This window comes from Spermophilus citellus (assembly GCF_964194105.1).
Source record: "Spermophilus citellus genome assembly, chromosome: 9".
NCBI classification, from domain to species: domain Eukaryota; kingdom Metazoa; phylum Chordata; class Mammalia; order Rodentia; family Sciuridae; genus Spermophilus; species Spermophilus citellus.
Window position 1 is genome coordinate 67,606,626 of NC_138191.1, and position 72,089 is coordinate 67,678,714.

Genomic DNA, 72,089 nt, shown 5'->3' on the forward strand with positions numbered 1-72,089 from the left:
ACCACCACACCTGAGGTATTCCCACCCACCTGTCACTCTTTGTCACACTCCTTATCTTATTTTCTCCTTAGGATTATCATCCACATCTGAAGACTGATTTGTTTTCTTTTTGTCTCACCCAACAGTAAACATAAGCTCTATGAGAAATGGATTCTATCTGTCCTTTTTTTTTTTTTTTGCTATATCGCGGATTTCTACACTGTCAACACAGGGTTCCTTTATTTCTACACAGGAAGGCAGTAAGCAATTTCAGAGGAAGGTATGATTTGAAGGAGCAAGACATGTATAAAAACTCAACTCTAAACATTTGGATGGACCTATTGCCAAGCCTCCCTCCCTCTTCTGGAACCTTATCAAATCTGGAAATGAGGGAGACGTGCAGTACATTCAGAGAACTAAATCTACTTTGCCTTTCTCCTCATGTCCCGTCAGTCACCACAGAAGACTTCCAGGAGCAGAACAAAATTTATTAATTTTTAAAGGTCAGGACTGGGGATGTGGCTCAAGCGGTAGCGCGCTCGCCTGGCATGCGTGCAGCCTGGATTCGATCCTCAGCACCACATACCAACAAAAGATGTTGTGTCCGCCGAGAACTAAAAAATAAATATTAAAAAAATTCTCTCTCTCTCTCTTTAAAAAAACAAAACAAAATTTTCAAAGGTCTTTGTTGACTACAACTTACAACCAATAGGACTCTTTTACTTTATGTACAGTAAATTCCGTATTTATAGCATATTTTTGTAATGGAAAAATTTAAATGTCCATTTAGCTCCTTTTCAAGGACTTGATTAAAAAAAATAAGAAGAAAATTCAAGTGATTCCTCACAAATGGGTAGGTCTTTCCTCCCTTTTGTGTGCATATTAGCAGGAATATTAATGACACACATTTACTCAGGGTAACATGGTTCTCCTGGAATGATCTTCCGGGGTCTGTCTGAAAAGCATGAAAGTCAGGCTGTGTAGACTTTAGTGAATCATCCTAGAGTATTTAAAAAGCTGGAAAAGGTAAATGGGAAGTAACGTTAGTTGGCTCTGGGGGCCTAGGTGGGAGCCTACAAAGGCATTCCTGCGCCTGGCATGACAGTGGCTGGTGTGAGCAAAGGGGCAGAAGAAAGGGAAGTGGCCGTGCAAACCAGGCTTATATCGCTGTCACTCCAGCTTTCCAGGCGAAGGAGGGCTACACCTTCATCATTCAAAATCTCACCATTAGATCTTTTTGGGTTGTGTCTATCTATTTACCAATTGCTGAGGCTAGGGGCATGCAGTATTCTGATTGGCCAAGACTGGATCTCATTCCCATTCCCAGACTGAGAGTCAGATCAACTGTACTGAAGAGTTTCAAGGAGAGTTGGGGAAAGATGCTTTCTTAAGGAAAATCAAGATGCTGCCACCGGTAGAATGAATAGGTGCTAGGCAGACAAGAGCAACATATGTCGTCTCTCTCCCATAATTACTTCAGGTGGAGTTTCAGACATCAAGACTTTCAACTAAGGGAGATATATTTTTGAAAATTTTTCACTTTTTCTCTTTTTGGATCCTTAGATAATACCATGTATTACCACCAGCCTACTGCATTCACACTGAAGAGCCATTTAGTCTGGGTTTGACTATTCTATCCATGTTGCTTACAGTTCTGTTTTAAGTCCCTTCACTTATCAAGTCAGGTAGCAGCATGTAAATATGTAGAATTCTGAAAATATTCAGATTATAAATAGTTCATTGGGCTTTAGAAATTAAACAACAGAAAATGAAGACCTCCAATGGAGTTTGTGGAGTTTCCTGTTTTTCTTTATTTCGTTGCTTGCTTGTTGTTTCTTATATAGTTGAAAAAGGAGACATTTATTATCAACAATAGTATACCAAATAAATGATATAGCAAATTTTGTATACAGATAAAAAGCTTCAAACACTTATTCTTGGTTCTCAAGGCCATGTTTGAATGTGTTTGTGTGTTTGATTCCCTATACCAGGTTTGCATAAAAGCACAGAGGTGGATTTAAAGCTTTACTTCTTAAGAAAATGATAAATGAAAGGCATCATTAATCATATTGTTCTGATTGGACTTGTGTCTCATGTGATGGAAATTTGGAACAATAGACTTTTTAATTTGTTCTTGAATTTTCGTTTACTGGGCCCTTGCTTAGTAGTATGAACTTTACAGCTGTTTGGATAAAACATTTAAATTCATTTTACCAATCCCACTTGGAGTATGGAACAAATTGTAATCTAAATGTACTACAGTCATGTCTTCTAGGATTTATTGGCTGCCCACATTTCCAGGTTCCTGTTCCACTTTAGAACCTTTGGTAGGTATTCCTGTCGCTTTCGTTGATCCTGCATCCCTTTTTCTTTTTTCATGGCAGCAGTCCCTCAACTGCCTTCCTTTACTCCATGTAGCTCTGCTGGGATGACCAATCATGGTAACCCTGCCTCTGGCAGAGGATTTTAGTAAGGGTTCCAAGTTAAGCTATCTGTTGACCATATTCCTTAGGATACAGTGATTTGTTCAAGAAAGGGCATATAACCCATCTGGAGATAATCAGAGTGTCTCCCTGAAATTTTCTGGAATAGATATCATTCTAATGGCTCTTTGGTGACAAGCAAATAAAAGTAACTCAATTGCTATATTCATATGTAACCTGTGCCCGTGTTTTTTTGTGTTTTCTACCTCCTGGTGAAATCATATCTTAGTATGACAGAATGAGGCCAAGTATACCAAAAGAGACAGAGGTGAGAAATGGGAAGAGAGTACCGGCAAATAATGTTTGCAGGCCTGTTGATATAATATAAACAATTTGATTCAGGAATATATCACAGAATTCTTAGGTCCAGGTAAGGTCTAGTAATTTATTGCTGAGGATTTAGAATAGTGGGTGGAGAAAAGACACTTTTGTATTTGCTTATTGTCCACAGGCTTGCTCCCCTTTGTGGTACTAGTGGGAGGTGATGGATCCTTTAAGAGCCTAGTGGGAGGTCTTTAGGTCATTGGCAGCATGCCCTTGAAGCAGGTAGCGGGATCTCAGCCCCTTCCTCTTTCTCTTTCACTTTGTAGCCCTAATGAAACGTCTTTGCAGTATCTACACACCGTCTCTTCTGTTCAGGTCTAAGAATCAGCTCTTTATCTTCCTTAGTGTCAAATGTACTATTTTTCACTAATAGGGTATCTTCCACGATGAGAAAAATGCAACTAGACTCTTATTACACACACTGCCATGGCTCTTTAGAACCTCGTCTGTAAGCAGGGGCGTCATGGTGCACGCCTATAATCCCAGTGGCTCATGAGGCTGAGGCAGGAGGATCACAAGTTCAAAGCCAGCTTCAGCAACTTAGTGGACTTTAGGCAGCTTAGTAAGAACCTGTTCCAAAATAAAAAGGATAAAAAATGGGCTGGGGATGTGGTTCAGTGGTTAAGTACCCCTGGATTAAATCCCTGGTACCAAAACAAAACAAAACAAAAAAACCCTTTTGTATCAAGAGAATTTATATTAAGTTCCATACTACCACTTGGCCCTGTGGCTTTTGTGTCTGTGGGAAAGTAGCACATCATCTCAAGAGCAAGTGGTGCTCACCTTAGAGCTACAAAGTGAAAGAGAAAGAGGAAGGGGCTGAGATCCTGCTACCTGCTTCAAGGGCATGCTGCCAAGGACCTAAAGACCTCCCACTAGGCTCTTAAAGGATCCATCACCTCCCACTAGTACCACAGAGAGGAGCTGGCTGCACTGTTACTCATGAAGCTATATCATCCCTGGTGGCAGTTACGGACTCTCTTGGAGGAGGTTACTGTGTGTGACGAAGACCACAAAAGCAAGTCATGTCCAGAGTGTGAATTTTTTGAGCTGAGTGTGTGTGTGTGTGTGTGTGTGTGGGGGGGGGGGTGATCTAAAACTGTAGAAGATGCTTGAAACTAAGATAATTGAGGGGATGCAGTAATTGTAAATGGTAAGGTCTAAGGACAACCACAGAGGACAGTGGCTGAAGTAGAATGGTAGAAGACCAGATCACTAGGAATAAAGAGATTGAGGAATAGGGAGCCCATAGGATTGCATGGACTATTTCTGTAGGTATGAAAATTACTGGGAATAATGACAAGAGAATAGAGGAGAGAAAGACAGTACACCTGTCTTTTAAAAGTGTTAAAATTTTCAACAATGTGTGGAAGTGACCAGGAGCAAAAGGCAAGACCACAGCAAGGAGGTCTGGAGGGAAGTTGCTATAGTTTGGATCTTAGGGGGTTCCCCAAACGTCCAAGATTAAGGCTTGCTCCCCTCTGTGGTACTATTGAGAGGTTATGGTTCCTTTAAGAGCCTAGTAGGAGGTCTTTACGTCATTGGCAGCATGTCCTTGAAGCAGGTATTTCAATCATGGCCTGAAATCTTTAAAACTATGAGCCAAAGTAAGCCTTTTATCTTTATGAGTTGATTATCTCAGGTATTTGTTATAGTAACAGAAAACTCACTAACAGATACAGTCTGATGCCATGAGCTTCAAAATAACTGATGGAGGAAAGCAAGGAAGAAACAAAAGTTTGAAAGTAATAAGGAGGAGCAAGAAGGACGCTCCATCACCTGCTGGCCCAGTGGAAAGTGATACACTAGAGAAAATTGGCCACCACTCATGAGGACTTCAGAGAACTCAGGGCCTCAGCAGAAAGTCAGGTTTCCCCTCCAGCTAAGAAAGAATTTTCACAACAGTGTAGTTAGAGGGGATTTTTCTGATGACAGAGGGAGATAAGGAGGTGAGTGGTGAAATTTGACCTGGGAAGCTTGAGCTCATCGAAATAAATACTTCTGACATGGTAACCTGGTGGCCACTTAAAAGGAAGGAATAATTGATTTTGATTATTCTTGGAACTTGAGTCAGGCAATTCTTAGATAAAGAGAAAGCACGAAGTAAATTCATTAGAATTCGGTTGATTTAATAATGCTGTCTGTCCATCCTTCTTCCTGAAGAACTCAAGTCAGTGCCACCTGCAATTCACATTCTATCTTGATTAAGGTCTTCATTAGCTCTTCCCTGGATTATTACAGTTACCTCCTAAGTAGTCTCTCTCACTGGTCTCACTTCTTTCCAATCCATCCTCCATATTTCTGCCAGTGTGTTCTTTGTAAATCATTTAATCAAATTTCTCCTTTATTCTAAATCCACTTGATGCTCTTCCCAATGGTTCAAGGTATGATTTAATGTGTATCATGAGGGGAATGGTTAACAATAATGCATCATATTCAGGATTTTTACTAAATGAGTAGATTGTAGCTGCTTTTGCTACAGAGAAAAAAAAATGAGTGAGTGTGTGAGATGATGGATATCTTCATTGTTTCCCTACACTGGTCATTTTAGAATAAACATAACCATATATTTATGATCTTAGGACATCATGTTGTTTACCTTAAATATATACAATTACAATTTGTTTTCAAAAAAACACTCTTTTATAGTGACTAAGCTAGTCAGGCAAACAGGCAAGGAGGAAAAAAAAAGTAAATTTGCACAAGTTAAGCCACAATATTAGGGAAAACTGGGACTCAAATTATAAGGGGAAATCTCTTTGCAAATTCTCAAATGATAGTTTTTCCTACTTACGTGAAAAGGAAGCAGCTCTCAGCTTAGTGAACTGACTTAAAAATGACTAAGACAACCTGTAGACAAAGGTGGGTAAAGATAAATTTGAGTCTCATTTGTGAGGCCCACTTGGCCCCCTGAAAATAAGTTGAGAAACCTAGTATTCCTCCCACGGTTTTATGTTGCCACCTATAATTTGTCATCACGAGTTTGCAAAGGGTATAATTTCCAGCATATTGCAAAAGCAATTAGCTCACTCTAAATTTATTCAAAAGAATCTAAATCCCGCAATGATTTATTACTCAACACTTTTCACTTAAAATGTACATGAATCAGCTTTTCTTCAATAGAAGATTGCATTGTTTCCTTTTCTTCTTCAACTCATATTTTCACTTATCCCCCACAGGGTGTTCTCATTCATATTGAATATTTTCATACTTAAAAGAGTTTTATTGATCATTATATCATTCTTCATCCAGATATTATAACTACATATTTATGTAATTTTACTTACCCGTGACTCTAATATTCTAGATGTTAAAATGTCTCCAGATAGTTATTGCTATTATAATTGCTAGTACAAAATTATATTGATGTGTGCACAGACAGTAGTTGATTAAATAGTAGCTATATTACAATTTAATACATAATTTTAAACATAAAAATACAATTTTATTGCTGAGGTGGCACATACTTGCAATCCCAGTGACTTGGGAAGCAGAAGCTGGAGAATCTCAAATTCAACACCATCTTCAGCAACTTAGTGAGACCCTGTTTCAAAATAAAAAATTTGGAAAAGGGCAGGGATGTATCTTAGTAGTAAATTGCTCCTGAATTCAATCCCCAGTACCAAAATATAAGTAGATAGATAGATAGATAGATAGATAGATAGATAGATAGATAGAATTTTATTGAAAGTATATCCATCAATTACATGGAAGAGGCTTTTTCTTACCAGAAGATGGATATTATTTACAGCTAGAAGAAGACAGAGTTCTGCCCCAATTCTATTCATGTGCTTGATGATGCTGCTTTCGTAAATATAAATCCTGACGTACTATGTTCATAGAAATGAATAGATGCGGATACGGAATCTATTTAGCAGCATTACTCAACTCCTGGGACTCCTTTCAGTTACATGACACATCATGCAATGATCTATGACTTCAGTGATTTTTACTGCTCTGGTGACAATTTTGTTTTGGGTCATCACAGTCATTTCCTTTCTCAACACCACCCCGGCTTCTAATTTTCTGCTCCTGTGACAATGCACCTTGGTGAAATGTGGATCTGTGAGGAGAATAACTTTCTGTCAAGTGGGGAAATGGCAATTGTGAAAAGGGGTGAGAAAGAGACCTTGGCCATGCTTTCAGGCAGCTCGGTTTTAGGAAGATTTTCATTTTTAGAAAAATATTTATTTTTTGGTTATAAGTGGACACATATCTTTACTTTACTTTATGTGGTGCTGAGGATCTAACCCAGTGCCTCACACATGCCAGGTGAGCTCTTTACCTCTGAGCCACAACCCCAGCCCTGAAGATTTTTATTTATTAATTAGCAATCTTTTGAAGTAAAATGACTGGACAGCACAGAGATTAAGGCATTCTAAACAGATTGGTGATGACAGGGTGTTTAAGAGAAGACTCTGAACTCCAGTTCTGCGATTGACTAACTGGGAAAATTATTTAACCTCTCCCTGTTTAATTCCTCATCAGGAAATAAAGGCAATCACAATATCTACTTCACAGAGTTATTTTAAGGATTAAATGAGTTAATATGCACTTAGAACAATGCTTATAGTAATGGCTCAATAAATTAGTAACATCATACTATAGAAAATATTATAGATGACATAAAAATCAAAACCATAGACCCCAAATAAGTTAAAGTAATGAATCTTGGTGAAGTTTCTCTTACCTAACCTACTGGTTTAATTGGTAAACTAAACACAAAATGTGAATTTCCACACAAGCACATGGCAGTCACTGTTCTTGTCCAGAGTTTTTACTTTTGAGCATTGTGCTGCATGCATTGCCTTCTGGAAAGCAAGTGAAACAAAAATACATCTGAAGTGGGAAATGTGAGTCGTATGCTGCTTCTTCCTATACCAAAAGTATTTGTGTTTAGCAAAATTCATAATGTGCTTATTTCCAGAGGGGCCAAAAGGGGTTCATGTTCTCTTTCTTCACCTTTTATAGCCTCAGAAATTTCCATGCTTTCCATTTAGGATACTTCCTCCCACCCCCACACACTTATTACTAAATATATCCTCCAACTTTTAGCTTAGAGGTGCAGGGGTTTTGCCTTGCTACTGTAACTGGGGCTTCAGGCAGATTATGTTCAAGAGTTTTATCTTTGTTAAATGAAAGTTAGAGGGGTTTTCATGGTATTATTTTATTTCTCCAGTATTTTTAATTGTCCTCACCCCTACCCATCATTTTAAATTTGGATTTTGTGTTTGATAGCATACAAAAGTTGAAAAACACAACAATGAGCTTGAAAAGCTTCATCTGAATAATGTCGACTTCAGGAACAGCTGCTAAGATAAAATAACGCCAAGAGAGCCCAGCAACGAAAATGCAATTGCTTTTCTTTTTAAAGGGACAGGCAAACTCATATATGGTATTAAGTCTAAAGCTGTATTACTGTATTTTAATTGCTATCAGAGTTTTACAGACTTGAATATGTATGAGGGTGTTTTATTCAGTATGAAGCAGATACTACTTCATTATACTTCAGTTTGATCACTGATTTGTTGACATCACTGATAGAGGTTCACAAAAAAAAATCCATCAGGGGACAAGCCTCTGGATTTCTTCTTTACTGAGAAGGTAGAAAAAGAAATTTTGCAAAGTAAAACATAAGTGATAAAATCAAGTGGAGATTTATAAGTTAAGATAAAATTGAATAGTCAATTGCAGAATAAAAAGATACAAACTGGTTGGCTGATTGCAACATCTTAGCCTTCTATAGTGTGATTCATACTACAGAAAACTCTTCACCTCACAAAAATCTTGGTTTTAAATGATGATAGATAAGGAAATCTATCATATTAAATTAGGACTCTTTTAGAATAGACAAATGATAAAAAGACTAGTCTATCATACAGAAAGATTTATCATAGGTTTATTTTTTAAAGAGAGAGAGAATTTTAATATTTATTTTTTAGTTTTCAGCAGACACAACATCTTTGTTTGTATGTGGTGCTGAGGATTGAACCCAGGCCGCACTCGCTTAAGCCACATCCCCAACCCATACCATAGTTTTCGTTTAAACATCTAACTTCACTAACTGTCACATTGAGAATATGGTTTGATTTATAAAGATATTATTTACATATTATTTTTCCTCGAAAATACCTACTACATAAAACAAATACTAGCAATAAAACTTAGTCCTGTGAACTGAAATTTTCAGAACAGCGATAATTTAATGAAAAGATGTACAATAAGCTTAAACTTTTCTGACCTAATTAAAATATTAAGGAAAGAAAGTATGATTCAGAAAGACATTTATACTTTAGGTACATATTTCTAATATAAAACATAACAGTTAATTATGTTTGAATCTTAAATGTCCCCCCAAGTCTCATATGTTGAAAGCTCAGTCCAAAGATGATGATGCTATTGGAAAGTAGTAGAGTCCTTAAGAAGTGGAGTTGTGGTGGAAGAAGCTGGATCATTATAGCATGCTCTTGAAGGGGAAATTGAGACCGAGATTCCTCCCTCCTTCTCTCTTTCTCTGCCTCTTTCCTGTCCATCATGAAGTGAGCAGCTTTGCTCTATCACACACTCCCAACCATACCATTCTGCCTTACCACAGGCCCCCAAACAACAGAACCAACAACCATGGACTGAAACCTCTGAAACAGGAGCCAAAATAAATCTTTCCTTCCTTTAAATTGATTGTCAAGTACTTTGTCATAGTGATGGAAAACTTACTAACATCTCATATTTTTCCTGCTTCTTAATTATTCCATTCAATTTGTGCTTTACAAATAAGTCCTATATTGCATTTCTCATTGACTTTTTTTTTTCTCTTTTGACTGTTCCCACTTGTAACATTTGATATTCATATCAATAAAATGAAATATTACCAACTCAGGTCACTTCATGAGAGTTTTTTTCAGTGAACTATCAGATAAGGTGCTTTTGGCTAGGAGTAACACCAACCCAATAGTGGCTTAGAATACAAAGCATTTGTTGTTTATTAAACAAAATGGCCAGAGGAAAGTGTTTGTAGGTTGGGTTTGGAGCTTTTTGATACTAACATGAACCTAGTTGCCTGAGCCAAGGTTTCAGCCCAGGCATTCTTACTCAAATGCCTTATGGAATGCTGGAATGCTCTTCTTCTTCTTCTTTTTTTTTAATTTTTTTTTTTTTTTTTTGGAGGAGGGTACTGGGATTGAACTCAAGAGCACTTGATCACTGAGCCATATCTCAAACTCTATTTTTATTTTATTGAGAAACAGACAGGGTCTCATGAGTTGCTGAGCATTGTGCCATTGCTGAGGCTGGCTTTGAACTTGCAATCCTCTGCCTCAGCCTGACTCAGCCTCAGCTGGGATTTCAGGTGTGTGCCACTGTGTCAGGCTTCTACTTCTTACAATACTCACACTGTCATTATTTTGTCTTCTTTGGAGATTCTTTAGTTGCTGTTGTAGACAAAGACCTTTTCTTATCTTACATTTTCTAGTGCTTGGCATGTCATAATTATTAAATAAATATTCATTAAATCATCAAGATCCATTTTAAGGAAAAGGGAGAAGAGGGCAATATGAAATAAAAGGATGCTTAGGTGCAGAATTAAGTCAGTTTGAATTTTCAAGTTAATGCTGGATCTTTGCACTCTGTGATTTTAAAACAGATTTCAGTATAACTGGAAAACATTTTGCATTATTTATAGTCCCTCACTTCCTTGGAAGGTCCTTTGTTGGCTGAGCAAAGCTCTGAGTTTAAAATTGTAAAGTTTAAGAGTACAATGAACTAAATTGCTCTGTATGAGAAATGTATAGAGGCCACTGGAATTGGCATGGCTAGTTTTGTGTGCATGGCTGTGTGTGACTTTGAGTTTGCATATCTGTGTGTAAGTGTGTGCGTGTGCTAGAATGGAAGGGGGAACTGGGCAAAAACAAGACTGGAGAAGAAACCTGAGAGTATGCACATTACATGATGACTTTTTAAAAAGTGATAGTTATAGGCTGTGTGATAAAACCCCACAAGATTTCAGTTAAACTATAAAAGTCACAGTGGTACATTACTGTAGTCCCAGATACTAGAGAAGTGATGTAGGAGGATCACTTGAGGCCAGGCATTCAAGGCCAGCCTGGGCAACACAGGATAACCCTGTCTCAAAACAAGCAAACTGAGTCATATTATGCTAGGCATTAGATACTAAAGATGAGACTCTGTGAACAACTTGAGTTTACCTGGTTGAAGTGTTGTATCATGATTTAGAATAGTCGTCCTGAATGTTTATGATGATGACTATCGTGCACATATGTTTGCATGCATGTACATATTTTGCATGTGTGCACACTGCATTTACTAAAGGTAGTAAGCTTCTCTCTTAGAAATACCACTTGAGATCTACTCTAGTTGATACTTGATCACCTTTCTATGATAGTACCGTATTAACTGATTGAGTGATTTATGTATAATCAAGTTTTTCGTAGCACATTTTAAAATTAATAAATGAATCTTTGGACAAATGAAAAGTTGGGAACCAAGTTATTAGTGCTTGATAAAATTCTGCAGGTGTTCTTCCCCTAAATGAATCCTTTTGAAAGAAATCATATGGTAAAACACTCACTCAGCAGACCACACAAAATCTAAAACACTAAGAACATACAGAAGTGTGGAACACCAATTGTTAGTCTGCTAACATGGTTGAGTGTGACACAGTGGTGCAGAGTCGTGAAGAAAAAAGGACAGTTTGCTTTTCTGGGGTTTTCACCTGGATGGAAGTAAAAAGAACTATAAACAGCAGTGGTCTGTTTTTGTTGCAAACTCAGCTGGCACTTTGTAGGCAGCACACACTGTCATTTTAACTGCTACTGATGTTGGCCCAAATCCAAAGGAATTGGCTTGAAATAAATCATTTTGGGAAAAACAGCATGATGTAGAAATTTTCTTAGTAGAGCAACCAAACCCTATTAAGTTTAAGGCCATGTTTTACAAGTCAGAAAACAGAGCTGGTGGTCTGGTCTGGAGGTGAGTGGGCTCTGGTGGGGGAGGGATCTAGTTGGCTTCTTAAACTCATGGAACTATTGCTTGTTTTGCAGAATGAAGACTGTCCCAAGGTGTTGCTCCAGTTTTTCCTCCATCACAGAGTACTTCCTGATCATTCTAAAGCCCATGGATAAGACTCTGAAGTCTCTTGGCCCCTGAGTTCTGTTCCATAATGTTTTACAGTGAATTATAACAGTTTTAAATTGATTGTGCAAGTAAGAAAAGCCTACAGATTCAAAAGTGCCTAGCTCAGAATCCAGAAAAACTTAGTTTATCCTCCCCGTTATCCCTGAAAATGTAATCCTGGCCAGAACACAAAAGTAATGAAAGCAGGACCATTAAGCAGAAGTGATTCAGCTCATATTCTCATCTGTTACAGAACACAGGCTCTAATAAGAAATGTACTTTGATAGATCCAGAAACTATTGCTGCTATTGAAATAACCCAGATGGTATGCATTACAGCAGAAAGCCTTTATGAGTTGGCCCATTATTATCCAGATCTGAATATGCATGCTAAAGGCTGTGCATCTAGAACGCTTGCTGGGTTATTTGAAATAGTTGTTTCTAAGGAAGACATATGAATAGAATACGGAGGGGGTCAGAAGCTATTTATTTCAGCAGAATTAAAATATTTTAAAATCACAATAATGCACTCTTTGTAGGCATGAGTATCTGGGGATACAGAAGACAGTTCCTGCCTTCACTTATGTTTTAGTGCTAGGAGCCAGAACACAAGCCAAGAAACACATAAGACTGAGCTTGAGGAGGTTGCTTTATATAGAGAGGCAGGATCTCAATGATGAGAACAATCAGAGTCTTGAACCTTTGTGGGAAGAGCCTTCCAGGAAGACTACTACAGGTTGGATTTGAAATATCTTCCTCAATGCCCATGTGTTAAAGACTTGGTCCCCAGCCCACAACACTATAGGGAGGTGATACAACTTTTAGGAGGTGAGACCTAAAGGAAGGACATAGTCACTGGGAACACTCTTTGTTTCCCAGCTGCCATGAAGTGAGCAGATTTGCTCCACCATGTGCTCCCTGCAGTGGTGCCCTGTCATGCCATAGGCCCCAAAGCAACAGGCCAACCAATCATGGATGTAAAGTCTGAAACTGGGAGCCAAAATAAACCTTTCCTCCTTTTAAGTTGATTTATTTCAGTATTGTGTCACAGACAAAGAGTGAATGGAAAGTGCAAAAGGCCAGGGGAGTTAAAGGGGGAGTTAAATCTTCCCCTTTAACTTTACAGCTTTAATATTTCTGTGAATGAGTTTTCAGGAATCAGATCATTCTGGGTAGGATTGAATTAAAAAGTTCAATTTCTTACTGGATACAATTGATAGGCCAATAAAGTTTTTAAATTCAGGATGAAAAGGAACTGATTTCTATTTTTGAAAGATGACTCTGATGTAGTGGTGGCAAAAATGGAAGTCTGTCCACAGACTTCATTCACACATAAACACAAACATAGAAATGTATATATTGCCAGGCATGGTGGTGCACACCTATAATCCCAGCAGCTCAGGAGGCTGAGGCAGGAGGATCATGAGTTCAAAGTCAGCTTCAGCAACTTTGTGAGCCCCTAAGAAACTCAGCAAGACTCTGTTTCTAATAAAATACAAAAATGGGCTGGGGATGTGGCTCTGTGGTTAAATGCCCCTGGGTTCAATTTCTGATATTAAAAAAAGTATATAGTTGTTTTTAAAAAGGCAAAAAGTGATGGCATATAGCACTTATTCTACAACTGGTTGCTGGTTGTTTTTTTTTTTTTTTCGAATTCCTCTATGAAATTATGTTCAGGGTTAGTTTACAGTCTCCCAATCAAATACATCTTGTTTTTTCCTACTCATCTTTACACAGTATCTTAATAGGAAAAACACCAACTTAGCATTTTAACATTTGGCCCCAGAATATAGTCATTGGATTTGGCTCTGAATGACTTTTGGATTGTCCTGAAAATGACTTATTTTCAAAGAAAAAATTATTTTCAACAAATGGATTGCCTACAGACGTGATACTTTTTGAGTAGCATCAGTGGAATACATATGCAGTTTACTAAGATGCTTACTTTGAAATGTTAAAAAACAATCATTTTAGTCACCAAATAATTATTCACAAATCACTAAGTACCAGTACCTGTTTCAGGCACTGGGGATATATTAATGAACACAACAGACACGATCTCTTCCTACTGAGCTTACATTCTAGTGGAGGGAGACAGGCCAAACGAGCAATCAAAATAAGGAAACTATAAATTATTGTTAAAGATTATATAAGAGCAAAGTGAGAGAGATTTGGAGAGGTGGAAGAGGGTCCTCATTTTCAATAATGTCAGGTTGGGCTTCACAAAGATGGTGACAGTTAAGCAGACCTCAAAGAGGAAATACACAGATGCTCAGGGAAAGACCATTCAAATAGAGAGAATAGCCAATGCAAGGGAATGTGGCTGGCAAGGTTGAGGGAAAATGTGGTGGCTACTAGTTATTGAGTAATTAGTTGATAGAACTGAAGGACATAAAGTCAGAAAGTAAGGAGATAGACAGCAGATTATAAGCAACTTGTAACTATGGTAAGAATTTTGGCTTAACCACAGAGTGAGGAGAGCCAAAGCATCTTACTGTGTTTTCAAAGGATTTCTCTGACTATTGTGATGTAAATAAACTAGAGGAGCAAGAGTGAAAGTTTTCATGTGTTTTGGACAATAGTAACATTTCCTAGACATATCTCCTTAATTTTATTAAAGAGGAGAAAGGAGCCAAATCAAAGATTTTTCAAAAAGATTTCGGATCCTATCTTTGCTCTTTATCATTCCTTATCATAGCAAATTTCTTTCTATCAACCCCAATTTCTTCCAGATTTTGGCTCAGAGTATCCCTAGACTACTTTCAGGTACAATATTAATTATTTTGTCCTGTGTAGAAGTCAGGATCTTCTTAGTGGAAAGTAACTGAATACCTGACCCAAAAAGGCTTAAGCAACAGGCCATTACTATTTCACATGATGAGCAGTAGGGACAAATGCAAAGCCAGGGAAGATTAATTTAGTACTCAGTGAAATCTGGGCTCTGGTACCTTTTCTGTATTTTTCCTGCTTTTCTCTCATGGTTACAAGATGTGCCACTGTGACTCTCTAAACATATCTTGCTCACTGGAGGGTGGTGAAGACAAGAAGTAAGGAAAAGATTTCTTTTTATGGGACTGAAGAATAAAACCCTTCCCCTGAAGCTCCCACCCCTCATTTCTCATTATGTACTGACCAGTATTAAGTCACGTTCTTAGCCCCTCAATCAGTCCTTGACAAAGAATCAGTGGTTCTGATCAGTGGTTCTGAAAGTATGATCTGTGGAATCCTGGGGAGATCTTTTCAGAGAGTTATATTTTAATATAATAATAAGATTTTTTTTTTGCTGTTTTCATTCTCTTATGGGTGCACAATGGAGTTTTGCAGACCTTCCTAGAAATAGTGCAATCATTGATTGCAGAAGCAAGTATGAAGATCTGAATGCCTTCTTATATTAAGACAGAAGTTAAACATATATGAAAAATTTTAAATACTATTTCTTTTATTAATTTTTTGAAAATTGGTTTATTATTCATTACAATGTGCTATATATATGTTGACTTTAATTTTTATCCTTATTTTTTAAAAATAATAATTTTAAATTCTCAGTTTGAGTCTTTAGTATGATAAATATTGACAGATAGAACCCGCATAAAGAAAAGCATTTTATGCATGGAAAGAAGTCCAGAGACCAAAAGATTGAAAACCTCTGGTTTACTCAGATAGGCCTGATTGATTCATCCCTGGGCTGCTAAGGGGAAGGTCAAACTTTTCAAAGCTCACCTTGGCCTAACCTCAAAACTTCTTCAAATATTACCATCAATGGTAAGGTCACAACAGGGTCTGCCAGACCTTGTTTATTGAACTGATTCATCTTCTAGTCAGGAGGTGAGCTCTTCTTTTTTTGACTGGGAGGTGGTGAAATGGTCAAAATGAAGCCCTAAGGGCTGTTTGAAAAACAACTGTCATATATTAAGTGGCTCCTTGAGATGGAAGAAGAGTGGTATTTTGAGAAGTGGACATTTGAAATTTCAAAACCTCTGTTGGAGCAGAGGGAGTTAGGGAACAAGTTATTAATATTTTGAGTCAGGGAATAAGTTATTAATATTTTGCAGTAATCAGTTTCTCTCTAGCCCCAGTTCTGCGCTAAAAGCGACCCTACAAAGATGGGCCCTACCTAGGCCCAAGGCACAAAGGAGAATTTCCTTGGGCTCTTGAGGTCCTCGTCACCTTGGTCCATTCATTTTCTCACCTTGATCCTTCATCCAGACTGGCGATAATGTGTGTGTTAAGTTGTTTTTTAGTGTTAGTATTTCTTATTCTTTCATCCCTATTTTGGTTTCGAAGTGCCCTCAGGAGCCTCCTCAAAACCCTCAAACCTATTTTTCTCCTCTTGAGTAAATTCTCTTGGCTACACATATACACACAAGTGCAGGTTTGTGTTTACAACCCAACTCACATGCCTGAGATTTCTGCATCTTTTTTCTTTTCTTGGCCGGGAGAATTTTTTATTGTGAAGGGACTGGGGAGGAGCTGACATGACCCTGGCCACGTGCAGCATACATTTCCTTTGCACACATTTTGCCGAGTGGTTGTGAGCCATTTTTGGATAAACTTCTACTACACTAGTGCCATTTCTTAAGATCTTCCTTTTTTTTTTTTTTCCTGCTTTTTTCTCCCCAAGTCCGCTTCTTTGCCCTAATTTTACTTGTACCTTTCTACCGGTTGGTTGTTTGCATCCACGATTCCAGAGGCTTGAACCTCCCTTCCCTGGGGCCTGACCTAATTCTGGACGCCGACTCGGTTGTTTGGTTTATTCTTCCACTTTAGTAAACGCACGTGGCTCTTCCAGGAGCTTCACTTTTCTCCTGGAATGGGACTGGGACTCAGTGGGGGCTAAGAAAACGTGCCCTAAACCAGCCAGGACCTCGGCCCCGACAGAGCCCCGGGTCCGAGCGCAACGGGCGCGAGGAGGGGGCGGGGAGCTGGGCCAGCCGGGTGAATCGCAGGGCGTAACAGGTGGCACGGTCACAGCTGCACCAGCAGAGCGCTGGGGCTCCAGGGATAAGGTTTTCTTTTTCTCTGGGTTTTTTTGGAGGTGAGGAGGAGGCTCGGTGGCACCCACCCGACCAATGCAGGCCGCGGTTGTTCATCGCCTAGCAACTAGCGGAGCCAATGGGCGGCGGCCAAGCCTGCGGCGCCGGCGTGCGGGGGCGGGGTGGGAACTTCGCGAACCTGCCGGGGGCTGGGAGGCGGCTGCAAGGGGCGGAGCGCAGCTCGGTCTGGGGCGGGGAAGGCGGGAGCCCGCGGCGGAGGAGGGGCGGTCGGCGCGAGGCGCTGCGTCCCGCCGCGCCTGTGCGGGCCCGCGGGGCTGCGGGAGCCGCTCTTGGACACCGCGAGCGGTGACTCCCCGCCGCTCCCGGGGGCTGTGACGGTGAGCAGCTCGCCCCTCGGCGGGATTGTGACATGCCCGGCCCGACAGGGGGCGCTGGGGCTGGCGGGGCTGGGAGCAGGCGGGTCGGGGTGGGGGCGGGCTTGGAGGTGTGCACTGGCACCTTGCTCGGCGCCCAGCTTCTCGGCCAGAAGCTCGGCGGCAGTTGGGGCCGTTGGAGGGTGCTGGCGAGTGTTGGTTCTCGCCGCGTCTGGAGCAGGAGGTAGGTGCCAGCTCCGGGATCATTCCTGCTGGCGGTTGAGCATTGCGCCCACGAGAGGGCTCCGGCCGGGTCGCCCCAAACCCTCTCCAGGATGGAACTAGGGTGGCGCCTGGCTGGGGATGACGAGCGACGCGGAGACGTGGGGGAGGAGGGGTTGGCCAATTTGGGGCTGCAGTGGCTTCTTAGAGGCGGTGGGGCTTGCGGGCTTCAGCGATTTGTCGGTACCAGCCGCAAGAGGCAGTCGTTAAAATGAGTTTTGTGTGTAATGATATACTTAGCTGGTAATGAAGGTACAAGCTATCTTCATGAGTTTATAGGGTAGAACAGAGAAATACCATTCTTATTAATAATGGAAAACAGCCTAGAGTTATGCCTTTTGATGGTGGGCCAATATTTTATGTAGTACGAGCAGATTTACCAAATCATGTTGTAATCATTCTTTCAGTAGCATTAAACACTTAATAAGCTGCTACTTGCCAGACCTGAGGATAGAAAGATGAGTAGTAGAGAAAAAAGGGGGGAAATGCTGATGTAGAAGGCATTAGAAAATTTCAGCTGAGCCTTGATTAAAGGGAACTTCACCAAGCAGCTGGTGCATTTTGTAGCAGTATATGGTTGAAGAATTACAGGTGGTTTGGTTAGCCCTAGGTGGGTTGTGTTTGTGATAAAGTTCAAGAATGGTGCCATGAACTTTGACCGGTAGGCAATATAAAAGGTTTTGTTTATGGGAATTATATTTACTTTTTACTTTAGAAGAGTCCATCCACCACAGTCAATAATTTGAATGACCCAAAGTGTTCTTAACTTTGACAATCCAAATAATATTGGAAGTTAACTTTACATAGCAGTTAGACTTAAAAAATTTTTTATTAAAGGATCAGATACTTTCGAAAAGCAGGAATAATTAATCATACAACAAACTGTTGCTGAAAGCTCAGTTCTTGTCCCTGATGCCAATCCAATAGTGATTTTCTCAAAACACAGTTTTGAGAAAAAAGAAAAAGAAGGTTTATTGCTTTGCTAGCAAAGGAGAAACATAGGGGACTCCTGTCCCAGAGGCTGTGATTCTGCCCATCAGCAGAAACCAGGGGCTTTTAAAGAGGTGATTTAAAGGTTGCATTCCATGTGTTCTCTGTTGGAAGTTGTAATTCACTTGTTACTTTGGGAGATCGCCATCCCCAAAGTTTGTGCTACTTGTTCCTATGGTAGATGTATACAGGGACAGATTACTCTTGTTTAGGCTCTAGGCTCAGAAAGAAAGATAATCCTGTTTTCCCTGAGATTAGGGAGGGGAGAGATTAGGGAGGAACAGGGAGAGAGGAAGAGAAAGAAACATGTCCATTTTAAAAATAAATTGCAGTGGCAGAGCAGCAAGGGTTATATTCAAAGCATAAAATGGACCACTGGTAAAAAACTTCTTTTGAGTATCTTCTACTGTTAAGACTTGGGGATTAGGGTTCAAACATAAATAAGATACAGCTCCATTAGGAGAAATTACAAAATCAGAATGCATAAAAACCTCACGTTCTAGCAGTACAGGAGCCTGAGATGAGAAGAGAGATAAATTGTCTTTTAGGTTAGCAACAACAACAACAACAAGTTCATAACAGAAATTAAACTGTAACCAGTTGTAAACAATCAGAATAGTCCTAACTAAAATTCTACAGTTTTTAACTTGCTTCATGTTTCCTTCCCTTTCTCATATTGAATCAAATGTTTGGTTGCCTACCAAACTACTAGCTATGTAACCCAGTTCCTTAGCTGTCTTATTTTTGAAGGATGGTAATACAGCTACCTACTTCATAGGGTTGTGATGATTTGATAAATATCCTGACCATGCCTGGAAAAATAAGTTATATTCATTGAATGTATAGTATTTCTATTTGATATAAAAGTGCTATAATTTGAATGTGAACTGATTCAAGGATTGGGTGATGACTTGATGACTCCTTAATCTGCTCAAAAGGCTCTTGGTCTCCAAGCCCTAGAGTTTATCCCCCATTTGAACATACGGTGAGGGCATTTCTAAACTCAGTAAGTTCTGCACTGCAATCATTATTATCCATATACCCAAATGCAGTTTTAGTAATCTTACTCCTATGTTCTCTCTACTTAAATGACAGTATTTTCTGTTCAGTACCAAAGGTAGGCTTTTACATGAGAAAATAAATGTCTTCCCTTTGTATACTAGGCATGTTGTCAGTCTGACTTCTATAGTTTGTATCTTCAACTCTCCTCATTGTCACTGGTTAAGTCAGCCAGTCAGCCCATCACCATTAACTTTCCCATTTACTATATTTTTATATTATTTATAAAAGAAGTGTTTGCTTTATGTAAAAAAAAGGGGGGGATAAAAAGCAAAGTTGTTGTTTTGTTTGGAACCAGCCATTGAACTCAGGGGCACTGAGCCACATCCCCAGCCCTATTTTGTATTTTATTTAGAGACAGGGTCTCAATGATTGCTTAGCGCCTTGCTTTTGCCTTTTGCTGAGGCTGGATTTGAACTCACAATTCTCTTGCCTCAGCCTCTGGAGCTGCTGGGATATAGGCATGCACCATCATGCCCTGCAAAAGCGAAGTTTTAGACAACTTACTTGTGTAGTTCCTGGCATATGTGATCGCTAAAAAATGTTTTTGTACCAGGGATACTAAAAATGGTGCTAATTTTGGAAACATTGTTTGGAGGAGATTGGCAGAATATTGTTCTAAAGGACTTGTATGACTAAATAAGATTTTAAAATATCTAGTTTAGAGAGTGGCCAATAGATACTTATAATCCATCACTGATAAGGTTTTTGTCTGTAGTTTATCAGTCTTGTTAATTATTTGCAATTTGGTTGGAAAGATAGCAACTTCAACATTCTTTCTGCTCTGTATTCATAGATTTAGAATATACGTAGGACCTACAATATAAAAATAAGACAGCATCTTAGAAAATCATCAGTAAGCATAACCCATACAAAGAAGATGATGATGTCTGCTGATTTGGAACTCAACTTAAGTGATGGAAGAGAAGTTTTATTAGTTAGATCTACACTGTAAGAGTCACTGCATGGTGTTCTGGAAACACAAAGTGAAGGGGGATGGTAATTCTAGAAAAGCCTGGCAATTTGGGCTCTGTAGTCACTAGATTTAAAAAAAAATTTTTTTAATAGCTACATTTAATATTCTTTCCTACTTTTAGATAGTTCACATTCTGGTTGTTCATTTGGAATCATTTCTGTCTGATTGAAATCTAGCATCAGGGTGATATGCTAGAAAAGAGTACCTGTATCCAGAAATAGCAGCTGGTGTAGTGTACATACTCTCCTGTCCTGCAGTAGATATAGTAGTGTGTCATGGTTAAATGTGCTGGGCTACCAGGGTTGGAATCTTAACTTTATTGTGTTCTAGCTGTGTAACCTTGGACAAGAAAACTCCCTGGGCTTCAGTTTCCTCATCTGTAATGGAGGACAGTATCTATTTGGATTGAATAAGTAAATCCATGTAAAATGCCTAAAATTGTTCCAAGTAAATGGTATATGCTTAATAAATTTTATTATATTATTAAAATTAGTTGAAATCTCTATTAAACATTGAGTTATGAAGATAATATGTACATGTTCTATTATAAAAATGTGGAGAAAAATTTGTAATATAAATGGCTATTCTCAATTTCATATTAGATCCCATGACAAATGTAAATATCATAGTAGAACAGACAATTCTTTAAAGATCATCTAGTTTAACCTCCTAATTTTACAGATGTGGAAACTGAAACAAAGAAATTATGGTCAGTTCAAGTTTGCTTCTTAAGTGATGGAAATGTTTCTGAGAACCACAGGCCCTGACATTGGGTCTGTTGCTCTTTCAGTATTCTGTGCAGCTTTCCTGAAGTGAGGTTGCCCTGAACTAAATTGAACTAACGGTTTAGTTGAAGAAACAGGACGAAAACAGATGAATACATTACCAGTGGAAAGTCAGTGAATAACAAAATATCAGATGTTGTACATAGATTCTTAAGTGCCATATATGATTTAATGAACCTTTCCATTGAAGCAGAAATGCATCTTAGTTGCTTGATTCATGGACAGTTAATAGAGTAAAAACATTCCTTTTTGAAGAAAGTTGTAATGGTTATAAATAAAAGTCAGTCTCCCTCCTCCTTTCCCCCTACCAAGATGGATTATTAATTGAACTAGGGCAGAGTCCCACCTTTGCTAGGTCTGCTTGTACTCTGACTTTATTCTTCCTAACAGTTGGGGAAAGTTTGGCTTCTGTGTTTTGGATCTCTGTGTTCCTGTTGGGCTATGTTCCTAAAGACATTCCCATAGACATGTTTTGATAGCCAGACATCCATGTAGTAATGTAGGGGTTGAAATTAAGCTGAGTGCTTTCACACACAGGATCTCGTTTTTAACTCTGCTTGAACCCCTGCTTCTAAAAATTGCACAAAATTATACATGTCTCCTAACACATTCAAGCTGCATAAAAGTGTATAAAGTAAAGGTCTTGGTCTTCCACCCCTCCTTGAAGCTAGGAACATCATCTGATCCCCAAGAGTGATATTTGTAACAATTGGTAACTTTTTTGGACTTTTCTCTTAAATGTATAGGTAGTTTGATTTTTCAGAAGTGGTGATCATACTGTTCCCATTAATCTTCTGTGCATGCAGATCTACTCTGTTCTTTAATTATCCCAGAGTTGGGCTGCTTCTGACTATTCCATATATTTTGGATTTTAGCTGTTTCTCTGATGCCTATAGTCTTAACTTTTTGTCATTACAATAATGATACAGTCTACAACATCCTTGTCAGTTAGCTTGCTTACTTGTTTGAATGTGGTAATAAATGTCAAGAAATATAATTGCTTATATTTTTGTAGATCTCTGGTAAAGTTGTTTTCCCCTATATTATCAATTATCTCCATAACTCTCAGACATTTGTATAATTTCTGATCAGTTTTTGCCCAAAGAACTGCTTACTTTTGTGTGTTTAGATCATCTGAAAATACATTTTTGTTACTTATGCCTTTCTAACATTAGGTTTGGAGGTTGAGAGAGGTGCAGTTCATCCCCATTGCCTTTGCCTAACATCACCGTAATTGCCCTTACTATTGTCACCATATTTTTTTCTCATTATATGAAAACACATTCACTTATAGAAAATTTGGAAAGAACCAAAAAAAGTAAAAATTACCCATATTTTTTTTTTTTGTGTGTGTGTGTGTGTGTGTGTGTGTGTGTGTGTGAATGTACGTAGAGAATAGAATGAAAGTGTTAACTGAAAAGCCTAGTCCTTGTTCCTGATGACAATCCAATAGCAAGGACACAGTTTTGAGAAAAAGGAAAAATAAGTTTTATTGCTTTGCTAGCAAAGAAGAAACACTGGGGATTCCTGTCCCATAGGCTGTGTGACTCTGCCCATCAGCAGGAACAGGCTGCTTCTAAAGAGGTGACTCTAAGGCTACACTCCCAGTGTTCTCTGTTGGGAGTTGTAATTCACTTATTAATTTGGGTGATAGTCATTCCTGAGGTCCTCTGGTGCCTTTGGCTTCATTTCTGTGGTGGGTGTGTGCTCAAGGACAGATAACTCTGCCTTAGATGGGGAAGAAAGATAATCCTGTTTCCCCTGAGATTAGGGAGAAGGAGAGATTAGGGAGGAGGAGGGAGAGTGGAAGAGAAGAAAAGTCCTATTTCTTAAACGGAAAAGTACCGCCCTGTTTCTCCCCTTTTTACTCCTAGGTTGGTCTTTCCATTTTGTTTTTCTGTTCACATGCAAACTTATAAATTTATGGAGCAGATTTCTAAAATATATATTTTATGTATAATTTTAGATTTTTTAAAAGACCAAATAAAATCAAGTTAGGTATTGTTCTGCAACCTTTTTTAAGTTACCAAACATAGTTTGGAAACCTTTCCAAGTTAGTGAAATAGCTAATAATAACTAACATTTATTGAGCACTTACCATGTACCCAAGAACTTTTTTTTTAAGTCCTTTAGATGTATAAGCTTATTTTTAAAAGTTATTAAATAAAATTATTAACTAAATTTACTGTTTGACCACAATAATAATCCTTTGAGGTAAAGACTGTTTTTATTCCCCTTTTGCAGATGAGAAAAATGAGGCCCAGAGGAGATTTCTGTTCAGGATCACTTAGTTTGTAAGTGGTGGAGCTATGGTTTAAAACCAGGTGGTCTGACTTTGCATCCTGTGCTTTTAACCATACTGTTTCTCATACTGCAGCAATAAACCGTTGAAGGGTATGGTATGTAAGGAGTTTATAAAGTACAGCATGTAGCTCCTTGTTCCTTAATCTAAGGTAGCTTTGTTATGGCAGGTGTTGGCTAGGAGCTTGGCTGTGATTGTATCCCTTAGCCCAAAGGGATACACATGAAATGTTTTACCATAATTTGTGCTTTGCACTATTTTATGCAATCTCTTTGCCCAATTGGAAGATCCAGTAAGAGGTCCTGTCTTTTAAGGGGCAGCGTTAGGACCAAAGCTTCTCCCCCACCACACACCAGGACCAGGACCCTTAAGAGAATGTGTCTGCACTCTAGGGTGGGGTTGGAATCCTGATTTTTCTCCTCCTTAGCTCTATGACTTTGGGCAAACTGCCTAACCTCTCTGCTTCAATCTTATCTGTGAAAGGGAAACAATATACTACAAGGTTGTTGTGAGGACTGACTTCATAATACATATAAACAGTGCCTGGCACATGTGTATATTAAATTAGTAGACTGTACTTAGTTTTCCACCAGTTATCATGTTAAACACTCACAACAACCTTAAGAAATAGGTATTATCACTCCTATTCTACAGGTGAGGAAACCAGCCTGGAGAGATGGTCTTGCAATAAGTGACCTAAATCAGGATGTGACTCCAGTCTGTTGATCCAGGCCTGTGAGGGAGCCATGCATTGTTTGCCCTGTGTTTTCCAACTGTGAAGCCACCTAATAGCTACAAACTCATCAAGAAGGCAAATTATTAGGATAATAGCAATTTTTGAATTTTGGTTGTTTTGGTATGTATTAAAATTTTATTTAAGATTAATTCATTTTTGGAAAATATCCATAAAATTATACCACACAGATGAAATAATTTATAGATTTTGAATTTGTAGATTTTCTAAGAAATTGAATTAAATGTGTTTCTATACCAATATACATACTTCAGTAGTTTTGTTTAAGTTAGCAGAAGTATTAGCAATAGAATTGAAAGTTATAGTCCCTTTTGGAACAAAATTATAGTAGGAGGTGGTATTATTTTAAATAATCATATTTCATTTTGATAGTTATAATAACATTTAAAATATGCGGATAACTAAATTCTCAAGTTTTATGACTGAACTTGTAAGATAGGACTAATGTTTAAAGATTTATTTTTAACAATTTTATTTTCTTAACCCAACAGTTTGAGAACTATAACTTCGTAATATTTTAGCAAACAACAACAACAACAACAAAAACCTTTAGCTGTTTGTAAAAAATCCTGTGCAATATTTAGAAGCCCAGGTGGTCTAATGTTATTATGTATAACAGAAAGCTATTATTTCCTGACACTTGATTGCATTTGGTTTTAGAATTATGATTAGGTGGGCATTGTACCTTCTCAAGTTTGAATTGCAAGAGAGCTTGAAAAGAACACTTAAAATAGTGTAACCTGTAAAGGGAATCTTGTAATCAAGATACTGTGTTGGGGGTTGGGGAGGCTGGGGTTGTGGCTCAGTGGGAGAGTGCTCGCCTAGCACAGGTGAGGCACTGGTTTCGATCCTCAGCACCATAGAAAAATAAAGGCATTGAGTCCAACTACAACTAAAAAAAAGAGAAAAAGATGCTGTGTTTCAGCTGAACTCTGAAATTTGGAGGATAATAAGGATAGGAGAAATGGAATCAAGATTAATGCCTCTATTTTTTTTTTCTCAAAGGACTGACTCATCTTTTGCATCTTTTCCATTGCTGTTTTTTCTTTATCTTGTTTGCTTTCCAGAATGAACGGATTTATGATGAGTTATTCTCTTGAGTATTCACTGACTATTCTGTTAAGCTTAGTGGGAGGGAATGCAGAAATATAAGTGTATGGTACTTTGTTTTATCTTTCACAGATAGCTCCTATCTAGTAAATATATGGAGGGTATAGCATAAAGTTTTGTGGGCTGGAGTAGTTGGAGAAGACTGTGCAGGGTTTGGTGGTGGTTGAGCTATGTTGTGAAAAAGCATTAGTTTGGGGGTATGTGAAAGAAAACATAGCTATAGGCACAGAATTTGAAGTGAGTGTCAAATGTGAGACTCAGTTCATTGTAGAGATTTATTGAGCACCTGCTATATATGGGGAATGTGGCTACAGAGATTGAGTACATTCCCTACCCTCTAGAAGTTCATAAAATAGTGGGGGAGGCATTTAACTGTAATGTGGGATGATTAATTGCATAGTGGATGATATTGTTTTAAACCTGATCATTTGCATTTGTAATGTATAATACGATTTTTAGTTGTTTCAGTAGGAGACATGTAATTATGGAGTAAGTTTTAGAAGGGACTTAGAGACATACATATGTACATTTTTTCATATTCTTTGTTTATTTTTGTATAACAGTGCCGCAGTCTTGGCTGGGCACAGAATCACGAGCCACCACACAGCTTTGTAGATTCAAACAGCAATTCTTTATTCCCGAACTCACACCGGCCTCCACACACGCTCTGGGGCAATCCCAGTTCTTCTGCCACCCAATTCACCTACTCCACGAGGCTTTCTTCCCAAAATGCTCTCTGAATCTCACGAGAACTCAAAAGGAGCTCAGGCAGCAGGAACGCCCTAATTCCAGCAGCAATAACCCTCAACATCAAACTTCCCTAAAATCCAAGGTCTTAAACTGGGAACGCCCTTAACCCAAGGAGCGGGATACTTCCTCAAACTGCAGGACACACCCTAATCCTGGATCCTCCCTGGTCGTTGAGCAGGGTCACCTTTCTCAAACACACATGCAAGGTCAACAGCGAATTTAACATGGGGTACGCTGGCAAGGAAATTTCGATGCGTCATTCCTACTTCGTAATGGCCCTCAGCATCTCCCCCCTTCTGATTAATTAAACAACAAGCAATGTGGCTTAAGGACCGTGCCTGGTAGGTTGTCCAGTTCAACATATGGTTCTTACCCGTCATGGGAAAACTGACCTTTAGGCGTCAGCCTCCTGTCTTAGGTTGAATCCACTGCAATCAGATCAACCCGTCACTGACTACCGGTCCAGCATTCAGCCATGCTTGTGGATAGGCCTATGCACCAGTGGGGGGGTGAGGTTCTTGCCTCACCTCTGTTGGCCCCCAAATTTAGCCTTGGTGCCAGTGGGGGGGTGAGGTTCTTAGCCTCACCTCTGTTGGCCCCCAAATTTTAGACCATCACTAGTAGAAGGGAGGAAGATACAGAAATGCCACGACACCAAGGCAATTGACGGCTCTTTTGGAAAAATTGCATCACTGGTGACACCATCAGCAAAGATATGTCAGCAGTACCATAATTTGCTGCATCAGACGATATTTCACAATGCATGCAACTGATATATAGTCCAGGCAAGTTCTGCAGGCAGTTCAAACCAGAGGAGTATATCAATATGTCCATTTCCTCCCAAAGTAAATCGAGTCCTTGATTGAGCATAACTTGTTGAGTTATATTCATTGATGCATCAGTTTATACAGTTTACTGTGATAGCTATCATAGAAGCTGTAGTTTGGTTTTATCTTAGTCTTCACCGGCACTGGGATGGAGATGGGAATTCTGGCAATGACGCTAAAGAGACATTATCCTGAACAGAATTATTAAATATAATGAAAAGGAAAGGTGAAAGTAAACAAACAGATCTGTTAACCTCCTTAAAAAACAATCCTTAACAGCTGTTTACCTAATTTAAATTAGTAAACAAACAGATCTGTTAACCACCTTTAAAGACAATCATTAACAGCTGTTTACCTAATTTAAATTAAACCATTTAAATCACGTGAATAAAAAAAAATTCGGATCCATTTTTTCATGAGCGCTCCTCATAAATGAAATATGGACATATACACATACAGACATACAACACAAAACAGAAATGTGCACACAACATACAACACATAAGACAATAGTGAATAAAGGCCTTGTAGCTATACCTAGGTGAAATCTCCATTGCAATGTTTAAGAACTCCACAGTCAAAAAATAAAACTGATCAGAAAAACATTAACCTAGGTTTGTATGAGCTCAAAAAATAAAATAGAACTTTACGATGTGGGAAAAATGCAATAATAAAATAGATATTGAAAAAAGCACTGTGGTTAATCACTGTCGCAGATGTAAGAATAGCCAAGCTGGAACTCTGGATATCAACTGTTATGGATTTGAGTCAAATCATTTTCTTTTTCTGTAGAAATTGCTTTAGTTAATCTCTCTGGAATCCAAATCGGCTGCTGTTCTCCCTGTGGAAACACACAAAGGGAACCCCGATTCCAGACAATAACTGGGTCGGGACCTTTCCATTGTCCTGTTAGAATATCTTTCCAAAGTACCTTAGGCTTATGTACATTTTTCGGATACATATGTCTTTCCGCAGCACTAAGTCCTGATGAATCCAAATTTAAAAAGTTTAGAGTAAAAAGGGTTATTTTAAGTTTATCTTTGGGGGATATATACCCCTTTCCAATTCCCTCTTTTTGCTTTAATAGGTATGTTTTAATAGTTTGATGAGCTCTTTCAACTATGCCTTGTCCCTGTGGATTGTATGGGATTCCTGTTATATGAGTAATACCAAATGATGAGCAAAATTGTTTAAAAGAGGCAGATGTATAACCAGGACCGTTATCAGTTTTTAACTGTTTAGGAACACCCACAGTGGCAAAATTTTGTAAGCAATGAGCTATAACATCTTTAGTTTTTTCTCCGGCATGAAGGGAGCCCATCAAAAATCCAGAAGAAGTATCAACTGTAACATGTAAATATTTTAATTTTCCAAATTCTGGCAAGTGTGTGACGTCCATCTGCCAAATATGGTTAGGTATCAGTCCTCTAGGATTGACTCCAAGATTAACTTGTGGTAAAAAGGTCACACAATTTTGACATTGTCTTATTATATGCCTGGCTTGTTCCTTAGTTATTTTAAAACGCTTTTGTAAAGTATTAGCATTAACATGAAATCTTTTATGAAAATTTGTAGCTTCTTCTAATGTAGAGAAAATATGTACGTCATGTGTAGTTTTATCTGCTAAATCATTGCCCAAACTAAGGGCTCCAGGCAATCCTGTATGTGCCCTAATATGTCCTATAAAGAATGGATCTTTTCTGTCCCATATTAGACTTTGTATAGTGGAAAACAAAGAAAAAACAGTAGAGGAAGGGGAAATCCTACCAGCATCTTCAAGGGAATTAATAGCATTAACTATATATTGACTATCAGAAAATAAATTAAATACAGAATCTTTGAACATCACAAAAGCTTGTAAAACTGCATTAAGCTCTACCTTTTGAGCTGATTGTTTGGGTACTAAAAATGTAAATGTTTGATCAGGGGTAACTACAGCTGCTGTACCATTATTAGACCCATCAGTGAATATATTTGGAGCATTCATTATAGGTGTTTTCCTTGTCATTTTAGGAAAAACTACAGGATGCTTAGACCAAAAAGACAACAAAGGATTCGATGGCAAATGATTATCAAATGAAACATTAGATTTACACATGATTATTGCCCAAGTATTTATCTCATTAGCTAACTCATCAATTTGATCCATAGTATATGGAGTAATAATTTTATTGGGAGAAATTCCAAACACTCCCTTTGCTGCTCTTATTCCTTTGAGTATTAATTGTCCTACAGCCTCAGGATACCTAGTAAGAATAGTGTTAGGAGAATAAGATAAATGTATCCACAATAATGGACCTTCTTGCCAAAATACTCCTGTAGGAATATTTTTTGTTGGTAGTACAATAAATAATAAAGGCAAACTTATATCAATTCTATCTAGATGCATATTTTCCATATATGTTTCAATAATTTTTAATGCCTTTCTAGCTTTAGGAGTTAACATTCAGGGTGAATTTAGATCTGATGGACCTTTTAGAATATCAAATAAAGGTCCCAACTCTCCTGTTGGTATGCCTAGATAAGGCCTTATCCAATTTATGTCTCCCAATAACTTTTGAAAATCATTGAGTGATTTGAGTTGATCTACTCGTATTTGAATTTTCGGTGGACGGACCATGGTTGAGGATAATAGAACTCCTAAATAATTAATTGGAAAATTTAATTGTACTTTATCTATTCCTATCTCTAGATTATAATTTTTTAATAAGTTCGTAAGTGTGGCATAACATTCCAGCAATATGTTTTTATCTTTATGTGCTAATAATACATCATCCATATAGTGAAATATTTTTAGTTCAGGATTTTGATTTCTAAGTGGCTGGATTGCTTTATTTACATAGATTTGACACATAGTTGGACTGTTAGCCATACCTTGAGGGAGTACTTTCCACTCATATCTCTCATCAGGACCTTCATGATTTAATGCAGGGATAGTAAATGCAAAACGTGGACTATCCTCAGGATGAATTGGAATCGAAAAAAAAACAATCTTTAATATCTATGGCTAAAACATGCCACGTTTTTGGTAAAGCAGACAATTGAGGAATCCCTGATTGAGCAGGTCCCATAATAACCATCTCATTATTAATGGCTCTTAAATCTTGCAATAATCTCCATTTACCCGATTTCTTTTTGATGACAAAAATGGGAGTATTATGGGGAGATACGGAAGGTTGTAAATGTCCTTCCGCTAATTGTTGTTTGACCAGATCATGGGCTACTTGTATCTTTTCTTTAGTCAAGGGCCACTGAGGAACCCACACTGGTCTTTCTGATTTCCAAATAATTTTGATTGTCTCAGTGGCCCTTTCTGAAAATCCGACCCATGTCTGTCTGTTCCTTGATCTAATTGAATTGGTGCTGCTAAACCTTGTTCTTGTTTTCCTAATCTTTTTTCTTTCTTAACACCTTGTCTAGCCCTAGTAGTGGGCGCATTAGAATTGATGTTATTTGTTAACATCAAACCTAGTTGATCCAGGACATCCCGTCCCCATAGATTAATAGGAAGGTGATCCAAAACATATGGCTGTATAGTTCCTTCACATCCTTCAGGATCCTTCCAATCTAATACCATAGAACTTCTATGGGGATTAGTCGCCACTCCTAGGCCTCGAAGCGTTTGAGTGGCTTGTTGTAATGGCCAATGTCTTGGCCATTCTCGACGAGATATGATGCTAAGGTCAGCACCTGTGTCCAGCAGCCCATTAAACTCGTGACCTTGAATATTTAGTTTTAGCATTGGGCGAGAATCTAAATTTAAAGACAACATAGCCCAATCTACACCTGTGGAGCCTAATCCCTTAGAACCTCTTTCTACATTATGACTAGAGAACTTATTATGTAGGCTGGGTATTATTAACAATTGTGCTATTCTATCTCCAGGTGAAATTACTGATACACCTCCTGGAGAACTAGCTATAATTTTTATTTCACCTACATAATCGGGATCAATTACCCCAGGACTTATCATAAGTCCTTTTAATGTAGATGAACTACGTCCCAATAATAAGCCTACTGTTCCTTGGGGAAGAGGTCCTTTTACTCCTGTAGGAATGATTTGAACTCCCATCTCTGGAGTTAATACTGCTCTGGCAGAGGCGCAGATGTCCAACCCTGTGCTCCCTCGGGTTTGTCTGATGAGGGATTTAATGGACAATGTGTCCTGGGCACCACCCTGATGGTGTTGCTGGGTTCCTCCACTGCCCCGTATATTTGTGGTTTTGGGCCCCGGAGCATTGGGCCCCTCACTCCGTTTTTTGGCAATGAAGCCTGATGCCTTTCTCCACGATATCGTGGGTAAATACCTGATCCTTGTCCGTTTTTTGATAACGGAGTACCTTCTATGGTGGTTTGAGAACGGCATTCATTAGCCCAATGTCTCCCTCTACGGCATCGTGGGCAAATACCCGGTATTTTATTCCTTTGATTTCTAGTTTTGTTAAAACCTCCTCTTATAGGGCAACTCCTTTTAAAATGTCCTGTTTGTTCGCAATTATAGCATGTTTCTGGCCTGGCATCTAAAGCCTGTTGTGCTGCAGCTGCCAAGACTTGCCCTTGTTCATTAATATCTCTACATAGTTTAATATATGTATTTAAGTCTTCATGTCTCCATGGTCTAATAACCTCTCTGCAGCAACGATTCGCTTGGTCATAAGCAAGTTGTTTTATTAATGGCATTGCTTGATCTGTATCCCCAAAAATTTTGGCGGCTGTTTGAATAAGCCTATCTACAAAGTCAGCGTAAGGTTCATTAGGTCTCTGTATTACCTTAGATAGCTGACCTTGTGAATCTCCATGTCCTTGTAAAGTCTTCCATGCCCTAACTGCGTCTGCAGCAATTTGTGCATATATAGCAGGATCATATTCAATTTGTTGCCGTTGACCCTCATAAGGTCCTTTTCCTAAAAGCATATCTAGATTTCTTTGAGGGTAACCGGCTGCTGCATTTCGCCTAGCTGTCTCCGTGCAAAATTCCTCATTGGCAACTTTCCATAACAAATATTGTCCTCCATTTAGCACAGATTTACACATGTTAGCCCAATCTGCTGGCATCATGTCCAAGTTAGTAATGGATTCGACCATGCTTACCGTGAAGGGAGCTTGGGGACCGTAGGTTGTTACAGCCTCCTTTAACTGCTTCACTGTTTTAAAATCTAAAGCACGGTGAATTCGCTGCCCTCCTACCTGTTCAAGTACAGGGCATGCTAATCTTTGAGGTCCTGTCTCAGGATCCCACTTATCAACTACGGGGTTTGAGGGCCACTCAGCTGTTTCCATCGGTGGGGCTGTTGGTTGAATTATGCCCTCTGGTAATAAAACGGAGTTAGTAACAGCCTCTTGTTGTGGCCTTTTTCCTAATAACCCCTTTTCCTTTAAATTTTCTTCCTGTCTCTGACTAGCTCGAGAGACCTTCTCTTTTGCTTGATCTAAAATGTCTTTCTCCATGGTCTGAGTCTCTAACAATTTACTTAACACCTTTTCGGTTTCTTTTTTACTAATTTCTAATCTTCTATAAAGATAACGCAACCCAATAAGATAACACAAAACAAAACCGCAACTGAATGAAACAAAAACTGAATAAAAATTCGCTGTATCGGGGGCTGGGGATGTGGCTCAAGCGGTAGCGCGCTCGTCTGGCATGCGTGCGGCCCGGGTTCGATCCTCAGCACCACATACAAAACAAAGATGTTGTGTCCGCCAAATACTAAAAAATAAATATTAAAATTCTCTCTCTCTCTCTCCGTCTCTCTCACTGTCTCTCACTCTCTCTTTAAAAAAAAAAAAATTCGCTGTATCAATTTTCTCTTTCTCTGGGCTGACAAACTTCAAACCTTGAGCCATCCATTTTTCCCAGTTTGCCTGAGAAATTTCTAGGGACAGGCAGCTTGAAACAAAAACGAAATAAATCAAAACAAGAACACATTGTTTTTTAAAATAGTCACCCATTCTCTCGCCTTCCCTCAGGGGCGAGGAATTTCACTTACCTCCAAGTTTCAGACGCTCCGCGTAGGGGCCACCAAATGCCGCAGTCTTGGCTGGGCACAGAATCACGAGCCACCACAGCTTTGTAGATTCAAACAGCAATTCTTTATTCCCGAACTCACACCGGCCTCCACACACGCTCTGGGGCAATCCCAGTTCTGCTGCCACACAATTCACCTCCTCCACGAGGCTTTTCTTCCCAAAATGCTCTCTGAGTCTCACGAGAGCTCAATGGGAGCTCAGGCAGCAGGAACGCCCTAATCCCGGCAGCAATAATCTTCAACCTCCAACTTCCCTAAAACCCTTGTCTTAAACCGGGAACGCCCTAAACCTAAGGACCGGGATACTTCCTCAAACCTGATCAGCTCTAAACCCGGATCCACCTTGGTCTTTGAGCAAGGTCACCTTACATGCAATGTCAACAGCGAAATCATTAACATGGGGTACGCTAGCAAGGAAATTTTGATGCGTCATTTCTACTTGGTAATGGCCCTCAACATAACAGATTACTCTAAAATTTAGCAACTTAACAAGCATTTACTATTTCATAATTTCTGTGAGTCAGGAATCTGGGCACAGCTTAGCCGGGTGCCTGTGGCTCAGAATCTCTCACTAGGTTTCCATCAAGTTGTTGGCCAGACTATAGGCAGCTCAATGTTTGAAGTAAGATCCACTTCCAAACTTATTCATGACTTAGCAGGCCTCAGGTCCTGTTGGCCACATACATAAGTTCCTTGTCACATTGGCTTCTAAATAGGGCTACTCATAACACAATAACAATAACGTGCTTGCCTCAGGAAGAGGGATTTGAGAAACAGTAAGTAAACAAACAAACAAACAAAACAAAAGCCACACCCTTTCTATAATCCAATTTTCAAAGTGAAATCCCATCACTTTTGTTGTATTTCTGTTAGAACCTATTCACTAAATGCAGCCCATACTCAAGAAGCAGGAATAACGGGTCTGCGTGAGAGGCTGCCTACCCCAAAGTTCTACAGGGTTTTGATGTGTATTAAGAACCCGAGTCTTAACATGAACTAGGTAAGGAACTTTTCTGATGGAAAAAAAAAAAAAACATGTAATTCTCAGGAACCAAATGTTTTTGTTAGGTCTGTAAGATTAGTTTCAGTGTTGCATTAATGTTTAGGATAGGGTAGGAAAGGGTTTATAAATGAGAAAGAAGCTGATTGTGGCAAAGCAGGGATGAATTTTAAATTTTATAAAAAATGGAATAGTTTAAAGTGGATTACAAGATCTGAATTTATTTTTTCTTTCTTTCTTTTTTTTTTTTTTTTGGTACCAGGGATTGAACCCAGAGGTACTTTACCACTGAGCCACATCTCCAGCCCTTTTTATTTTTTATTTTCTGACAGGGTCTGGATAAATTGCTTAAGACCTCACTAATTTGCTGAGGCTGGTTTTGAGCTTGCATACCTCCTACCTCAGCCCTCCGAGCTGCTGGAATTACCGGCTTGTTCCACCATGCCCTGCAAAGTGATCTTTTAAAGAAACTCTGGAGATTTTTTATTTCATTCTATTTTTGGTTGCTATAGGTAAATTTACATTTACAATGTTGAAAGGTTAAATAATGATAGAATGAAAGGAGCACAGGATTTTGAAAACTTAGTTTTGTGTCCTGCATTCACAGCCAATTATAAGCGTGACCTTGGGCAGTCCTGGTGGTGTGTGTGAGGATTCTTTAACATGAAGATGACGGATATGTGAACTTTAGTAAAATCTTCATTTTCTTTCAGAAAAGGTACAATAATAAGTTCAGATGTTTCACTGCTTCCCATTTCTCTGTTCAGATTCTAATCTAGAAAAAGCTACTAGATTATTGTTAAACTCTGCATAATCCTTTTTTTTTCAGAAAAGACAGACTACTCTTGCTTGTTTTTTATCTATAGTATGTGGCATTGGTACTTTAGAACCCACAGCAGGGAAGACATGATATAGCCCTATTGCTTCAAAAGTGGCAAGTTAACCTTTTTACCAAAATTATTGCCATTTTATTCTAGAAAGATTTTTTCATCATTAAGTCTATTGATTGGAATTTGTGTTTAGAAGTACTTCAAATAAGAAAGGTTATTAGATGGATATATAATTTCTATCTGTAGTGAACAAAACTGTCTCTGGTGTTAGAACAGGAGAAAAATAATTCTTATTTTTAAAATTACTTTATAGGGTTTTTCTTGTTTTAGTGTATTTCAAAATTGTTCCTAAAAATTATAGATGAATGATGGTTTTTAAAAGGTATTTAAATTTTTTATTCTTCAAGTTTTACTCATGATAGGTGGGTCTCACCCATCTTGAAATCTGATCAGCTGCCCCAACCAATGGTACATATATAGAAAATTTTAGGTTCCAAATTATTTGAACCAAAACATGATTTACTGTTAACTTTTTTCTTCTAATAAATCTGTAGTATCAAAGCTAGTATAAAAGGTTTGTTCTTATTTAATTCATCATAATTAATCATGTACACTCTATAATGATTTGCTCTGAATTGGTCAGTGTATAGTATGAACTTGTATTCCAGTGCCAGGTTTGTATTGGAGTCCTTGAGTGCTCTTGAAACTTGTGGCAGGGCTTGTTTGGTTTTAGTTTTATGCAAAGTAGTTTTAGTTTTCTGTTTTTTCTTTTAAAACTAACTTTGACTTATTTTAACATCTTCATAAAAATATTTGCAACTACCAACAATGAAATTTTAGCTATGATTGAACTAGAATACTATACCTTGCTTGAATTATCCTCTTTGGTTTTCAGGTATATATTGATTAGGAGTCCTAAGTTTCCTTTATTGAAAAAAATGGTTGAATAAAATTTTTTTTTAATTGAAAGTCTCATAGTATATACTTTGATACATCATGGAACAGAAGTGTTTTCATGGAAACTTAGATAGTGTGAGATCATATACTGAAATTCTATACTGTTAGAAAGTTCTTTATTTCATAGGACTTAAAAATGGAGTCTTGGTTTTCATCATAAACATTTAACAGGACCTGGATATTTTGCAGGATTTTGTTTTAGTTGACAGGGAACAATTCACGTTCTAAACCTGTAGACAGTGAAGAGGTAAATTCACAGTGAAAGAATAGCTGGTTTAAGTTACAATGTTGAAGAATGGATCTGTAGTAGACATATTTGTGTTTAGTATTTGAGTATGAGGAGAAAAGACAGGGCACTATTATATTTTATTTACGAATATTCACACAATATCTTCACACATGCATACATTCACAAAACAACAAAAAGATCTTTAAAAGATACCTATTTGTTTTCTTCTTGTTCCTCTGCCCATATCTGTTGATTACAAAGAATTAGCCCACTACTAATATATCCATGAAGATATGTTTTTCAATCTTCTAAGGATCTGTGGTCAGTTTTTATTAAAAGCAAATGTGCATTTTGTTACAGATTTTAGAATCCTTTCATTTACACTATACAGCCCTGTGTCTAAATGATGATGATAACTAATATTTATTTTGTGTGTTCCATATACCAAACAGTGTACCAATTTCATACATTATCTCATTTAATCCTCATGGGAAATTTGAAATAAGTGCCATTATTTTGTTAGTTTACCAGTGGGGAAACTATGGCTCAGAGAGGTTATTTACCTAAAGCAGAGCTACATAAGAACAAATGGGTTCATAGCCCTTTGCAGTCTTATTTTACTTATAGCTGCTATCTCTGAAAACCAGAAATAAAATAAATGTTTTTCTTACTTGGTGCAGACTCAAATTTTATTCTGTTATTGAAGGCACTCATTTAAGGATAGTGGGATGTACAGAATTGATCAGGGTACCCTTTCTTACCAAAGCACATGAGTAGCATACTGGCAAAAGATCAGTGCCAGACTGGATAAGCTTCCACGTGTATGTATGAATGTGTGACATGACATGTAAAATAACACGTAACATCCTCTGCATTAAAATATATTGGATGCTTCTCCATAACTTGGAAATAATCCTTTTTTTATTGGTTGTTCAAAACATTACAAAGCTCTTGACATATCATATTTCATACATTTGATTCAACTGGGTTATGAACTCCCATTTTTACCCCGTATACAGATTGCAGAATCACATCGGTTACACATCCACGTTTTCACATATTGCCATACTAGTGACTGTAAATAATCCTTGATTCCTCATTTGCCCACATTTCAATCCATCCGCAAGTCCTAAAGGTATTTTCTTCATTAGGGCTGGGGATATAGCTTAGTTTAGAGTGCTTGCCTTGCATGCACAAGGCACTGGGTTCAATCCCCAGCCCCCCCCCCACACACACACACAGGACATTTCTAATTCATCTGTTTGAACTTCCACTGTTGGAAGCACTGGGGTGTATCACTGGTCATTACACCTGGGCTGTGGCAGTGCCTCCTTATTGATTTCAACCTTTACTGTTGCCTACCTGTGGTCTACTCAACAGCAGTTGATGAAATTTCTTAAAACATTAAGGAGATCATGTTACTTTCCTGCCTACAACTGTTTACCTATGTTTTATTGCAATTCAGAGAACTTTGACCCACTAATTTTCTAGCCTTGCTTACTGTGCTTCAAACACTGGATTTCTTTGTATTTCATACCTATCAAGTTCATTTCCATCTCAGGTCTTTGTACCTGCTGTTTTTCTACCTATCTGCTTTTGGTCATTGATATTATTTAGGTCTCAGTTCACAGGGCACTATTGCAATAAAACTGTTTACCTATGTTTTATTGCAATTCAGAGAACTTTGACCCAGTACTTTTCTAGCCTTGCTTACTGTGCTTCAAACACTGGATTTCTTTGTATTTCATACTTATCAAGTTTGTTTCCATCTCAGTTCTTTGTTCCTGCTGTTTTTCTACCTGTCTGCTTTGGTCTCAGTTCACATGTCACTATCTCAGTGTAGCCTTCCTTACTAACCCAGATACTCCCCATCCCCAAACTCTCATATTATCTCATTATCATGTTTTACTTTGTTTTTAGTTCTTGCCACTGTTAGTTTATTGCTTGTTTCTTTAGTGTCTTTTTCCCCCTTACACCAGAATGTGGACTTCTTAAGAGCAAAGCCTCCCTTGTGCCTAAAAAAAATATGTCTGATACATAATAGGAGCTCAATAAATGTTTGTTGGAGGAACGAAAAGTTTCATATAACTTTTTTTGGGGGGGAGGCACTGGAGATTGAACTCGGGGGCACTCGATCACTGAGCCACACCCCCAGCCCTGTTTGTATATTATTTAGAGACATGACTCATGAGTTACTTTGCACCTTGCTTTTTGCTGAGGCTGGCTTTGAACTTGCAGTAGCCTTCCACACTGCTGGGATTCAGGCCTGTGCCACTGTGCCCAACTCATCTTAACTTAACATCACATAATTATTTTCCATAGCCTGAAGTATTGAGGATACTGGTTATAAACTGTTAATCCTCAGTCCAGATCTGGCCTGAGGACACATTTTATTTGGCTTGTTACACATGGCCATTGTTATTTGAGTTTCAATTTACAGTCAGGGCCATAGATCTTAAGTGTACAACTTGATGAAATGTACTTATATGTGATTAATTCTCAGACCAAGACACAGAGCATTTTTGGTACCCAGAAGTTTCTCATATACCCTTCTACCCACTCCCCCACTTCTGACAATATAACCTGCATAGAGCTAAGAACTTTTAATTAGCTTCTACCATAAAAATTCACATAAAAATAAAGAATTCCATAAAAATTCACATAAAAATTCAGAATTCCAACATCTCTAAAAACTCAAAGTTCTATCAACATAGAACCTGCTTTCTCTTTTGACAAGTTACTTTAGTGGAGAAGCAGCTGTCCAAAGTGTTGGCACATGTTCTTCAGCTTGCCTGCAGACTCCACCCCTCCTCCTTCTGTCCCTGACCTTGAAATCAATTGCCAGTTGCCATTTATAATTTTACTTGAATTGTTTTTCTTGTGATGGAGAAATATCTTTTCCATTATCTCTAAAGAAGAGGAAACATGAATGGTAGATGGAAAAGGTTGCATGTCTTATTTAGTTTACTTTTTTAGTTCATTTGTATTCTGGCCTTTAGATATTTGTTAGCGACCCTAGTTCTATATAGTTCTGTTTCAAGGCTATTCAGTGTTCTGTGTATAAATGTCTCATTTATCTAGTCCTCTATTGTGGAACATAATTGTTTCTTTTACCTATTGTAATGAACAACCTGTATATGAATCTTTGTATACATTACCTTATTAAAATAAAATTTTAGAAGTGGACTTTCTAGATGAAGACATTTTTTACTTTTAATTTTGATACATAATTGCCAGATTGCTTGATAGTAGTTTAAATTGATGTTATTTGAATAGCATCAAGCCCTACATCTATGCCAACACTGGCAATTAAAATTTGAAAGAAAAGTTTGGGAAAACAAAATGGGGAATGTTGGCCAAGAAGCTTTTCATCTTTTTGTCTACGTAAATAAGAGTTATGCTTTGTTTTAAAGGATATTTTTGTTTAAAAATGTTACTTAGTTAAATGCCTTATCTTAGATTTATATTATGAGTCATATCAGGTACCATGTAGCTTATATATGAAGTAACGCAAATACCCCCATGAGAACTAGAGAACCTTTAGCCTTGATCCTTATATATTTGTACATATATGTAACATCTTTTTATATAATTTTTAAACTCTACTAATGTTCTGTATTCACATGGGTGGGAATAAATGTTGCAAATCCTTCTGGTTTTTGAAGCACATGCAACTAATTGTTACATAATGGTTTTATATTGGTTTTCATATTTTAAATTAGAGGCCATTATTCTGTCATTTGCTTCTTAAGGAGATGCCTACTTAGAAGAGTGACAGCAGCTGGTCTACATGTTTCAGTGCTAAACTGGTTCCTCAGGTATCCTGGCTCTGGAAATTGCTATGGGAGATTGGATGACTATTACAGATCCAGGTCTGTCTGCAGGTAACTGAATCTAAAGTAAAGGGAAACCAAAGCAGTTTAACTGAATCTAAAATAACTAGCAATCAAAGCAATAATTGTCAAGGTGAATGTTTTCAACAAAAATATTAAAAAGTTACGAAAATATTGAAAATGTGACTAGAGAGAGAGATAAATAATTACAAGTGTCCAATTTTCATTTCAATAAAGTTATCAGAGAGAGCTAAGAAGGTGCTGTAATCAGTGGGTTCAGTGCTTTAGATAGCTTACTGGATCCATAGTATTTTTGAGTAAAATTTTTATGCATTTGAAATATATTTAGTGGCTACTTCAGTGTTTCCCAGGTTTGTTCCTTTGTCATGTAAGCATTGAGTGAAATAGACAAGTGTGTTTTGTCTATAATTTTTTATAAGTCTAAAGTAGTAGAAGTTAAGGTGTATTGTCACTTAACATGTCTACTAAGAATACTACTTTAATTTTATGTTTTTTGGGAAAAAAAAACATAGGTATCAGATAAAAATGGCTTCATCCCAATTTAAAAATTCTTAAATATGTGTGTATGTGTAAAGTTTAAAATCTTTGGTAAGTTAGTTTTACAAACATTTTTTTAAATTAGTTATGCAAATGCTATTTATTGATTCTTTTCAGAAAGTAAAAATATCTCTCAATATACCTCAGAAACAAAGATGTCTCCATCAAGTCTATATTCACAGCAAGTGCTATGTTCTTCAATACCTTTATCAAAAAATGTGCACAGCTTTTTCAGTGCCTTCTGCACAGAAGAGAATATTGAACAAAGTATTTCATATCTTGATCAGGTAACATGTTTTCATAAATAGCATAAATCATTATACAGTAGAACATACACAGAAGGTTATAAAAACATTTGTCGAGCACAAGTACATTGTTATCAGTGGCCAGAGACTTAGATTAGATTTACTGAGAACCTTGGTAATGATCTAGTCTCATATAAGGTTAGCTATTGTATTTGGAGCAGTTTGGCCTCACCATCATCCCAGGCTTCTCCATTGAATTTAACCTCATTTTATTGGTGCAGAAAACTAAGTACCTTACTCCAGGTCACAGGGGTTATAGAGCAGAGTCTAGGGGAAAACAACAACAACAACAAAAAAAAAACAGTTCTTTTAATTTTTTTGTTCTTTGGGAAATTTACTAGTTTCTTAATGAACTCAGTATAGTTCTCTGACTTAGAAAATATTTCTGTTTCTTTTTAGAAAATATTTTGTTTATTTTGCTCTCTGGTAGTCAACTTTTAAAAAATTAAATTTTTAATTGGCAAGTAAAAATTGTATATATTTCTTATATACAACACAATGTTTTAACATATGTGTACATTGTAGAGTGGCTCAGATGAGCTAATTAACATGCTTCATACTTTTTGTGGTAAGAACATTTAAAATCTACTCAGCATTTTCAAGAATACAATACATTGTTATTAATGATAGTCAACATGTTGTACAGTAGATTTCTTGAACTTATGCTTTATATCTAACTGAAATTTTGTGTCTTTTTGACCAATATCTCCCTAAGGATAACCAACTTTTAAAAAAACATTTTTCTCCTACCAGGAATTGACCACTTTTGGTTTTCCTTCATTATATGAAGAATCCAAAAGTAAAGACACAAAAAGAGAATTAAATATAGTTGCTGTTTTGAATTGTATGAATGAGCTACTTGTACTTCAGCGGAAGAACCTTCTAGCTCAGGAAAATGTGGAAACAAAGAATCTGAAACTGGGAAGTGATATGGACCATCTGCAGAACTGCTATGCAAAACTTAAGGTAGAAAACGTATATCATTATGTATTTTAGTGTCATTATTATATAACTAATTATTATAAATGTCCATTGACTATCAAATGTTAAGGTTGTTTTTAAAAGCTTTAGTTTTTTTTGAAACTTTGAGCTTAATTTGCACAAATCAGTTATACTGCTTCCTATTATCTATATTGAAGGCATTGATTTTATGACTACTCTAATGACTTATTAATCTTTAGAAAGTTAACTTAGAAAATGTTTATATTCTGAGGAAAAGGATTACACCACCCCATGTAATCTTCCTTAACAAAGTAGATGTTTAATTTAAAATTCTTTGTAAGAGCTTTATTAGTTCATTCTAAGAAAAATATTCTTTTTTTTTTTTTTTAAGAGAGAGTGAGGGGGGAGAGAGAGAGAGAGAGAGAGAGAGAGAGAGAGAATTTTTAATATTTATTTTTTAGTTCTCGGCGGACACAACATCTTTGTTTGTATGTGGTGCTGAGGATCGAACCCGGGCCGCACGCATGCCAGGCGAGCGCGCTACCGCTTGAGCCACATCCCCAGCCCTAAGAAAAATATTCTTGATGTGTTTATGTCAAACATTCTAAAGCTCAATAATGAAAATAGACCAGATAATATCTAAGAGTCCTGGGGCTTAGAAAAAGATCATATAGAAAGATGCTTTATTAAATTTTTCTCCGAGAAAATGAAATTATTTTCACAAGACCATTGGCCTGCTGCCTTAAAATGTTAGAACATTTGTTACTGGTTCCTGGTTTGCTTTAACATTCATTTATGTTTTCCTTCCCCCCGCCCTCTGGTTCCAGGAATTGAACCCCCAGGCTGCTTATCACTGAGCTACATCCCAGTAGCTTATACTGCTCCCTCCAGTGCCCCACACTTTTTAAAAACTTGTTTTGAATTTTTTATTCTGAGACAGGGTCTTGCTAAGTTGCTTAGGGCCTTGTTAACTTGCTGAGGCTTGCTCTGAACTTGTGATCCTCCTGCCTCACCCTCTCAAGCTACTGGGATTATGGGCATGTACCACCATACCTGGCTTATATTTAAAAATATTGGCAGAGAGGAATAAGGTGTTCAAAATATGGTGAGGGCTTATGTTTGTTGTTGAGGATATAATGTACTGGTATCCAAGTCTAATTTTTTCCTAAATATACTATTGTATATTGGATTTCTTTGTTCTTGGAAAAGACATTCCAGGAAGAGCATGTAACTTGCATGAAAAGCATGGTAGCTTGAGAGTGCATTTCACTTTCAAGTAACCACAAAGCCCTGCAGGGGCTGGAGTGTGTAAATATGGATGAAGAATGGTGAGAGGTGAGGCTTTTAACCCCGGGTTCCAAATGGTTTGAAAGTCATGGTTCAGAAACTGGGAGGCGCTGAAGAGTTGTAAACAGAGGGAAGACATCGTGTAACTGTCATTCTAGTGGAAAGGTGGAGAAATGATTGGGAGAGTGCACATTTGTATTCAGGATGGAGGTATATGGGGCTCAGAAAACTTCATGATGGGGGTGCCTGTTAGCATGTCTTTGCAGAGGTTTTGGACTTGAACTAAAGTAACGCCAGGGATGGTATTCCCACCCTTCTTTTGGCTTAGCTGTAGCTCACTTGTCTCTTTCTCAAAGCCAAAAATTTATTCTCAAAGGAGAGGTGATGATGATATTATAGATGAGGATATCTTCCAAAGTGTTCAGCAGAAGTATTAAAAACAGGCAGATGTTTATTTGAACTTGACACCTTGTTTATTAAAAACAAGGTGTCAAGTGCCTGAAATCCCAGCAACTCAGGAAGCTGAGGCAGGAGGATCACAAGTTCAAAGCCAGCCCTAGTAATTTAGCAAGGCCCCGAGCAACAACTTAATGAGACCCTGTCTCAAAATAAAAAATAAAAACGGCTGGATGTGGCTCAGTGATTAAGTACCCCTGGGTTCAATCACTGGTACCAAAAAGTAAAAAATAAAAAGTATTAGAAATAAAAAGTCTGAAGAAATTTTAAATGGGTTCAGTGGCATCATCATGGAATAAGTGAAAAGCCTTTCAAGGGAACCATTTTGAAGCTCCTTTTGTATATACACACAAAATTTGGAACTTAAATGAAATAGAATTTGATATGTAAATTTAGATAAATGCTGCATAGTAATTGCTCTAAATAAACATTTTGTGTGCCACTACAATTTAGCTTACAAAACTAGTCTGTATAACTTTTTGTTATTGACTTAAGAATTCAATTGTTTTGAATTTATATAATTTTGGTCAAAATGGCATACAAATATTTTAGGAACAACTGGAAACCTCCAGGAGGGAAATGATTGGGCTTCAGGAGAGAGACAGACAATTGCAATGCAAAAACAGGAATTTGCATCAGCTCCTGAAAAATGAAAAAGATGAGGTAAGTTATCAAGTTATTGCATATGATGTTTTATTTTTTTATTTTTTGTAATTTGAGGGAAACCATAAGAGCCATGTAACTTTTAAAAAACCTATTATGTCAAATTGCTGTGGTGGACCTTTGTGTATAAAATCATATTTAACTAAGAGGTTTGGAACCCTCCCTTCTACACACTCTGCCTTCCACTCCTAGGGGATCGATTTGGCTTAGGTTCATAGCAGATAACAACAGTGTCCTCTACCATCCTTCCTGCACACAGATTCACTCACTTTTTCACAGGCACAAGGTGCTTTAAATGCAGGATTTTTGTGCTCTGCTATATCTGCACTTGATATCTGACTTGCCCCTTTTTGTACTATCTGAAATATTGATGTTATTGGTCCAGTTAAGCAATTACTTGGCTCAGTGGGCACAGGAGCAATTCTCGTTAAAAATCTTATTTCTGAGGTGAAAGATATAATAATTCTAATTTTTGCTTTAGGTTTACTTGGTAGAATTCTAATTTCTAATCCAGTGGGTTCTTGGAATTATGACATCTTCTGACAAATTTCTAATTTCTTCAGTGGTTAGTTGGACTTAATTAATGGATTTGTTTTGTAATGTATCTATACTTGGTACCTGTACTATTATGTTTTTATTGCTCTGTTTTTATTGTTTATTTTATTATTTATTTTTATTCCATGTAATAGCTATAAAAATACACTTTCAGTGTTTTATGAAAGACTCTTAAGGGAGTGTAAGTCTTTAAAACCCTTTGATTTGGATAATTTTATCATACTTCATTTTTAGTAGTCTATTTAATATTTAGTAGTATATTTAATAAACTTTTGTCAGAAAAGTTTGACCAGATCTGTTGATTTAAATGGTTTGAAAACAGTTCATCTTTGGTAAGGAATAAGTTAATCATATTATTCTCTAGCAAGGATTGAGAATGTCTTTGTAGAATAAAGCACTTATGTCAAGTACTGCCTGAGAAGCTTTGGTAGATACCTATTTTGACACATAATAGATGATCAGCAAATGTTGATCAGAGAGAAGTGGGCCTAGTTACCTGCTACATGTCCACTAGCTAATGTACCTCATGATCACTTGGTGTACTTGGCCTATCCGGGCCTAATGTATGAAGTAAAGTGATTGCAAGTCAATAGGAGAAGGAGGTCACTTTTTAAGATGACTATCTGGGTCCTACTTGTTTCAGACAAAGCCCTTAATATTTTAATACTTCCATAGATTTTCTGGTTTCTAAGTTACTAAGAATATTTGTATAGTAAAAAGTTGTAGAAGATAATTTAGAAAGTTAATATTCTGAAAATTTTAAAATTAAGAAATATAAACTTCGTGACTCATTTAAGTGATTTGTAATCATTAAAAAGAAGGGAGAATCATCTCAATTTAAGTACTATGGGAAGATGACTGCTAATACTTTTCTCTTTTGAATTTGTGAATTTTAACTGGATTTATCATTTCTCATTTGATGGAAATGCTTTTTTCAGGTACAAAAATTACAAAATATCATTGCAAGCCGAGCTACTCAGTATAATCATGATATGAAGAGAAAAGAACGTGAATATAATAAGCTAAAGGAACGTCTGCATCAACTTGTTATGAACAAGAAGGATAAAAAAATAAGTAAGCAGCTGGCTAAGATCTGGCCAAGGGAATTAAAATTATAAAAGGATTGAGGACAACAGCTCAAGATGTGTTATTTTCATGCTTTATACAGTAGATTTTAGATTGATTTTAGTTTTAGTATGTCTGTATAAACTGGAAATTTAGAGAACTGGTTAGTGGAAAAAAGTCATTTTGGTTTGATTTATTAATTGTATATATCTGTTTAACATAACAGGTGTAGTATTGGGCCATAGAGAGAAACTGAGCCCAAAGATACTCTTAATTTTTCCATAGCAAAGAACTGAAAATATTAAGAACCAGGGTGTATTTCTGAATGTCAAAAGAATGATTTTAGAGTTCAGAAAATTGTTCATCAGACCAAATCAGTTATATCAGTTTGAATTCCTTTAAGTTTGGTTCTATGTTTTGAAGTGATTAGTCATAAAGAAGTACTGTAAAAGTTAGTGTCTAAGGTCTCCTTTTTAAAAGTATTCTTCTGAAAACTACAACTATTCATGCAAAAGTATATGCCTAATTGCAAGTAAATAGTATAGATAAAAAATCAATCTATATATACACGAAAGTAGGCTGTACAATACAATTTTACTGGCTTATCAAAGATTTAATTTTGGAAAACAGGCCCTTATATTTAGGGGTCTAGTTGTTTTCAGTTTCAAACCCAGTTGGAAATGACGTAATGTTCATAGTGATTTTATTAACTATAAAATTGCAGTAATTTATTCTCATCTTATTTCATTCTTATAGCAAATGTGTCCTCCATCTAGGGCAGAAGAGGTGTTGCTATTGTCAGGATTCTAGACTTCTTTGAAGATGACAGTGATGATGATAATGATGACGATAATTGGGCATGACAAACTTTTTCTATAGAAATCCAAATAATAAATATTTTTTGGCTTCGTTAGGGTCTACAGGTGTTTTTTGTGCCTACTACTCCTCTGCCATTGTAAAGAAAAAGTATCCATAGAAGACATAAACAAATGGATGTGGCTGTGTTTCAGGGAAGCTTTATTTATAAAATTAGGTGGCTGACCTTCAGGCCATAGTTTGCCAACTGTTGATAATGAAATTAGTAATGAAAAAATCAGAACTATTAAATGCTTAACTGTGTGCTAGACTCTATGTTCAGCTCTACCTTTAGCATTATTTCTTATGATCTTAAAAACTCTTTGGTAAATAATTTCATTATTCCTATTGTGTCAGTGAAGAAAGAGGCTTAGTAGTTAAGATCTCAGTGCTCACCAGCAGAGGAACTAAAAATTTGAAATTAGGCTGTTGAGCCCAAATCTGAACCCATATATCAAGTTGACTCATATCCCTAGTGTGTATAGGATGCATTAAAGTTTTGAATAACATATGATAATAATTGGTTTTGTTTTGTGTGTTCATGTTTGTAGCCATGGACGTTTTAAATTATGTGGGGAGAGCTGATGGAAAAAGAGGCTCCTGGAGGACTGGTAAAACAGAAGCCAGGTAAAGGCCAGTTTAAATTGATAGACTTACACTTTGTTTTCTCCAATGCATTTTCATAACAATGTTTTCTTTCTCAGGAATGAAGATGAAATGTACAAAATTCTCTTGAATGATTATGAATATCGTCAGAAACAAATCCTAATGGAAAATGCTGAACTTAAGAAGGTTCTTCAGCAAATGAAAAAGGAAATGATTTCTCTTCTTTCTCCCCAAAAGAAGAAACCTAGAGAAAGAGCAGATGATAGTACAGGAACTGTAAGTGGCCTTTTTCTCTCTAATATGCTCTTTAGATTGCAAAGTAGGTGTTTTAGTCAGTTTTTTCACTGCTATGACTAAAGATCTGACCAGAACAATGTTAGGGAAGAAATTTGAGGGCTCCCGGTTTCAGAGTTCTTAGTCCATAGAAGGCCACCTCCATTCCTCATGGCTCAAGATAAAGCAGAACATAATGGTGGTAGAGAGTGGCAGAGGGAAGCAGCTCACATGGTTATCGGAAGCAGAGAGTGTCTCCACTTGCCAGATACAAAAATATAACCCATAGTCACACCCCAATTCCCACCTCCTCTGGCCATACCCTACCACTTCAGTTACCACTCAGTTAATCCCTGAGATTAATTCACTGATTGGGTTAAAACTGTGACAACCTAATCATTTCTCTGAACCTTCTTGCATTGTCTCACACGTGAGCTTTTGGGGGATACCTCACATCCAAACCATAACAGTAGGGCAGTTCAAACATTGGGTAGGTATGCTTAGTGAATACACTATTGGTAATTTGAACAGGATAGTCACTGCTGTGCTACCTCCAGTCACTGTGACAACCAGTGTCCCTGCATGTTTCTAGACATGCCCTGGGAAATAGTGGAGATAATCTTTTGGTGACTTAGTCCACGCTGAGCACTATGATATGTACTATATATGTGAGAGTATTAATATTAAGCTTTGATTATTTAGGTACTATAATTATCCCCATTTTAGAGGTGAAGAAACTGAGCCACAGTAGTAGCCCAGTATAATACATGACAAAACTAGGATTTGAATCAAAGTCTATTTCTAGAGCTCGTGCTGTAACTGTTGTGCAAATATCTTCTTTTTTTAATATTTATTTTTTAGTTATAGGTGGTCATAGTATCTTTATTTTATATTTATGTGGTGCTGAGGATGGACCCAGTGCCTCACGCATGCTAGGCGAGTGCTCTACCTCTGAGCCACAGCCACAGCCCCCCAAATATCTTTTCAACTATTTCTAAGTGTCATGTGATGTACTTTTGTTAACTTTGGGAACCAAGTAATCATTTCATCTACGTATTTATTGCTTGTTCATTATGTTGTAGTTTCTGGAAAGAAAAAGCAAAAAGATACTGACTCTTCCCCTCAAGAAGCTCTTTTTGGTGGGGCTGGGATTGTGGCTCAGCAGTAGAGCGCTCGTCTAGCATGTGCAAGGGCCTGGGTTTGATCCTCAGCACCACATAAAAATAAAATACAGATATTGTGTCCAACTATAACTAAAAAATAAATAAATAAATATATATTTTTTAAAAAGCTCTTTTTGGGAGAGACATGTGGAGAAGTGGTCGTTGTACATGTTAAGTAATCTGATAGTAATCTTAATTCACATTAGTGATTAAAATCTAAAAATAACACTGTTGATGAGAAATGCTAATTTCTTAGCAAGTCACCAGAACTTGTATTTTAAACCCATATTTGAGACTTATTTATTTGGGGGTTTAACAAATAAGTCTAATAAGCTCATCCTGCCTCCTATTTTTCTTTAAAATTTGTTTTTAAATGTTACTTGAATGCATAGTCCCCCAACCCCATTTATCCATAGGAATACATTCCAAGACCCCCAGTGAATGCCTGAAACCACAGATCATACTGAACCCTGTATATCCTGTTTTCCTATTAAACTTTCTCATGTTTTTTCCTATACATATACTATATCAGTCAGTTTTTCATCACTGTGATCTGAATCCCCAACAAGAACAACTTAAGAGGAGGGAGAATTTATTTTGGCTCACAGTACCACAGGCTTAGTCAATGATCAGCTGAGTTCATTGCTTTGGGCCCACGATGAGGCAGCACATCATGACATAAGGACATGATAGACACAAGCTGCTTCATTCATGGAAGCCAGGAAGCTGAGAGAGAAAGAAAGGAGGAAGGGACTGTGGGAAAGATGCATCCTTTCAGGGAATGTACCCAGTGACCCACCTCCTCCAGCTATGTCCCACTGGCCTACAGTTACCACCCAGATAGTCCATTGAAACTAGGAAGGTTACAGCTCTGCTAATCTAATCATTTTACTTATGAATATTCCTGCATAACACAGGAGCTTTTGGGGGACACCTCATATCCAAACCATAACATATACCTCTGAGAAGGTTTAATTTATAAATTAGGCACAATAAGAGATTAATAATTAGTAGCTAATAATAAAGTAGTTAATATTTTGTCTTTATAAAAGTTATATGTGATTTCTCCCTTCCCCTGAAAATACCTTACTGCTCCAAATGTATTTTAGGATCTTAGTTGACTAAGATAACTGAACACAACTGAAACTGAGAATACAAACTGTATTCTTTTATACGCTCAGTTTTTGACCCATCCTTGACCTCTTAGCCCAGTGCTATTGTATCTGCTGTGGGAACAGTCTAATCAGCTGTTAACCTTTTCTCACAAAGCCTTCATTTCTAGTCAGTTGTTAACTTTCACAGATACCTCTTCAGACTTAGCATAGTTTCCATTACTTAGTCTTTCTCAGTTTTTGACCCATCCTTTAATAATCTTTCATTATCACCTTTATTCAGAAAAAGTGGGTAATAAATCAAGGAGATCTTTCTTTTCTCAGATGCCTTTCCTCCCATGAGTTAGCCAGTGTGTAATTCTTCATAATTCCAATGTATTAAGTTTGGGGAAATACCTGTTAAGTATATTTGCTGTTTTTAGAAGATCCATTTTTCTAGCTTCCTTTAATCTTAAAATTTAAGTAATCAACCATTCCCTTCTTTAAAGGAAAGATTTTGGAGCATTTTAGCAAGAGGTAACCTTAGAATGCCTAAATAACATCCATATTTCATTTATTATTTAGCTGGCTTGCTAAATGAAATACCTATTACGTTGGCTATTTGATACCTAAAATTCAAGTTAGGTAAATTTTTAATTTTCATCTTGTTATACTGTTTGGGAAACACCCAGTAAGAAATCTTACTAGTTTTTTTAAACAACTAATTTGTAGTATAGGTCTGAAATCTGAAACTTTGAGTACCAACATGATACTACAAGTAGGAAATGCCACAGATAACCTCATGTGGTAGGTTGCAGTCAAAACAAAAGCTTACTAAAATATATATAAATTACTTTCAGCCTGTGTGTATAAGGTATATATGAAATATAAATGAATTTTGGGTTTAGATTTGAGTCCCATCCCTGAGATTATGTATACGTATATATTGCAAATATTGCAAAATCCAAAAACATCTGAAACACTTCTAGTCCTAAGCATTATAGAAAAGGGATATTCAATCTGTATTCTGATAGACTTGTATATAATGGACAGAAGAAAAGATGTGACTCCTTGGAAGTTACTGACAAGTAACTCCTGAAGATAAATTATCAACAGTCAGAATTACAAGAGCCACATCCTGGGCCTTTCCTGTGCTTGTTCTGCCTTGGGGACCTTGACCTCTTTTAGCCCAGTGCTATTATATCTGCTGTGGGAACAGTCTAATCAACTCTTTCTTTCCATCTTGTATCTTATTTTTTTCTCTTTTTATTGTTCAAATTAATAAAGTATATCTGCCTTCCTGGATGATAATAACAAATTAGAACTATTTTATGTAGACAGCAGGTCATTATGACATTTGCCTTTTAGTATTATTTTCCCATGTCCTTTGTCCTACTGTAATTCTTTATATAATAATTTATCACTAAAATTTGCTACGTTCTTCTATAATTTCATGTCTTGTCATAATTAAAAGATCTCTAGTTGTATAAAAATTGTATGAGGAAAGTAGGATTAATAGTTGCTTTTACTTTAGAGGTTATTTCAAAGGTTTATTTGTTTATGATATATATATATATATATATGTTATAAGCAGCTTAAGATTAGTAACAAGTTGATTGAACTTGACTGTGTGACACTTAATGTAACACTTCTCTATATGAGTTTAGACAGGTAGTGAGCATCTCTTCCTCAAACAGCTCCATGACTTTTGTCACTACTTAGATTCAAATTCAGATTTAAGGAGAACTAAGTTGGGGAGTTATTATCTTCAACATTGTTTTTTCTCAAAATAAAAGTACTGGGGCATGTATACCTAAAATACAACGCAGAAATTATTTAGGTAGGTCTCTTTCTTGTAATCAATCTGATCATTACTGCCTGGTTGTAAAACCATTTTAAAATACTGGTCTTTTTCTTTTCACTGTCATCATTTGTAGGTTATCTCTGATGTTGAAGAAGATGCTGGAGAACTAACCAGAGAGAGTATGTGGGACCTATCTTGTGAAACTGTGAGAGAGCAGCTTACAAACAGCATCAGAAAACAGTGGAGAATTTTGAAAAGTCATGTAGAAAAACTTGATAATCAAGGTAACTACTTCTTTCCTGCATGCAAAATGATTTTGTGATAAGCCATTTATTTCCAGTCACTTGGAAAGCCACAGTATGGGCTCTGCCATGAAGCTGGTAGCTCAATTTGGTGGTTTTAAAGCAAGATTTTGCCTACTTTTTGCCATGAAATTTTAACTTCAGTAAGAAAAATATACTTTGTTCTCAAAGTAAATCTTTGAAAAGAGGATTTCATGTATCCATCTGCTCTGAATGCAGTATACAGTCGAGCAAACTGGTTTTTTTTTCTATATCTTGAAAATGAAAACATTCATTAATACAGAAAAAGATGAATCTTTTGCTCACTCCAAGATACTTGCATGTCACTAGGTTCCAAATAATTAAAAATTATTTTCAAAATAATAGATGTTCAATGCAAAATATCAATTAAGAAGAATATAAAGTAGAATATCCTGGTTCAGTTCAACAGTATTATTTTAGACATTATTCCCTGACTTACACTTAAATCTATGTTGATGAATATATCCCTAATATTTTATATTTGTTAAATAAAGTCTACATGGTTTAAAAGAAGTTCATGAAAGAAAATTTATTTTAGGGGCTGGGGATGTGGCTCAAGCGGTAGCGCGCTCGCCTGGCATGCGTGTGGCCTGGGTTCGATCCTCAGCACCACATACAAACAAAGATGTTGTGTCTGCCGATAACTAAAAAATAAATATTAAAAAATTTAAAAATAAAATACATAGTAATGTAAGGGTCCAGCGAAAAGTCGGAGGAAGAGACCACCAAGAGACTGACTCATGCAATTGCAGAAGGGGATTTATTGAGGATCCAATTCAGCGCCCTGAGGCTCTAGGCTCAGCTCACTCAAGAAGGAGAGCAGCCCAGAGCCCCAAGCAGAGGCTAAGCAGTGCTTAAGTACACTTTTTGGGGAGGGCGGGGCTTTGCATACATCAGAGCAAATCAGCATGAGGCGTGGGAAAATTGAACAACAATTCTCATACATGATTAGCACATTCATTGGCGGGAACAGCTCGGGCCGGGGGTGATTGGTCACTCCTAAGGGGGGGGGGGGTACACATTCAAACTGATTGGTTCGGGCCCTGTATGCTTATGTGACAAACTGCACAGGGCCTTAGGCTAAATGGCCAGTAGGGCGTTGTCTTAACTATCTCAGGAATTTCAGGTTCTGGGTGTAGCAGAGGAACTTAACAATACCTGGTCTTTCACTTTTTAATTCAAGCTTTGCAGCTTAGAAACTTTACAATGCCTGGTCTTTTACATTTTAATTCAGGCTTTGCAGGTTAGAAACTTTACCCTTTCAGTAAGTATGTCTGGACTTCCTATTTGTTGAATGTAGTATGAGAGAACAAGATTTGAAGACTGCATTGATCCTCTAAAACACTATCAACAAGAACATAGTTATGAATTTGTTATTTTTGTTAACATTCTGTTAATGTAGCTAATTTGTCTATTTCTAATCAGGACATAGTCTTGCATATATTTGGATTACAAATTAAGGGTTGACAACAGAGCTTTGCAAAAATATCATTTATCCATAAAGTGATACAAATTTAGAGTTGTTATGAGCTTCTAGTTGCTTTGCTTTTTAAAAACTTTATAATGTTAAAATAACAAATTTAACTTTATTTTGTTTATTAAAAGGAAAGCACTAGCCGGGCGCAGTGGCTCACGCCTGTAATCCTAGCGGCTTGGGAGGCTGAGACAGGAGGATCATGAGTTCAAAGCCAGCCTAAGGAATGTCAAGGCACTAAAGCAACTCAGTGAGACCCTGTCTCTAAATAAAATAAGAGCTGGGGATGTGTCTCAGTGGTCGAGTGCCTCTGAGTTCAATCCTGGTACCAAAAAAAAAAAAAAAAAAAAAAGACCCTATCTTTTTGAAAAAAAACTATGAGATTCTACAAAAAGTTCTGAGACCCTTGATTTTTAAATACATGCTCAAAACATCCCAAAACTAATGGTGGTATTAATCTTTGTCATCTTACTGGGTTTCTGTTAGTTTCAAAGGTACATTTAGAAGGTTTTAATGATGAAGATGTGATATCACGACAAGACCATGAACAAGAAACTGAGAAACTGGAGTTAGAAATTCAGCAATGTAAAGAAATGATTAAAACACAGCAGCAACTTTTACAGGTAAATGTGAATTACCTTTCAAAGCTGTTCTCTCCTATAAAAGGCCAGAATTTTACAGAATCTTACTAGATTTTATTCCTGTATTTCTTAAGATTTTTATATTTATCACTTTTCCCAGTCTAAACCAAGTTGTCTGCTAACAGGTGATGTCCTGTACCCTTTCTTATATAGCTGAGGTAGTAGTATTTGGGAAAGGAGAATTGTCATGTGACTTTCTGATTCTTCATAAATTTCTGCCCTTTCGCTAAAGTTTAACCTGTCTTCCCTTGCTTTCATTTCAACTCGGAGTGTTGCAGGGATCCCCTGGAACTTACTATGTTTTAAAATTAATAGCAGCAGCTCGCTACTGCATGTGATGATGATACCACTTCACTATTTCGAGACTGTTATTTGTTGGAAGAAAAGGAACGCCTCAAAGAAGAATGGTCTCTTTTTAAAGAGCAAAAAAAGAATTTTGAGAAAGAAAGACGAAACTTTACAGAAGCTGCTATTCGCCTAGGATTGGAGGTATTTTAAATAGTTGTGCTTTTGAAAATTCGGGAGTTTGGGACATAGCCTTCAGTAGAGTGCTTTTAGTTTGCTTTTCTTTCTTTCTTATCCAGTTTTTTCTCTAAAGGATTTTATTGGTCATCTCATAAACTGAAGGGAGGCTAAGCATATGAACATTATAGAATGATATCTTTTTTCCCTTACCAGATTGGGAATTGCAGTTTTTAAAATATAAGCTATAAGCATTTATTTATTCCTTTCAGATTGGCTTTTTTTCTGTGAAGTGTTTTAGTTTCATACAACAGTGTCTTAGGCACCTTAGCCTCTATCAGTAGGTATGCCAGAAGAACATGTGCTTTGTTTGGAGGGAAAAAAATAGTTAAAAACAAAATTCTCCTTCTATCTCCAGTCTCTCATTCAGGGATGTATGCATTAATAATTAATAGTTTAGATTGTTTATTCATGTATAATTCTACAGCTTGCTTTTTAAAGCAATGTATTACCTATATGTTTCCATTCAAAAATTATAGAAGTAATGTCTGAACACAGTTTTTTAAAAAAATATATATGACTACAAAGTGAGAAAAAAATCCTCTTCCTTTATTCCTAGTTTCACTCCTTAGTGGTAACCACTGTTAAATGTTTGTGTTGGTAAATTCTTCTGAAAGTATTCTTTTAACTTAAATATTTAGTATTTAAATAATTTTTTCTCGATGTTAGTCTATCAATTCTCTGTTGTGTAAGATAAAGAATATAGTGATCTTCTGGTATTTTCCATCTATACTCTTCCTCATTCACATCTGATTTCTTCATAATATTAACTTTTGCTGTTTTGGTTTCCTTTTTTACTGTAAATAAATAATATATTTGATGTTTCCATATCACATTTGTTCATCTTCAGACAGTATCAAATCCCTGCAAAGAAAGATGAAGAAATTCTGATAGTTATCCTCTTCCACCTTTCTTTCCCCCTTTACTTGGCTATTTTTGTTTATGGTATTATTTTTCATTGTCAGGTGGTAATACATTTGTGTTCCATCCTGTAATATAATCAGGGTAGAAATAAGTACTTTGTCAAAAGTTGAGATTTGAAAATTTAAAACCAGGCAACAACACTGATAGCATCATGATTATATAAATATTGTTCATTCCATAAACTAACATGTTTAGACACATAGAAAATTTTCTGTATTATTAACACTTCGCTACCCAGAAGAGCTGTATTACTAGTTAGTGAATTCTTTGAATTTCTCTGTAGCTTCCTTTCTGACTTTCTATATTTTCTAAATACAGACTTAGCTGCTGTATTTCTTATATGTATCTCATACTTTTCTCTTAGGGGTTTCTTTTGAATTTCCAATGTTACCATCTGAAGTAACTTTTCATAAATAGTACATAAGAGATAAACATTTTGAATCCTGGAGTACCCAAAAATACATTCCACATTTGTTCTGTCACCTTTTTTTCTCCTCATAGTGTTGGAAGAATTATTCCATTTCTTCTCATGTTTGATTTTGTTAAAGAAAGGCCAGATTATGTTATAACCTATATTACTTTGTAGATAACGTTAGTTTTTATCCCCTTCTCTGGAAGTGTTTGGACTTTTCTGTTCCTGCTATTCTGAAAATTTACCAGGATATGTCTAAGTAGTTATTTTTATCTGGAAGATTGTGTCTACGGAAATTTTATCTATTTTTTAATTTTTCTCTTTTTTTTGACTTTGCTGTATTCTAGACATCTGTATGTTCAGACAATGTTTGGCATTCTTTTTTTTTTCCGTTTTAAAGAGAGAGTGAGAGAGGAGAGAGAGAGAGAGAAAGAGAGAATTTTTAATATTTATTTTTTAGTTCTCGGCGGACACAACATCTTTGTTGGTATGTGGTGCTGAGGATCGAACCCGGGCCGCATGCATGCCAGGCGAGCGCGCTACCGCTTGAGCCACATCCCCAGCCCCAATGTTTGGCATTCTGAGTATTTCTTTAGATATTCTTTTACCTTTATCTTGTGAATCACCAAACTGGTGTTTAGAGTTAGTTTTATTATTCACTTTAGCCACATAGTTTGTTTTCAGAATTTATCTTTTAAATGTTCTAATTTTTGCTTTTTAAAAAAATCTTAATTTTTGCTTTTCTTTTTAAAGCTTTGTTTTACAGTCATTGATTCATCCGATAATATATGTTAAAATTAATGTGTTTTGTATGTTTTTGGCATTGTTCATTTGAATTCAAAATTACTATGAAAATAGGGATTGTTGGTTTATTTGGTGAAATGGGTAGAATTTTTAAACATGATTTTCTTAGTTTCCTAGGTTAATTTATTTGATATATAAGGAATATGTATAAATAAGCCAGAGAGCAAACACCAATAGAGAAGTCGTGAAATGGCAACCGTGTGTATGTTGAAGTATTAACCATTATTTCTTTGGTTTGTCGTCATGGTAGAGAAAGGCTTTTGAAGAAGAAAGAGCCAGTTGGTTAAAACAGCAGTTTTTAAATATGACTACATTTGACCACCAGAACTCAGAAAATGTGAAACTTTTCAGTGCCTTCTCAGGAAGTGAGTACTTCATAAACTCTTTAATCTGAAAATGTATCCAAATGAAATGTACAGATTATTAATATAAACCTTTGTAGATCACGAGAAAAAGTTCTTTTAATTTGACCTAAAAATCAACTTTAAGATTTTATTTAGTGAGTCAAAATGAGAATGAGAGGAAGACTATGCCTATCTTAAGTAACTTTCATTGTGAATGAAATAATGTCAGGTTTTTGAAAAATCAGTCTAGAGGTAACATTTTTATAACTAGATCTTTCTGTTTGCAGGATATGCAACAGAGTTGGCAAGTTAATTTAATTTGTTCTCTCATATCTCTTTCAAATGGATCATCCTAGTAGCTGTCTTCACTGTTTTTAATACCTCACCACATGTACTGCATCCTCCCCCCCCCCCTTTTTTTTAACAGGTTCTGATCGGGACAATCTTATAGTGCACTCAAGGACACAGCAGAAGAAGCCTCACAGTGTGTCTAATGGGTCTCCAGTTTGCATTTCTAAACTGACTAAATCTCTTCCTGCTTCACCTTCTACTTCAGACTTTTGCCCAACACGTTCCTGTGTATCTGAACATAGGTATTTGTTTGTGGGTGATCTTTTTACGTGTTTCCAAAAATTGCAATGCTGAGGAGAAGTTGACATACCTGTAGTATTAGCAATAGTAGAAGTTTGGAATAGAAATTTTGTAGATGCGTTTATTCAATCTACAAGTACTTACTAGGTGTCCAGTATATTGGCATTGTGCCAGGAGTACAGCAGCAAGCAAGGTACATCGGTTCCTATTCTTTGAGCTCAAAATTATATAATGTGTGTCTTTTTACTTTACATGTAAAATACAATTTTATTTGCAATAGTTAATATTTTAAATAATATAACAATATTGTTTTCACAGTTTTTATGTAGTACATAGTTTGTAGATCACATATTGTTCTAAGGGCATTGGATAAGCATTACAGAATTTTATTCAAGATTTGGGTGGAAATCCAAGTTTTTAAAAGTGTACAGTTTTGTTATGTGGAAAACAGTATAAGAGTCAGTAATTAAGCCAGAGGATCCAGTTAGGAGTACATTATTGGAGTTGAGATGAGAGATTATGGTCTTTGGAACTCAGGTCATATGTGAAGATAAAAACGTAGAGATTTGAGGTGTATTTGAAGATAAGGCCAGTAGATTGATTGACACGTTGAATATGGGAAATGAAAGTTTAATTTATAATCTAACAATAATATAAACCTAGTATTTTCTTACATGAATGTTACTGAAACTCCCAAATTTATCAGTCAGAATTATCTACATATAGATATAAATTCTCATCATATACAAAGAAGTCATTTTATATCTAAGTTATCTCAGTCATTTTTAAGTTTGTAAATTTTTGCTTTTTTACATAATTATTTTTATTATGAAATATTTGACAGGTCAGTATTCCTTGAAGGCATTGTTTTGTGGTTTAATTAAAAAGTCTAACATTCAGTACCTACATGATAGGATGTGAGTTAAGTTTTAATATAAGTTAAGTTTGGTTCATTGTAAACATTCAGTGGCACCAAAAATATATGTAAATAAAAATGTATTATTAAAAAGATTTTCTGTTTTTGTATTTTGAGGGCTACCCTAGACAACTTTAGTGGCAAAGAAACAAAATTTTGGTGCTTAAATGAACTCTGTTTAACTATTCTAACCTCTGAGAATGAGATGAACAGAATAGAATTACATAAAGCTGTACATCTTGACATAATTCTTGAATTTTATATTATTTTATAAATTTATATGTTTTGTTCCTGAAGAAACTTGGTTTTTATTTTATAATAAGATTACATTAAAATAATTAGGTGTATTTGTAACTAATTTCTATAATAGCTCCTTCCTTACTTCTTTTACTATAGAGCAGAACTTTATACAAAGGCTGTGCTTTGAATCTGTGCAGGGTGACACATGTGCTGTATTACTTACAGAACTAAGTTGATCATTGAACTTACCTGAGACAGCTCTGAGGTTCAGGGATTTTGAGGACTGAATTAAGTATAAGCAATTTTTTTAAGTGTAGATAAAGTATAAATAAAATTTTTAGGTTATTGGTTTCAGTTTTTAGGACTAACAACATTGTCATGTTGTAAGATCAGGTTAGTAAATAAAGGTCACGGGAAATGTACATTTGAAAAGTTTTTCTGAAAAAATTATATAAGGTATTCAGGCAATAAAAATATATTATTCATTGACTCAGCTTTGTGGATTTTAAAGTAATCGTTTCATATTTCTTTGTTTTGAGGCTGGTTGAACTTAAACCATCTGGCTTTGGAGTCTGATCTCTTAATTACTTTTATAGGCCCTCATTAAATGTCTGAATGGACGGGTGGATGGACTGATGAAAGCAAGCATGAACAAGCACACAAGCAAAGAAAAAAAACAATAGGATTAGAAAATAGTAGCAGAAAGATGGAGACATGGAGCATTAGCTTTCAAAATCCACATGTTCTGTTATCTACTCTAGGCTTCACTTGGGCAGCATGCTTCAGAGTAGATTAGAGGGACCGATAAAATCGATAGTAAGGAGATGGATAGGTAAAAATGATGACCCATTTTGAAGCACTTCTCTTTAATGTTCTTGATCAGTATGTCCTCAAAATTTACTTAGCACAGGATGTGGGAGCAGCCAGAATTTAGACATTGAGGGATATCTAAAGCATATATAATATAAAAGAGGGAAGGGATAATTATAAAGATTTACCTTTCTTTTTCCAACAGTTCAGTCAATGTACTGAATATAACTCCTGAAGAAACTACACCAAATCAGGTTGGAAGAGAATGTACAAATCAGAAGTGGAGCATAGCATCAAGACCTGGGTCACAGGAGGGTTGCTACAGTGGATGCTCCTTGACCTATACAAATTCTCATGTGGAAAAAGATGACTTACCCTAGATGTGTGGATGGGATTTTTTTTTTCATTAACATGTTCATCAGATTTCACATCTAAGTTGAAACAGGGTATGCCATAAAGTCCGTCATCTCTAATAATTCAAGATGGTCTGAGTTGTTTGTTTGGACTTTCCTGTCTTCCCCCAAAGAGCTGAAATGCTAAATGTCTTTAAAAGGATATAAAAGCTTTGGATATGTATTTTTAGTAACAGAAACATCTGGTTCTGTGAATAAAGGAATGTATAGATGTTTGGATGGAAACAAAGCACTAGAATGAGTTTCCTCTATAGGTATTAAAAATAGCACTTTTAGGAAACTGATTATTGTAAATGTTTAATTTTTGTCCCAAATATAGTTGGCATTGGAAGTTTAACCTTTACTTGAATGTATACTGTAGATTTTTAACAAAGCAAGTTCTATATTTATTATGTTTAGTGTGATTTTGAAATTACCTCTTTCATATGTTTTAAATAAAATGAAATTTATGTATGTTTTGTACATAGATATACATGATTATGTTAAGAGGCTTTAAGACTTAAAAACTTCTACACAACCATGAGTATAGTAAAATTTTCAGTTGTATTCTGTTTACAGGTGTGTTAGGACCATTGCCACATTGCATTTAAGGTTTTTTTTTTTTTTAATCCATATGGGCAATAAATATTCAAAAATCTGTTCCATGAAGCTGAGTTCTTTAGATAATCAACATTACTAACATTACATTTTTGAGATTTTTTACAGCATTAGATTTTTATTTTATATACATAGGATATTATAATTTTTAAAAGACTTGATTATAGAGTAATGGGGCAAGTCGACGAAAGTACCTTTGAATAACAATTTAAGAGCATTGATTTAAGATATTTGGATGATAAAGATATTTAAGATGGATGGTGATATTTTCCTTATTAGATGGGTACTAGTAAGGTAATAATCTATATCAGCTAGGACTTTATATCATTGACAATAATTTTTTAATAATTTTTCAATGAAATATTTACCACTAATGATAAGTAAATATGGCAGTACAAAAGTATTGAATTTTATAATCCAGATATGATACTCTGGACAGTCTTGTGTCATTTCATTTTCAGAACAATCTTAGGCTCTTTTGTCTCTGTAATGTTTCTGATAGCATGTTCTTCATGAACAGTATATTATTATTGATAGTAATAATAATACTTGTAGGCCCAAGTTCTTCCCCTGGATTTCCATCAAAAAGCTTTTAAGTGCCTAACCCTCCCTGCTTTTTGCTGTATATAAAAGCCTACACAGGTCCAGTCTTTGCTAGGTGTGGTAGTTAAGTCCCATCTACCTTCCCGTTTTCTAGCAATTTAACCACTTACATATGCTCACCCTGTTTGTAACTGTTCCATTTAAATTTCCAAGACTACCCAAAAAAAAAGGTTTTCATGTTATCCATTCACTATATGTGACTCTTTAGCGTTGTGTAGCAGTGGCCATTTTTTTTTTTTCAGGGCTGATAGTATCTTGAGACGTTAATGAATATACTAACACTAACCCTATTTATAGTTCCAAGGAGCTGGCTCTTGAATATTAGTCACTCACTACCTTCAGCTTGATGCATGGACACTTCTTTAGTCTTAATATTACAAATTTTACAGAATGTCAAGAGAGATTCTGAGAAGGGACCTAGCTAAGATATAATCATTCTTTTGCTATTTTGCAATAATGTGGTCGAAAAAAAGGCAATCAGAAATTTTAGAAATAAATTTTCCCCAGGGGTTTTCTTGTTGTACTTTGCCAGAGGTAAATAATCTGATTTTTATATTAATCCTCTTTAGAGAATACTGTATTGCATGAGGATGGATTTCTAGAAAGCAGCATCTTTTTTTGTTGAGTTGAATTCTCTTATTGGAAAGAAAATTTCCTTGAGACTTATTTGAAAATGTAAGGTGTGAAAGAAACAGTAAAATGAAAACCAGATTTATTGTGGTTTTGATATTTGCATAGATCTGCTAGAAGTTGTATTTTTTACCTATCACTTTTGTTTTGCTATACTTTGTAATTCTAGATTTTTGTTTTGTTTTGGGTTTTTGTCTTTTTTTTTTTTTTTTTTTTTTTTGAGACAGGATCTTGCATAATTGCAGTCTTCCTGGTTCAGGCTCTCAAGTCACTGGGATTACAGGTATATGACACAAGGCCTGGCATGTACTTTCCAGTTCTAAAATGATCCCCAGTCACCTAGGGTTTCCAGAATGTTGGTGTGATTTTCCATGTTGGAAAACCCCTGAATCCACACATAAAATTTCCAAGAATTTCTCTTCTAAAGATATTTGCAATATACTAATACTGCTGTGCTACAGTCTTACATCTAAGCCATGATTAAATGATGGTACCATAGTGTACTTCAGGATTATCAGCCCTCCTGATAATCTTGTTTTCTTCTTTATCAATATGTAAATCTGAAATATTTTATGCCTCATTCATTTTTCTATATGACATCTGTTTTGAATTTTCAAAGTGTAAAAGTGGCAAAGAAAATGGGAGATAAAAATTTCTTTCTCTTAAATGTTTGCACTTGCAGTTTACAGTGATGAAAAACTTAATAGAACAATCAGTGATACCAGAAAATCATTAAATTTAATAGGTGTTTTCTTACAGAGGAATATATTAATTGATACAGGACAGTCCATAGCAAATTGTTTGTCTCATGGTATAATTGAAATTCTTTGTTATTTGGAAAGAGTGCTGTATTTAACCTTAGCTAGCCAGGATTTATTTATAGGCTTGTGATAACATGATTTCTATGGAAAAACACATTCCATAATGCATGTTGAGAAAAGAGTACCCTGAAATCCAGTCTTGACTTCCCCTAGGGGAGCATCTGAAAGCCGGGGAAGCATCTGAAAGCCCGGGGACCCCAAAAGAGGATTTTGCGGTGTGTATGCCTGGAGCGCCATGAATTATCAAGGCCTTCTATGATTGTCCTGTTGTAAAATCTTTGAAATATATTTCCCAATGTAAATCATGTTCTTATTTCTAGATTGAATTTAAGTATGGATTATTGAACTCTAGTAAAAACACTTTTCTTTATGTTTGTCTTTACTCTTTTTTAGTGTTTTGATAAGCATTTATTGAGCACCTACTATGTGTCAGGGTTTATCACTTCTTTCCAGTCCTTGGGAATAAAAAGATAAGCACACACTCCCTGCAGTGGAGAATCTCTGAGTTAAGTGATAGATTGGCCATATAAATCTAAATTGTAAAATAAACTATCCACACTTTCAGTCTTAAATAATGTAACTGATGGTTCTGTTCCAGGGCCTCTCATCCATTTGTGATAGTAACACCAGGCTTTCAATTTTGTCTTGGCATTATTAACCACAGGAAGTACTATGTAATAGATTGTTTTTCACAAATGGTTCATATGCAAAGCAGCATAGGGTATTCTCCCTGTTATCTAATGTAGCATTTGCAAGGATTTGGGCCACAAAGATAAGGAAAACAAATCAGTTATTCTAGTCCTTTTTCCAAATAGTGTTTTGGGTGTTTTTCTCTCCCCTGTAAGTCAATTACATGGAGAGTTGTGGGGAGGAAAGTAAACTGGAGAAGAGACCAGGGTGTAGTAACCCAAGGGAAAAGTGATTTGGGGCAGGGAGAGATTTTATAGGTAGAATCACAGATTGGGTGCTGGGGTTAAGTGGTGTGATCTAGGCTGGCTCATGGCTTAGGCAATGGTAGATGCTGGGATTAGAGGAAGAACATCTTGGGGGATAGGGGATAGTGCAGAAGAAGTTAGCAGACCTGGGTTGCTACATATCACTCTCAAGACAGGTCTGTCTGTAGGACTGGCCCTGTTGGCTCCTGAGAATACCCCTGAGCCTTGGCATCTTCTGCCTGCTAAGAGAGTATTTGTATGTCTCAGCCTGGTCCTGGTCCAGGCTGTACCAACGTGAGCAAAAAATTTATCCTAACAATGTGATTAATGGTGAATGCCTATGTTAGGCCTAGAGTCTGAATAGCTGATGTCAATCACATGTTGGGCTCTACATATCTACTCAAAGTACTCCTGGTAACAACTCCAAACACCAAGCCCTGGGTAAACTGGCAACACTTGGCATGTATTGTCACATATTATTGTGACTCCACTGGGAAAGGACAGCTGCAAGTTTGTGCTTGGTTTCTCCTAGACTTTGCCTGTATGTCTCTTCCTTTGCTGATTGTTTCTTTTTGGCATGATGAATCACAGCCAGGAACATAGCCGCTTTTCTGAGCCCTGAGAGTCCAAATAAATAATCAGGTCTAAGGGTGATCTTGGAGACCCCTGACACAGGCACAGTGATTGTTCTGGGCCCTTAGAATTTAGAGACTGTAGTCATCTAAGTTGATGTGTCAAGTAGACAATTGGATACAAGGGTTTTAGAGCTCAAAAGAGAGGTCCAGGCTAGATAAGGCTCATCTTGCAAGATGAGGGATTTGCCAGGGACAATGCTAGGTCACCATGCCCCAGGGATTCTGGCTGTGATTTAGTCCAGACTTGACTTCTAGATCACCTGCTCTCAATCTTAACAGTACTGACATTTAAGTTTAAGTTTTCTATGAACCACATTATAAAAGCTAAAATCAAAAAGGTGAAATTGGTTTTGATATAATTTAATCTACCCAAAATATAATCATTTCATACCACAATCAATATAAAATCATTAACAAGATAAGGAAGGCGTCTCAGAAGGCTGCCGCCAAGGTGTCAGGCCACAAGGTATCCCAAGGTAGCCACAGAGGCCCCATGGGGAAGTACCTTCTCAGATGGTCACTCAGGTTTGCAGAATTCAGTTCCTTGGAGTGGTATGATGGAAGGCTCCAGTATCTTGCTAGCTGTGGGGTTGGAAAGAGGCAGGGAAGTACCTGCAGATTACCCACAATTTCTTGCCATGCCCACAACACAGCAGCTTGCTTCCAAAGCCAGGACAAGAGATTCCAACAAAACACACTTTCTTATCTATGCAATCACATGTGTATATCACACATCATCATGTATGTAAGTGCATACATTCTGGCCCCTTTACTACATTCTATTGGTCAGAAGCAAATCACAGGTCACTCCCACATTTGAAGGGAAAGGATTAATAGGGGAGTGGCAATCAGCTATCCTGGAGTCTGGAGTTTGTCCACTATAACCATCAATCCTACTTCATAGGCACAATTTTTTTTTTTTTTTTAATTTGGAGCCGGTCTCCCTAAGTTGCTTTTAGGGCCTTGCTGAGTTGCTGAGGCTGGCCTTGAACTCGTGAGCCAAAAATTTAGATATTTTAATAGCCATATCTTTTGTTACTTTAAGTTCTTTTTGAAACAGAGGGGATGAAGCTCAAAAAATATGAGCCTTTCCCTTCAAATGTGGGAGTGACCTGCTTAATATCTGGATGTTCTTCAGGGAGTGGTTGGTTTCAGCCTTTTTTTTTTTTTTCAGTTTTTATTGATAAAATATTTACTCTCATAATTTTATGTTAAACCATGTTTTAGTCTCTTGGATTATATTTAGGGAAAGGCCAATTTACTACCAAAGCATGCCCCATTGGCCAGCAGAATTAAAGCATAGATGGGGGCTGGGGGTTGTAGCTCAGTGGTAGAGCACTTGCCTCGCAGGTGTGAGACACCGGGTTCAATCCTCAGCACCACATAAAAATAAAATAAAGGTATTGCATCCATCCATAACTAAAAATATTTAAAAAAAAAATGCATAGATGGCCTGGCATGGATCTGAGGCTCACTGAGCAGAGTGAAAACAGAACACCTTATACAGCACAGGGTCTTTTTCTGGGTCACCAGGATTCCTCAGATCTATGTCTAATGGAAAACTTATATTGAAAACTGTTGCTGATACGCCCTTCTAACTTCTCTGTCAACAGCTTCACAACATGTCTGGCCAATAAAAAAAAAAATTAAGGGAGACAAATTTATGGCGTAGTGATTGAAACTGGTAGAATAATCAAGGGAAACCAATGGCAGCTTGTGTTTAAAATTAAAGTTCGTGTGGAAAGTATGACATTTACCTAACAGAATTTAAAAGTCACCAAAACAGTGAAACAAGGCCCAGTTGGCCGTACCACATGGACATTAGCTAGTTCCTCAGAAACTGCCTATTGTCAGGGTTTCGTGTTCATGGACACAAGGAGGAGAGTCTTATGGTAGGGACACTCCTCTCCTGCAGGAAGTTCAAGGTCTTTTGTATGCTATCACCAAATAACATTTGCTTTACACACACACACACAGATTTTTAGTGGGTATCTTTTGGGTCAATACATATAGATTGCATCATTGTTTCGTTGCTTGGTAGTCTATTGAATGTTTGATAATTGTTTAATCTTTCCTAGTTAGACAAGATTTTTCAAGTATTTATGCATACTTGCTATTAAGATAATTTTCTAAAATTGGAATTCTTGACTCATGCATATTGTTAAGGCTTTTATTTTTTGTTGCCAAATGACCCTCAGAATTTAATTAATCTAACACTCTGCTAGCACACCATGAAATAACGTATTTGGTATTTTTATATAGTTGTCACTTTTGCTAATTTTATCAATAAAGATTTTCTTCTTAGCTTTGATTTTTTTTACTATTGATCTTTTAAGATTTTTCCCCCATATTCATTGACCATTTATATTTTTCTCCTTCAAGTCCAATGACACTTACCCTAACCACACTATTTAAAATTGTAAACCATTCTGACTCCTGACATTCCTTATATTCCTTTCCCCTGTCCTGATCTTTCTCCCCACCCCCTGGTAATTATCATTTCTAACCCGCTATACAATTTATTATTTATTAATAGGCACTTTCTCTCCCATCAAATTTTGCAAAGTAGAAAGGATTCAGATCACATAAAATATACAACCTTATCTTAGAAAAAAAAGACAAGCTCTTAATCTTTAGAGCTGTGTCTCCTGTCATTAAATGACTGGGGAATAGTTATTTGATGTAGACTTAAACATATATTTAAACTTAATGGGAAGTGTGGAAAATTATTAGATTTCCCAATTTTTTATTCACATTTATGATCAGAAAATTATCTGATTTCCTAATTTTTTTACTTGTGTGTATATACATGCATACACATTAATATATATTTATGTATATGTTTATGTGTATATTTTAATATTTTTTAAAGTTTTTGAAACTAGGATATGCTTTTTCATTCAATGTGTATAATTGAATATGCAGATCAATATATTTGGTTTTTATTCTAATATAATTTGACTTATTTTCCTGAAAATATTTTACTGGGATTCATTGCTTATTTGGCTGTTTATATCTTAAAATTAAGAAAATACGGAAAATGAACCCTTGTAATCCTGACAGTGTTTAGATCACAACTCTAGACCTCTTGAAAGACTGTTAAATATGAATATCATTTGCTTCAATTTCTCAAAGAAATGTATCGACGATCTTATTCCTAATGTTTAATTTCCCTTACTACTTGTTCCAGAACAAAGTCATGCTATATGTTAGACAGTGGTTTAGGATGCATTAAAGTAGAGTAGGGTTGGCAAAATTTTTCTGTCATGGACGAGAAAATAAATATTTTAGGTTGTGTCAGCCAAAAGGCAAAATTGAGGATATTAAGTAGTAACTTATTTAATAGAAGAGACAGCAAATTTCTTCCATTTTCTTATTGATGAAATAATAATAATAAATATATCATAATAAAATAATAATTACTTATAAAGCAAGTTTTCTCATCAAATTTTATCAAATTTTTATTGGTTAATGCTTATCCAGAAGAAAATTTTACATATTTCCTCCTTAAAAATGTCTTTTTATGCAGATGATATTCCGTAATACTGATATCTCTCCATGAACATATGACTTTAATTGAGCATTTTCATTGCTTGGAAGACATTTATAGACTTAGATTCTTGCTTTGATATTTTCCTTTTAGATTGAAAATTAATTACTTCCAATTGAAGGTTAGGTGGAAGCTTTTCCATTGTACATTTGACAGACTTTGAAATATGGAAATTTCCTTTGCAGTTTTATTGAGGTCTGAAATGTCCTGCAAGAATTATCTTTGGAGCTCAAAAAATACATTTGCTACAAATTTGGGGGGAATTAAGATATCACTTCTTGTGACAGCGTGGGAAATGTGTAAAGAAGCTTCACATAAGTTTTTTTTTTTTTTTCCATTTGATTGTGGTCAAAATTACTGAAGAATAATTTTCATATATAAGTGCTGTCTGGACTTGTAAGTTTAAATTGAATTCACTAAGAAACATTATTTATCTAATTTTATCTAATTTATCTAATTCCCAAAGCCAGTCGGTGTTCAAAAACAGTGAATAAGGGTGATTCTTTCTACTTAGAAAAATTTTAATCTTGGCCCTGAATTCAAAAAATTACAATAATACTTTACCGGTGTTAAGCCATCAAACAAATGCATGACTAGGAAGATCAGAATATTCAGATTTTATTTCTCATAAGCATTCATGGAATTTTGCTTAAGTTCATAAGAATAAGGAAGTTTACTGGTGGTACCAATGATTCAATAACAAACAGCTAAATCATCATTGTAAGATAGATCCATTGTAAAATAGATCCAGATAGATTCAACTCATTCTGCAGGCATGTTTCACTGTTGACATTTTTAATACCATAGGTTTTGTCATACCTTAGTAGATTCTCCTTCAAATTATAATGAATTAGTGTTTTTCTTGATATCTTTGAAAATATTCTTAACTGTGATTGTTCCATGTCAATTATCCATGCAGGCTAACTCTCATGACTTCAAATTTGTCTTTGACCTCTCAAATAAACTGCTATGTAGTATTAGTGATACCTGTTGACTTATCAAGAGCCAAGAAAAATAATTTAAAATGACTCATCTTATTTTTCTAGAATTGAGTATGGATGCTAATTCCATTGTCCCCAACTCTGTGAGTGACTATTCTTGCCAAAAAGCTAATAGTCCTGAATAAGTTCATTTTGTTTGGACACATTGCTTCAGTTGCAGCAATTAAATACATGTAATTATCTCACCCCTGCCAAACAGTTCTTTTCACTTGGCTAATAAATGAGCCACTTGGAAAATTAATTTTGTTTTGGAGCCTCCTTTTTCATTTTTAATTTTTGTGGAGAATTTTTACTATGCTAAAGATATTTTATTTTAAATCTGCTCATTTTTTGGGCCATTGTTTTCCCATGACTTGGGAATACTGTAATGAATTCTTAATCTGATACATTGTATCCTTTTATTTTAACCCAGTTACAGTGTCATTACATAATGAAACAATTTTAACATCTAGTTGATAATAAAATAAATCACATTCTTTAAGTGTGCAACATTTGCTGGGCATAGTGGTGCATGTGTGTAATCCCAGCAACCTGGGAAGCTGAGGCAGAAGAATTGCAGGTTCAAGGCCAGACTCTGCAATTTAGTAAGGCCCTAAGCAATTTAGCAAGACCCTGTCTCAAAAAAAGGGGAAGGCCAGGGGGGTGGGGAGCTGGGAATGCATCTCACTGGTAAAACACCCCTGGGTTCAATCCCCAGTACCAAAACAAACAAAAAAACAACAGTGCAAAATTCAAAGTGCGCTTTCTTTGTCACAATGGCTATGCATAAGTAATAAAAAGAATTTTTAAAAGTTACTGTGTGGGGAAACTTGTGGCAATTGGAGCATTATTGTGTTATAATTAAAATTAGTCATACACAGTGATAACTGAGCAGTAGTGCCAAGCAATGAAAGCATATAGGCCCACCACAACTACTTAGCATGTCATTTTAGCATGACAGCAATCCTAAAGACTATGTAAAGAGTCTGGACTTGTAATTTTATTTTATTTTATTTTATTTTTAAAAGAGAGAGGTAGAAAGAGAGAGAGAGAGAGAATTTTAATATTTATTTATTTTTAGTTATCGGCGGGCACAACATCTTTGTTTGTATGTGGTGCTGAGGATCGAACCCGGGCCGCACGCATGCCAGGCGAGCGCGCTACCGCTTGAGCCACATCCCCAGCCCAGACTTGTAATTTTAAACTGAATTCACTAAGAAACATTATTTATCTAATGTAAACAAATGAAAATTTGTATGTTTAATATAAAACTTTAGTTATGATCACTGAAATGGAATTTCACATAATTTTTGCGAAATATTCTTTTGAGAGAGACACAGTAGTGGGCTTCACCAAGTATATGTTGACCATCTTAGTTGCTAGACTGGTCCTGAAGGAGCATGACCCACAGACTTAGTCCCACCATAACAAACTCAGGTTTGATTCTGTGCATAAGAGACAGAATTGGAAGTAATTTATAGGAAAAAGAATTTGGCAACTTATGTAATGAATCATTGAAAAGGCATTAGCAACATGCCCCAACCAAACAAGATCCCACCCATAGTTGGAAATATAGAGCAAAAGATCCATTCCACCTAGAAATGGAGTTGGCAAGGTCTGTGGTAATGGTGAGGACCCTAGATGCATGGACAGACTAGTCCTTATAGCATCTGAGCAGAATCCCAATACCATGAGCCTGGCCAGTGGTTCTCATCCACAGCTATGGGTGGCAAGACATTAATTACAATAAAATGTTACACTTGTGAATAAATTCTTTCTCCAGTGTTATTTGGGGCAAATGCAAGTTTATCCTGATTACCATTCCCACACAATTGTATTTCATTGTTTCAAAAGGGATAGAAAAGGGGCTGGGGATGTGGCTCAAGCGGTAGCGCGCTCGCCTGGCATGTGTGCGGCCCGGGTTCGATCCTCAGCACCACATACCAACAAAGATGTTGTGTCCGCCGAGAACTAAAAAATAAATATTAAAAAAATTCTCTCTCTCTCTCTCTCTCTCTCTCACTCACTCTTTCTTTAAAAAAAAAAAGGGATAGAAAAGTACAATCTAACTGATAGCATGAAGAGAGTGTGCAGTTCATATAAATGTCACCAAGTGAGGGTAAGTGGAAAAAATACTGCACTGGGAAGCAAGATTGCTATCAAGAAATGACCCAGTACAGTAATTCCGTAGGAGCCCAGAGTTGACCACTCCAGACACCGTGGGGATGGCAATGCAAGTAACTAGATCCTAGATGCCTCTGGATTACAGGCTACCAGTGGGCTGATGGTGATGGTCAGGTTTGCTCCAGACCCCGATGGCTCTCAAAGTACAGGTTGAAGTTTATCACATCTACCTCAAATTCTCAGAATATTATTTTGATGGAGTTTCAGGAGGAGTTGGCTAAAGCTTCATTCTCTCCTGGAACTCCTCCATCTGACCCACGGCGGCGATCTGACCCTGGATTGGGGAAGGTGTCAGGAATGCTGACCCCCAAACTATAAAGTGAAATGAGAAAGACGGAGGGCAGTAGTGCTGCTGGCAGAAAAGACAGGAGAAGTCCTGGCAATTCTGCTTCCCAATCCTACCTGCCTTTTGCTCTGCTCTATGTCCTAGGGAGAAGAGAGCCCTCTCATTAAGCAATAATCTATGCTGACGTTCTATTTGCGCAGCTCCCCAAGGCTGAGAAAAAAAAAATTCAGAAAACAAATTATGGTATTATATAATCAGCTCAATTTAATCTCTCAGGAAATGAAGTTAGCAATGGCTCAGTTGAGTGGGGCTTGTTCTAAGAGCTTCATTTCCCCCTCTCCCAAGGACAAGATAATACCACCTAATGTCATTGTACCCAGAGAGTTCTTTTCCCCAACTGTTGCCTGCTGCAGTTAGAGAGCAAGCGTGGAGAGGAAGTGCTCAGAGGTGCTGAAACCCAAAGCAGAAGGGCATCCCAAGACTCCTGCATCGTGGCTTGAGCTCCATTCCTGGGGCTGGTGTGCCTGAACTGGTCCTTGATCTGTGCTCCTGGTTAACTGGAGCCACAGCCTATAAGATTTGCCTCCAAACACTTATCAGGCAAGTAAGAAATCTGTTTATCATCCTCTGCACCTGGGAAAAAGATTCTTGTGTGAAGATTCTCACTTTAGATGAGTTCTTGAAATAAACAGGCAAAAATAAAACCCCCAACAGGATTCCAAAAGAAAGCTTATTTCTACAGTCTACGATTGCTCCCAGGACATTGCTTTGATCCCAATAGCCATTTCTGAAATTTCTGGTTCTTGCTTTCAAGTTTGGAGGGTCTATCTTTACCTGCCCATGGGCACCCCAGGGGAAAT

General features: G+C 36.7%; 1 protein-coding gene across 5 annotated transcripts; it reads left to right on the plus strand.

Annotated features, from left to right (window-relative positions):
- Positions 1-17,147: 17,147 nt before the first annotated feature.
- Positions 17,148-60,244, plus strand: SSX2IP (SSX family member 2 interacting protein). Of its 5 annotated transcripts, XM_081305068.1 has the most exons (16): positions 17,148-17,285; positions 23,598-23,647; positions 24,310-24,511; positions 39,891-40,022; positions 40,647-40,816; positions 41,588-41,800; positions 44,072-44,182; positions 45,676-45,811; positions 47,209-47,284; positions 47,362-47,539; positions 51,728-51,878; positions 53,878-54,014; positions 54,348-54,521; positions 56,945-57,059; positions 57,466-57,631; positions 59,801-60,244. In XM_081305068.1, the coding sequence occupies exons 4-16, from the start codon at positions 39,980-39,982 to the stop codon at positions 59,973-59,975; spliced, it is 1,845 nt and encodes a 614-aa protein (XP_081161194.1). In that variant the 5' UTR covers positions 17,148-17,285; positions 23,598-23,647; positions 24,310-24,511; positions 39,891-39,979; the 3' UTR covers positions 59,976-60,244. The 5 variants fall into 5 exon arrangements, with proteins under 5 accessions (XP_081161194.1, XP_081161193.1, XP_081161196.1 ...); XM_081305067.1 differs by lacking the exons at positions 23,598-23,647; positions 24,310-24,511; XM_081305070.1 differs by lacking the exons at positions 23,598-23,647; positions 24,310-24,511 and having other exon boundaries at positions 54,351-54,521.
- Positions 60,245-72,089: the final 11,845 nt, after the last annotated feature.

Excerpts from the sequence above, each read along its gene's own strand:
- SSX2IP (XM_081305068.1), top strand. The coding sequence starts at position 39,980 with ATGGGAGATTGGATGACTATTACAGATCCAGGTCTGTCTGCAG. Across the intron at positions 47,285-47,361 it reads ACTGGTAAAACAGAAGCCAG|GAATGAAGATGAAATGTACA; the intron begins GTAAAGGCCAGT and ends TTTCTTTCTCAG. Across the intron at positions 54,015-54,347 it reads CACAGCAGCAACTTTTACAG|CAGCAGCTCGCTACTGCATG; the intron begins GTAAATGTGAAT and ends TAAAATTAATAG.